Below are 72089 nucleotides of genomic sequence, written 5' to 3'. Positions count from 1 at the left end.
CAAATTGCATCAACTAAATCTTAGTCAATCAGTGTCAGGACGAGCATATTCAAATGCTCCCTTATAACATAATCTAGTTTAAAATGAGCCCGGATGAGAGTCCAAAGGTACCAAACACGGGTCCCTGTTCTAGGAGGGGTGTGTCTAATTTGTCCGCGTGATTGGAGGTTTCAATTATGTTTTTTTCCGTCAGTTGAAAAGATGAAGATAGATCTATTATATTAAAAAACTAAAGTGCTGCCTTTATATTCCTAGAATAGCCGCATAGTTGGGAGCTTCACACCATTGTTATTCACACCAGATAAGTGATCTACTACCGGTGCCTATTTACATCCTCTTATCGCCGCGCAGCAGACGACCATATTACATCCTATTTAATTTAGCCCGCAAACACCCCGAGCGTCTTAGTACATTTTATCTCCTGTAATCCTGTTAAAACCGCAGTAATTACAATCCCAAAGCCAAACCCTGCTGGACTGGAAGCACACAGTGTAGCCAAATCCGTAGTATTTCATTAGAAACCAGTGTCCACAGATGCAATATAGTATACACAGTATCTTTGCTTTTTTTATTTGACATTTCGTTTTCAAATCCCACAATCCGGCGATATTTCATTTAATGTAAAAAAAAAAAAGATCCAGTCAAAAATGGAAACAACCGTAGTTAACTATTTTTGAAATTCAAATAAATCATTCGGTTTATGACAAAAATGTTAAATAATTATATTTGTTTTAAATACCGCAGTGTGTTAGCGACATCACAAGGGAGGAGCTTAATTCCTGGCGGAGGCTCTGCAGCTCCTGGTTGGCTCTGCTTCCAGGCCACTCATTACTTATTAAGCACACTATTAAGGAACATTGACGCTAATGATGGGAGGGATAGGACCCACCCTCATTTGGCAGAAACGCCACAGGAAATATTCAGTTTTTGTACCAATTAATTATGCATGGTCTTTACTTTAGTCCCTCTGTACTCAGGCTCAGCACACTTGAGCAGGAAGAAGGGGGAGAAAAATCTTGTGAAGGAATTTACTGTATGTTTGCAAATCCATTCAATCCTGTAAGATGAATATCAAACTCGAGAGATTCATTCAAACCAAATTGAAATGAAGGAATGGTCCACTTGCCCAGGGGCCACTTTTACAAATTCACAGGAGGCCGGAGGCCAGTTCATAAATACACATTACAAATATTCATCAGATAAAATTAATAAACATTACATTTACCATCACTCATCTTTTTGTAATGTGTCTTATTATTTGGTGTTTAGATCCTTACTGTTTATTAACAAACTCTATCTGTCTATTTAAATGCTTTTTGATGCACATACAAAGTGCAAACATTTTGCAAAACAATTTGCATTATGAATCACTTTGTATTAATTGTGAATTTTCAAAAAATGGTTGGCGGTTACTATCCTACCTGACCAGCTACTTTGTTTGTATTGAATTAAAATATATATCTTTTTTTATCAAAAGTAAAATAATAGTTTGTGCATAAAATCAAAGTTAAAGTTGTTTTCGGTTCGTTCATCCTCTTCGGCCTCATTGGCCTTCTGATACCTCTTCCTCTGCATGAGCACACTGTCACTGGGTCATCAGGAACACACACTCTGGCTCAACCCCACATACACATACAGCTGCCCTAAATACTGACCAGAGCACCAATTGTGGTCATCATCCGCCATATAAAGTAGTCCCCGACAAATGCACTATTTCCTCCTATTTGAGTAACATATGATAATGAAACTACAGTGACCAGCTGTGACCAGGACATTATTGAACCTTTAAAATTTTTTTTTGGAAAAGAAACTCAAATAGTGAGCCGTGTTTTAACATCTTCAGTAGGTATTAGTGGGCTTGGCCATTCTAGAAACGCTTTATAATACAAATTTGCAACAGCAAGTATGTTCTGAGACAAACAGACAAAGGGTTTTAGTCAGCTCTTAAATCTTTTTTGTTGTCAAATGTACAGATTGTCGATCATCTTAATAATTAAAAAAAGACGTTTCCTCTCTTCCTGAGAGAAATGCACAAAGAAGTTTCCTTCTGTTTCTCTCTTTCTTTCCCTTCTCAATCCCCTCTTTCCACCTCAAGCATAATATTGACTCTAATGAAGGACTCGGTGGAGCTTATATACGCCAAATACCTTGCTATTAATAACCATATATCTCTGATGCCCTCCCCACCTCCCCCTAATGTGTCTATAATGTTTCTCTTCCACTCTCTTTTCCCATGTTTTTTGAGTCCAAATAGGGGATGAGGGCCACACTAACAGTATTGTAGCCTTAATAACAGCAGGGTAAGTGGCTCTGCTATCAAACGCCGGCACTCATTTAAACAGGGGCCACTATGAAACGTATCCACATCAGTGGCTCCAAGATAGGGAGCTAAGCAATCTATTTAAAAAGCAATCTATTTCTCGCCCGTCGTGGAGATTGCACAGATTGAATGGGGGAGTCCGATCCTCAGCGGACAACCCTCCACTCCTCTTTTATCTCACCGCTCCGCTCCGACTCCTCTGCTGTGGGCTGCTTTCACAGGAGAAGAAGCAGGAATACGACAAGAATCCTCCCATTGTAATGCAAAGACAAATAACCCACAATGACAGGAGCCCTCACTCTGCTTATGTTTCATAGACGACACCATCAATGTAAAATGCTTCAACACGCCAATGAGCCCACGCCATTCATTTGGATTCGGAGAAATACATGAAATGCACTGAAATCTGAAATGAAAGGTTTCCTGAAAGCTATATTCATAGTTAATTATGACCGCTCCATGCATTTTGTTTTTGGAGCCGCTCTTCTCAAATTTATTTCATTAGATTTTATTCACCATCTTCATTGCTGAAATATAAAGAAGCCTAAAATAAAACAAATCCATTAAGGGTGCAACTGGAAACAATGTGAGCAGATAATGTGCTCGAGACGGATGTGGACAGCATCATATTTGTTTTGTTTCCCACCAAGCTGACCTCAACACTTCTCCTCAGAGTTATGACATCCTGCACACACAGCAGTCAGTGTGGAAAGGGACGAGTGTTCAATTCCATTTAGAAATCAGCTGGACAAAAAGGTTCTCCTTATAATTTCAGATCATAATCATAATTTAGCAATCCAGGTGTCAACAGGAATTGCTAGGAGCCAAATGAGCTACTAGCAGTAGCCTTTCCACAATGCAGAATTATGGGCTATACACAACTAAACAAATACTCTCCGTTTTAACCAGATTTTATCCCAAGTGCTGGATGGCCAAGAGAGCGTTTGATATGTTTGTCAATGAACACGTTCTCACCCCAGTGCATCAATACCACAGCGTGGTCAGAGTACCTACGCTTCAAACCATGGCGCTCTACGTAACCGCATTAGTTTTGGACGTCTTAGAGATAGACTGTCAATATATTCACGTTACATGCATAGTTTTATTTCTAGATAAACGTCCATCTATACAGAAGATTATATTGTGGCAGTAAAAACGTAGCCCTCATACATACAGAGGCCCTCATCGGTGTCTGATGCCCAGGCTGCTGTGTTGGACTAGTTGACAGTAGGAACTGGTGGCTACTGCAGACCACAGTCTGTAATTATGAGATGGTTTAAATGCCATCTGGAACAATGAGTCTAACTCCAGCTGAGCACAGTGCACAGTCCACTCCCCACCACCTCCTCTAATGTTAATCCTGTCTGAATGGGGTTTAGGACTCCATTGTCACCTGGTAATACTGCACAATGTCTGGATATATTACGGAAAGAATGACATCTGACCACGGGCCTTTGCATTCACATCTTGTAGTAATAACTGTTGTCAATATGTTGTCGGTGGCCCTAAAAACACAAATTCTACTTATTTATAAAACCACTTTTTATTTGACTGGGGTGTAATGCTTCTGAATGTATTCAGAATTTGTTGTATTACTCGCTGTAAAAATGGCAAGCACAACACGTATGTGTACAGATTGTAAAGCCCTCTGAGGCAAATATGTAATTTGTGATTTTGGGCTGTACAAAATAAACTGGATTGAATTGAATTGAACATAGTGTGTGTGTATGATGATCAACCACCGGCTTGGTATCAACTATTTTGTCCCGGTCAGCGAACCAAGGACATTTGTGTCTTTCTTTTCGAGCACTTCCTGTTTTATGAAGTGCATTGCATACTTTAATGTACTCCTGACAATTTCTGCATGCAGCAGAACCTAGAAAATGTTCTTCCTACAGAAAAAAACCCTTCCACAGAAAAAAAATTGGTCCTTAAATAGTTCTATAAAAAGCTGTGTGGTTCCCCGAAAAACCATCACCTACAAAAGAACCATTTCATCTATTGGATTGTTCCACATGTTTGTTATATGGTTCTTTGGGATATTAAAGGGTTCTTACTACATTATTGGATCGTGGGGAATGTTATAAATTTGCAAATCAAAGATTCCTTGCAATGATCTAGGCATAGGGGGTATATATATATATATATATATATATATATATATATATATAAATAAATATTCACTCTGAAGAACCATTTTTGGTTCCAGATGGCACTTTTATTTTTCTGTGCGTACAGTCACTCGATTGTGTTATTCTTGTGTGTTGTCAACAGTTGTAAGCTGATATAGGGACTGCAGCTCCTCATGAGTCCAGATCTGTACGTGATCACTCAGATTCATCAGGCTGCATAATGCAAAGAAGGAGAATAATGGAAGGCCAATATTCTACCCATAATCAGTTGGATCATATCAATCACCCCAAAGAGCCATACCAGAGATCATTTGTAACCATCATTATATTTAGTAAAACAAAAATGCATCTCTTTATTTTCTCAGTAATTTGTAAATGTGTCAAATGTATTTTTTTAATCATCACATTATATTAATACTTTTTGTCCAAAACCAATACTTTTGTTTCTTAAGTCAAAAGTTATTTCACAATTACAATCATTATCTGGTGAAAGATTAAGAATGCAGCTACATAAAATATGCACTACGGCCTCCTAACAGACCTGGAGAAGTTGATAAAAGTGGATTTGTAATATATCTTTGTCAGGACAGGTGATAACAATAATGTTAAGAATAATGAAATGTTCAGTTTCACTTGTTCGTGAGTTATTGCTACTCCTGCCTGTACTGCAGAGAATCCAGATTATTTTCGACACACGTGGTCATTGAAGGGAATCCTCGCCCCGATAAAGGGTGATTCATTCAAAGTTGATTCCACTTGATAAATACACATTTCATATTTGACATATTTGAAAATACCTGCCAACTGGGAAAATTACATAGGACACAATTCTGTACGGGAGGAGGTTGGTAGTTGTAGCTCATCAGATATATACAGTATACTCACCTTGTAAAGTACTGTATTACTTAACGATGCCTTGCCATCGTGCTGGCAGATAATTATTCCCAAACCCCAGAAACGTGTCCGTTGGACTGAAAGCTCATTTGTCCGACAGCCCGTTCTCATTGCCAGAGAGTCAAATACCAACGGCCTCTGATACTGATGCAAGTGTTGGTTATCCTGAATATAAACCTCTTTGTTCTGAAGGCACATTGCTCCAAAAATACAAATGTGCTGTGCAATGAACACCATTATACCATGGCCTCTGTTTGGCTTACTCAGATATTTCAGTTTATTTTGTATAGCCCAAAATCACAAATTACAACCTCCCCTCAGAGGGCTTTACAATCTGTACACATACGACATCCCTGACCTTTGACCTCACATCGGATCAGGAAAAACTCCTAAAGATATTCTTACCCTAAACTTAACCAGTCTCACTTCTCATGCCTAAACCCAACCAACGAAGCTAGGCAATGAGTACTAGAGGCAGAGTGGTGGCTCATTCTGCATAATAATAATAATAATGAACCATGTGCTTCTGGTTGTTGAAGGGAGAATTTGTATTTTCATCAAACAGATGTTGGACAAACAGGCTTTTTGGTCATAATGGGCCATTGAAACAATGGGCAGCACCCTCACTTAACAGCATCAAACACACACACCATCGTTTCAGACTAAGACAATACAGAATTGGAATATACTGGTCTGCATTTGTGTAAATGGTTTAGAATACTTGGTCTCATGTTTGACTGGTGGAGGGTGTGAGGTGTGAGCTGCCATGTGTGTGTGTGATTGTGTGTGTATGTGTGCATCCTGAGCATGGACATATGTACATGTGCTATGTAGCATTCTTATTAACAAAGGCAGACTTCTACACCCTGTTAGAAACAGTGGACCTGCTTTCACAGCATGACACACACACACACACACACACACCCCTCCCACAGCCATAAACACACACACACACACACACACACACACACGCATACATACATATACATGCAGTGACCCACGCACTTAGAGACATCTGTCGCCACCTCACCATGGAAATTCAATATTTGAGTTCTCTTGATCATATACCAAGATATTATATTTAATATATATGAATATTAGATATTCATAGTGTATACAGTGTACACATAAGTACTGATGCTGCTTTTGTGTGACACTACATTGTGTGGAAAGGTAAAACTTAACATTATCAATAAACCTATAAAAGTCACATGTTGAATTTTGCTGGCACTGACATCATAATTAAAATAATGAATCCATTAATGTCCAGAGTACTCCAGCAGCAGACGGTCGCATACGGTGATCACCTGCTTATGGATGAAAAAGCTTGGGACAGAATCATTCATATGTAAGCTGTCTTTATTACTTTGTATTCATGTAATGAATATATAAAATGCCAATTGGATGATGAGCTGCATGAGCAATGAAGACAAAATGATGGTTACAATAATCATCTGCTCATAGTGACAATTTTGACCCGGACAGACCTGATGATGTAAATGATCTTCATGCCTCAGGCTGTGAGACTCCTCAACTTCACCTCATCCTGCACTCTCCTTAAAGAAACAACATGGAACTTCCTGCTCTGCTGGAGTTGCATATTGCCATCCCACTACCTCATTCCCACTGAGCCAAAGTCTCGCTATTTGTCTAACAGTAACTTTTATTTCATTTCATTTGAATACATTGTTAATTTAAACATGCATATAAACTAATATGTAGGCTCGCTGTGAAGACATTCCCACCCACCTTACTCTCGCACACCCATACACCTCAGCTCATCCTCCCAGCTCTAACACGCCCCCTCTCTTTCTCTCTGCAACCTGAAGAAACCTGGATTCCATGCTGCACATGGACTAAAATACCCTTAGGCTCCTCAGTATTTTGCCTGACGGTTTTATATTCCCCCGAGGAATCCCGACCGTAACATGGTGTCTTTAATGTGCTGTGTTTCCGAGGGCAAGAGCTCATGGCAGGTTCACCCAAGGCCAATTGGCCCCCCGGAGAACCCTCGTGGATCAGCCACTTCACAGGCGAGCTATCTCTCCTGGGAAAGGGAGCCCAGGACACCCTCCTGCAGCCGGGCCTCGGAGGGAAGCTTGCCGACAAGCGCCTGGTAGCCAGGTCCACAACCAACGGGGCCTGGTAGTGCTCAGCCCGGAGGAACGACACGGAGCACACCCTTGTGGACCCAACGCTTGCAAGGCTCCATGTAAGGTGGTGTACTTGGCCCCCCAGAAGAAGGCCTTGCAGCAGATCCCGATCATGCTGGATGGATTACATATATTACATGTCTAGCCTGTGCATGCCTCTGGCCCCCCGAAGAGAAGCTGAGGATGTGGCTTCTTTAGGCATCAAATCTCTTATTTAGCTAATACATGCATGTGTTACCATACATACTATTATATTCAACTACATTATTACTTGTTATATATGTTTTGTTTATTTATCTATATATACATATATTTATCTATCGATATATATTGTCTTTTCAGCCACTGTTCAACCTCAATAAGGTTTTTAGAGTTGCATTACTGGATTATTTTTGCACATATACATTTATATCTATATATATCTATATATATATATAGATATATATGTACCGTATTTTCCGCACTATAAGGCGCACTTAAAAGCGCACTTAAAAGCGCACTTAAAAGCGCACTTAAAAGCGCACTTAAAAGCGCACTTAAAAGCGCACTTAAAAGCGCACTTAAAAGCCTTTAATTTTCTCAAAAAACGACAGTGCGCCTTATAATCCGGAGCGCCTTTTTTATGAATTAATTCTGGCTGTGCTTACTGACCTCGAAGCGATTTTGTGTGGTACACGGCGCTCTGTCAAAATGTTTTAGTACGACTTTGGTAAACTACAAAGCCGCACCGCTTGCAGCATTATGGTGCGTTCACACCAAACGGCTTTATAACTCGCGTCAGTTTATTCGCCAGTCAAGTTGTGTTCATTTATGTCTTTCGCAACCAGTTGCGAAAAGGGGGCGTGGCTTATCTCTGTGGCTTGTCTTGTTAAAAACAGTTATCATTTCCTTCATCCACCACGGTTGAAATAACCACTAGTTCTGCTTTATACTTGTTGTGGACATCCCATAAACATCGGAACATCTAACGCCCTGGTGTTTGGGTTCATTCAATTCAATTCAATTCAGTTTATTTTGTATAGCCCAATATCACAAATTACAAATTTGCCTCAGAGGGCTTTACAATCTGTACACATACGACATCCCTGACCTTTGACCTCACATCGAATCAGGAAAAACTCCCCAAATAACATCACCCGTAGGCTTACACAGCTCAGGGAGTTTCACCGACTCCGTCTCGATAACTTCCACTTCCAGCGCTACCAGAGCAGCAGCAGCCCAACGGGCGGAGCTTCTCAACGCTGATTGGCTGCTACCAGAGCAGCAGCAGCCCAACGGGCGGAGCTTCTCAACGCTGATTGGCTGCTACCAGAGCAGCAGCAGCCCAACGGGCGGAGCATCTCAACGCTGATTGGCTGGCGAGTTGCGAAACTTTTGCAACTCGCGTTGGAAGTTGAAATATTTCAACTCTGGCGAAATTTCGCAACGCGCGAAACGCGTCTATTGCAACGTCCGCCGAATTTCAACCAAACGCGTCTGTGCGTTGACTTTACATGGGATCCAGACACGCGAAAGATTAGCAACGCGTTTGGTGTGAACGCCCCTTTACGGCTACCGTAGTCAGGAGCGTCGCGGAGTAATACATACTGTGCTTCGCCATAATATTACAGTGTGTGTGTGTGTGTATAAGGACCCCACAATGGCACCTGTCAAGAGACACGCTTACGACGCGGACTTCAAATTTAAGGCTATCAGTCACGCAGTAGAACATGGGAATAGAGCCGCTGAGAGAGAATTCAACATTAATGAATCAATGGTACGGAAGTGGAGGAACCAAGAAGATGACCTGCGCCAAGTAAAGAAGACCACACAGAGTTACGCTAACGTTTGATTTAGAGGTATCAGACTGTTTTTTTTACGTGTTACAACTGAACAAGTTATTGTGAATACGCTCATTAACGTTTGAACAATGTTGAGAGTTATTGTGAACACGTTTAATAAAGTTTGACTGACTGACTGTTTTGTTTCGCATAATGCGCCTTATAGTCGTGTGCGCTTTATATATGAAAAAAGATCGAAAATAGACCATTCATTGACAGTGCGCCTTATAATCCAGTGCGCCCTATAGTGCGGAAAATACGGTATGTGTGTTGCTATGTACCTTAGGTATGAAGCATTTCTTCCATATATAATTTTTCTCAAACATTAGTGATGTTTTCATTTCTTCTCAAACTGATTGTTGTATTGCTGTACTATAGGACTTTTAATAAAGACTCATCTTGGTACTGTCTATCATGAAGTAAGTTATCATTTTGTTTATTAGCCTTTAATGACACAATGAAGTCTCATTTGTTTAAATATCAAAGTTTAGCAAGGTGGTATGATCCAGCTCTTTGTGATTAGAGTAATATTCCGTTGGTGAGACAGCAGGGAGTGGATCTCATCAGGGGCATGGATGTCAGGCCTTCCAGGCTAACTTGAACTCTGTTATCTGCCACGATTACCTCGGCTTACAGTGTATAAGTTATTCCAAAAGTAGGTAATCTACAGAGTATGATTAGCTCTTACATTTCGGAGCTTCATATACGTTTTTTTAACAGAGGAAAACGGACTGGAAATGACAATGTCAGAGTCTGAGGATACAGCAACAGTGTACAGCGTAAAAAAAAACCTAATAATTACTCTAAAACATAAAATAACTTGATAAAGTTGATTTTTTTGTCAAATAAAAATCAAATTCGTTTTTTTTCTTACCTTGGTGTCGCAAAACCTCTTGAAATGTTCTCTTACCTGAGAACAAAAAGAAATCCTTGAAATCAATTAGTACTAAGAAACAAATTACGAAAAGCTGTTTTATTTGTTTCTGCTTCCTCCATGAGGCCCATTGACATCCACCTGATACGTCATACAGCCGTTCATATTGGAAACAATCTGGTTTTATTTGTTCTCGGCAACTCTCTTCATGTCTCTCTCTTGACAATATCCCCAGTGAGGGACCATATCAACTAGAGGTGATCTTTTTTGATACCTCCACCTCTATTGATTACACTCTGTAACCACTGGGACCACCCTAGACTAGCCTCCCCAGTGTGTGTGTGCTTGTGTGTGTGTCTTCTGATAGTAAGTACTTGTGACTTGCTCCTTCAGCTGAACTCTATGGTGTAAATGCCTGTGTTTTCATCACTTTGAAAAACATTACATTGACTTAAATTAATTTCCAGGAGACTTACCCTTACCATAACCTAAGCCTAAATTGACCATAATCTTAAACCAAGTATTTAACCTAAAATGATATGATTTACGTTATAGGGACTTGCACACAATGATGGTCCCCATAATGTACTATGCACACATGTCCCCACCATGTTAGTAATACATGTACACAAACACACAGGTCAAACACACACAGTGTGTAGACATTGTGTTTGTGTATACATTGTACACACAAACACAATGTCTTACTGCAGACCAGTGACAAACTGGCAAAAAGCTCCATACATGCATATATTCTTCTGTTTGTGAGACACATCATGCGATCATGTGGTGTGTGGGCATCCATTTTGTGAATCAAATGCTTGTGTCATGAGTGGGCAGAGGTAGGGCTGTTTTCCAGTTTGGTGGGGGGTGTGGTGGAAGATGAGCACCGGGCTGCTGCTGGTGAATAAAAAGCCCACTGGGTAATCTCCCGTTGCCACATACTTTACTGCTTGTCACAGTTTGTGTCACACTTTCCTCACAGCTGTCACGGATATCACAGATGCAACACACGAGAGACTCCCGGTGTTAGCTTCATGTCCCGAAACAGGCTAGCTACTTATCAGAGGATGCTTCACACCTCAGCTGTCGCATGTGTAGGGATGAAAATTGTATATAAAGGACTACGATCAGCGACCGGTCCAACTCTCATACGCAGGTAAGTGTCCAGAATAAACAGGAAGAGAGACCAGACAGTTCAATCAATAAAGAATTTATTCACAAGATTTGCATGTTAAAAACCTGAAGGAGAGGAGGGCAAATGAGTGAGCTGAGAGCGACGCAGTGCAATTTTAAGAGGCAATGAGAGGCACGGACACAATATCTTGCTGTAATCACTTAATATAAACAGCAAAAATGCTTAAGGAGCCATTAAAGGATACTAATATAATTTAGGACCCAACTCACATGATGAAGATCCCAGAGAGCAAGATACCACTGCACATGTCCAGTGTGACAACTCGTGCATTGCACACAAAAATAACTGCAGACAATTTATACAATATACCATTTGTACTATGAGGAGATAAAAAGGGGAGCCGATAACTCGCAACAGATCAACGATCGCTCAGCACCATAGACTGTATACAAGAAGTGGACGGAGTCATCGGGACGTCACCTGTTGGTTTAACATTGTATACGTCTCTGGCAGCGGCCTGTCAATCATAGTAAGCCCCGCCCTAAAGCATCCCCTCCTTTATGGTCTGTTTGATTCTCAATGGACCATAATTTACTAAATGAACATCACGCTGTATTGAAGAAGACTTGGAACTATAGATTGAGACAATAAACTCATGTTTACAATGTTTGCTGAGGGAATAAATCAAGAGAAGTAGTCATTTATATAGACTTCTATACAACCAGACTTCTTTTTGCCCCGTGCTGGTCAAGTTTTAAGACACTTTCGTATTGGCTACACTCGGTAGCACCAGAGGTTGCTGCCTGCTCAGCACTCATGCCCAATTACAAGACAATTCAAAGAAGAGAAGATAGTAGAGGCGGTGAAAAAGTACATATGCAGCTTATTACATCAGCAGTGAGAAGCCTAACATGAAGTAAATGAGTACCCTTTTCTAATAAGGTATACTTTACAAAGGTTTGATGATTTATGCCATCAGTCCCAGCAAAAGGCTGACACATGGACCACTTGGTGTATCTTGCTGTCAGTCTTTACAGCACCACTCCTGTTCATCATGAGCATAATCAGTTGGTCTTGCCAAGCAGAAACCTCCAGGGCTGAGAAATGAAGTGGTCGTGCCAAAAACTGCAGTTTCTCAAAATGAACACCTGAGGCAGGCTTTGGATTTAAAAAACAACCTACATCGGGAAACATTTTCTTGATTGTATTAATTGTATCTAATATGTTACTCAGCCAACATGGTAGAACTTGTAATAACTCTGCTAACAACTTTATCATTTTGGTGTCAATGCTTTTATACATCTCAATATCAGAAAACTGTCAAGAAGTCGTATCTCACTTTACAAATTTGTATTGTAATGTCAAAACACTTAAATGTCTTGAAGTATTTATTAAACAGAAACTTGGAATAATTCAATTGAATGACCAGAGCTCCATCCCACAAATGGTTAGGAGGTCTGACCCAGAAAAGATATAAGTGCGACATAGTCTTATACAGTCATAATTATTGATGAAGTGTTTGCCCCTCATCCCTCCTCCCCATCCTGCTCCTTCCTCCTTCCCACGGCGTCCATGTGAACAGGTTCTGTCTGCTTTCCCAGATGGTGTTGTGGTGCGTTCCTGAGAGGACAAAAATCGGGAGAAACACAAAATACAAGAGGACTATACAATAATAAGATGAGATGAACTCTGCTCTCAGAGTTTAGTAACACAGTTACATTAAGGAAAAACACTAATGATACATTTTCCACCACATCTCACGTTTTAACAGTAAATGAACCCTTGATTTAGTGGCCCCACTATAAAAGAATACCTCTAATCCCACACCTCCCTGGAGATACAACAAAGTTAAACAATTGAAAAGACATTGTCAAACAGCAGATAAAAAGCTGAAAAAATAAAATAATGGTCAATTACCACATTTTCTGTGAACAGACGAATATTTACACAATTAAACATGCAAGACAAGCACACTTCTCAAAATGAATAACCGGATTAATCCCCAAATCCTCAATTCAGCCATTGAATGTTTAATTAACCCTATGTATATGAGGTCTAGCAGTATGCTTACCAACTTTAAATGTGAAGAATTTACATTTTATTGTCTCCAGATGACCCAGGGCCAATATATATAGATGGCAGATAATTGAATGCAGCACAGTTAGGACAAAACTGAATTCCTGGTTTTTGGTACTGAAGCTCAGAGAGACGAAACTAAATGTGAAATGTGAAACTGGGACTGCATCTGTTTCTCTCTCAAGCAAACACAGGGACACTAACGCACGCCTTCAGTACCTGCATTGACACTTGCAACACTCTACTTTCTGGCCACCTTCAGCTACTGCAAATCCCAGCTGAAGGTTTGCTGACTAGGACCAGAAGGAGAGCACACATTACACCTTTATCTTAAGGTTTCTGTATTGCCTAACTGTTTGCCTCAGAATTGATTTTACAGCTCTTTTATTGGTTTAAAAAGCTCGTAATGGTCTTAGTCATATCTATTTATCAGTATTGCTTTTTAGCCCTTGAACCATCTAGAACCCTAAGGTCTACCGAAAGTGACCAATTAATTAAATCTAAAGTCAGAACAAAAAGACCATAGTGAGGCACCCTTTCAAGGTCTCAGACCGGACTCCTGAGGACCCGAGACCATCTCACAAATAAAGGCTGAATGATTGATTGATTGATTACGCTTTAGAAACCTTCCAGCCTGAGCCTGGTGTTAGTTAGGTGTCCTCCAAGGCTCTGTACGTGACACATTGGAAGCAGGAGGTCTTTATTTGTCTGTCTTCAAAAACTGTGGAAAATTATGTTTATGATGGGACAACACTATTGTCAAGGTTTGGGGACAAAAATGACTTGTGAAAAATAATAGTTTGGGTTAGAATGATTCCTTCGTTATTGGTAGGGGACCTTCGTTGTCATGGTTACATTACTATAAGTGTGTTTATGGTTCAAATAAATGTTGACTGTTAGAAACAGGACACTTAACCTCCTTCTGTGTTCTTCTGTCGCTCTATAATAACGTCACCTGACTTCCTCCTTTGCTCTAAACTAAAATCCTACACCCACTAGAGGGCGCTGCCACTTGAACATTAACAGAGATTTTGGGATGAGATTGGAATATTTTGGTTATATTTGTTACATCATTTGTAAATACAATATGACCACACATAAATACATTTTGTATTTTTCCACCACTTCACCAGTTTTGGGTCACTATGGACGGCCAAGAAGCCCAGTTGTCCTTCACCGGCCAAATCTCCTGCTCTTTTCAAAAGTGCTGAGGCTACATGGGACATGTTGCCCTCGCTGTATCCTCAGCACCCTGTCTCTTTTGTATCCTCAGTCTCATTCTGTCACCACACAAAACGAATGATCACTAAACTTATCATGGTGGAGGGTTTAGCATGTCTCTTGGACCATGGGTGAAACTCCTAGTAAAGACTTCCATTGTTAAATGTATTATCAAAGAAGGAGCCAGGATCAAAGTCAAACTGAGAAACAATGGAGTTCCCTTCTGGAGTCAGGCCTGTAGGGGAGGTCTCCCTGGAGAACAGCCTGTGGACTCCACCAACCAGTCCAGTTGTAGCTTACACCACATCCGTGTAAAAAAATTATATTTTAGAAGTTTCCTCCCAAGTGTTTCTGAGACATCGTGTTCACGAGAATGGAGAGACTTTCCCAAACCTAAAATGCTTCCGGCCAAGGCTGTCGTAGGCGTGGAGGCTTAAAAATAGGAAGCCAATAGATGTCTGGAGCCATTTCACTCCTCAGTCCGACGGTAGTTCTTAAATTAACTGACTGAGATAGGAGAAATAAAAAGAAGAATGGCAGTCCTAAGTAATTTACAACATGTTTAGGCTTTTAAACTAGATATGTCCTGAGCCAATCCTTCTTTTCCGTCCACCTCAGCCTGCTAGCTTTGAGATTTACAATGTTTGTTTTTGATTATAAAGCAATATAAATATTGTTGAAGTATCAAAACACTCAATCCAAATGCCAACAGTATTCATAAACGTGCCTTTAAACGAGTAGTCAGAACAGTATGGTTGTGATGTCACAACTATAGTCACCGGTAGATGTGTCGCTAAACTGAATAGAGGTATATTCAGACAAACAGCATGACAAATATTGTTGTCTAATATTAATTAATGTTTGAGTCAAGAGAGAAAACTAGAGAATGAATGCAAAAAGATTATTTGGTTGCACCAGTGATTTTTAATAATGATGAATAGTGATTTAATCTCCCTAACGGCCCTCATAAACAGTGTGCTATTTTTTCCGTGAACTTCAGAGTCATTCAGGTGAAATGTAAAACCAGCAGTGGTGGAATAATTAGTACACTGTGGTATGGATACTTTTACAGTGTTGCTAGCAAAAGTCCTGAATTCATTAAACAAAAATGTCAACATTTACTCAGTCTGCAGAACGGCCCATATATTGAATTATAATTATTGATGCAATCTTGTGGTAGCACTTTAATGCTGCAGCTGTTAAAGGTGGAGCTCATTTTAGTTACTTTTATTCTGGTTTAAAAAATACAAAATGTACAAGCAACTAAAGCTTTACTATAAATGTAGTGGATTCAAAGGTACTATTTTTGCCTCTGAGATGTAGAAAGTAGCATGAAATAGTAATCCTACTAAGTAAAGTACAAGTACCTCAACATTACTAAAAAGTACTTTATGTGCCTCCACTGAAAGTCAGGGTTAATGCCGTGATATTGTGAATAACTAGAGACCATCTAGCGGTGAGATCCCACCAGATGTGACGCCACACTTACCTCACCATGGCCTCAACAAAGGAACAGGATTCTTCAGTGTATTCACAGGTCGGTTTCTGTGTTTAGGTGAAGCAGCCTGCCAGTGGAACGTAGACGTGCCCTTAAAAGAGCAGAAAAGACACAAAACTAATCTGAATCTGAATCTCAGTTGTTAACAATCAGCAGCCGAGCTATTAAGCCTTTGTTAATAAACAATAAATGTTACTTCATGGAAGGCAGCAGAGTGTGCTAAAGAACATAGAGCATCATTAAAGTCCTGCTTGCCCTCCAGCTCCAGGGCTGCTGGTCATGAAGGCCGTAATGTGATCATCTCATTGGGTCAAAAGGCATCCTGATTCAGCCGGAAGGACTTTCTTCGTCTTCACTCCATCCTTTGCTTTAGAATCTTCTCCCGTCTCTGTGCTCCGCTCACGTTCAGGTTAAAGACAAACAGATGGGTGGGTGTCGCAGGCTCCTTTTCAGGACAGAATTAATTAAGGCTTATTGCAGCTGACGCGTCAGATTCACACTGACCTGCAATTAAGGAGAACACTTGTGTTTGGAGAGCTGGGGATATAGCAGCAGAACGTACGGTCCTGCCAACTGCATGGGACACATCCTCCTAACTGGGCTTTACGCTCTCATTATTGCTTTGTGACATTTTGGTTTGGTTACCATGGATATGTTTTTTTCCTGGTCTGGTCGGTGCGATTCTCGCTCTACTATATTTGTGAGGACCACGTGTTTTTAAAACTCTGTGCCTGAAGCCTCTTTTACTCATGCTGTTCATATCACACACACCGGGGCTGCTTGAATCCACTGTTGTTTGGTTCAGTTTTAAAAAGCAAAGCCGACATAGTAGCAACTCATCTGTACAGCAGTAGTGTGGGACCTCTGAGTCAAAAGAGCTCGAGATTACTACTTCAACCCTAATTCAATGTGGAGGAGTGTTCTGTGTTCACAACAATGGATATTAAACAAAGGAAGAAAGAAACCCAGAGATAATCCACGGAGCAGATCGTCAACAGTTGTTGACAGTCTGCTCTGTTCAGGTGGAAACTTGTTCTGGAAAAAGAAGCCAATTTAGAGGTTCCTTAAACCTAAACCAGCTCAAATAGCTTTCAGATTATTCAATGTTTGTGAAAGCTGTAACCCAGCCTCTGTGAGAGAACTGAGTGGTAAACCTCATGTAATCTCTCTCCCTCGTTTGTATTGTTATTGCTTTTATGGTTTCTGTCTATACCAAGTAAAGTGCCTTTGAGTACCTTTTAAAGCGCTACACAAATAAAATCTATTATTATTATTATTATTATTAATCAATGTTAAAAGCCTTCAATAAGTCTAGGAATCATGTAGCACAGTATTTAATTAGAGTCATTTATGATGTCATTTTGAATCTTCATTCTAGTCGTGACAGGTACTGTGTTGTTTGTTTGTTTGTTATAAACCAGACTGTAAGTCACTGAGAATGCAATCACTTGGTAGAAACTCCTGTAATTGGTTACTTATAAGCCATTCCAAAATGTTAAATTTAGATAGGTTAGATACAGGCCTGTAGGTGTTTGGATTCAATTGATTTTAGCTTTTCAATATTGGAACATCGTACACTGCCTTAGGAGTAAAGTTAAAGGGAACTTTCATTACATTTGCGCTTCCCTTTCAAACAACAGGCTTAGAAATATAAAATGCTGATTTAGAGTATTCACTAATCACTGCCTCATTATATTCACTGCTCTCTGTCGTGAGCCGTGAGCTGAGAATTCAGACACTTGGTGATCGTTCACCATCATCAAGAGCATTACTCTATGGGTGTGTGACTCCTCCTGTCCACAGGGGAAGTGTCTTTGTAAGAACAACTGAAACCCAAATTGCTTAACTTAAAAAGAAATTGTCTTAGTGTTGATTTTTCCAGTGTGGAGGTCTGAGAACAGAATATGTGCATGTCCACTGAAATGATGAGCGTGTATTCATTAGTGTACTGTACCTTCAGAATGTCCTCAATGTACAATACAAATATATATATATATATATATATGTTTGTCTATTCATAGCTTTGTGTCTGTACATATGTGTGAAAGCAGATTGTTATGCTTGTAAAGCTGTCAACAAAAAACTTGCCAGTGACCGTGTTCACATCGAAACATGTCTCTACCGTTTAGCTGCTTCTGAAGCTCCTTTTTTACATTTAAAAATACTCTCTGATATTTTTACAGACAGACTTTAACAGCATGGGTGAAAGCAGTTTCTTACTGTGAGTCAAACGAGATGATTGATATCACCCTCATGTCTCCATGTCTGGCCGGCAGCTGGTTAGCTTAGCATTAGAATAGTGAGCAGGTCGAAACTGAGATCCTGGCTCTGTGTGTCGAATTCCTGCAAATTACAGCACAGTTGGTGTTTTAGCCAAACATCACGCTTTGGCTAAAACTTTAACAAAGGTACATGGTTAGGTTTTGGCCACAAAAGTACTTGGTTAGGTTTTGGAAACAAAGTACTTGGTTAGGTTTTGGAAACAAAAGTACTTGGTTAGGTTTTGGAAACAAAAGTACTTGGTTAGGTTTTGGAAACAAAAGTACTTGGTTAGGTTTTGGCCACAGAAGTACTTGGTTAGGTTTTGGCCAAAAACTGAAGAATCCTGTTCCTTTGTTGAGGCCATGGTGAGGTACAAAGTACTTGGTTAGGTTTTGGCCAAAAAAGTACTACACATGGAACTCCAACTGCAGTTTTCTTTTTGATCCAGTTTCAGGCAAAAAGTTACCGTACTTCCAAAGGCCATACACAGCAGTAGGATAGCACTATTGTAATACGGTCATATGGCCTACATGAGGTATTTAAGCCTCTGCAATGTGTTTTCTTTCAGTCACCCTATAAACCCATCAGCCACAGTGACAGCCACACACTCACTTGTCCTGAGGTAAGGAATCCTCAACTATTATAATTAAAAAAAAAAAAAAAAATATATATATATATATATATATATATCCCTTTTCACATCAGTGAATTACTACATATGTTTCATGGAGATGTGAAGGACAAACACACGCAATACACTTCTGTACCCTCCAATAGGATGAGTGACATTCCAACATTACAAGCGATTTCGAGGAAGTTTCATACTTTGTTGGAGTGGGATGTGTGTTTTGAGGTTCAGCTCTTCTTCCTTGTGTTTTCAAAGTCAAGGTCGTCTCCGGGTGTACAAAGAGAAATGAGAAAACACTGCTTTCATGTGTTTTACACACTTTATTTACACCCGTCACAGGTCATTTCTTCGCTCCTTTAGAAATGTTTAGGGACATACAAATAACAAATGAGAAAGAAATTGTAAAATAAAAAAACACTAAACATAACTTCAACCATTTCAATGTACTTCGGACTAATATTTGTTGTGATAACACAATGAAAATATACAATGTTTTTTTTGTCATACAAATTAACTACATGTTCTACTGTAGGAATTATACTGGAAAAAAATATTTTGTCAAGTCCCCACATATACCATGAGAATACTTCCTCAAGTCTCGTTCCTGATACTTTGTATCTTTACAGTTAAAATCTACATATAAACATGTATATATATATATATATATATATATATATATATTAATAGTTTTTGGCTGGGTAGATAAAGGTTGGGGTTTGGATAGTCTTACATAAAAGAGCAAAACAAATCAAAAACTTTCACAAGTGGTTTACTATGTAGTCCCAAAGAAATTATGGGTAATTTCAGTGGTCCGATGCAAGCCGGCAACCTTTATTGCTCCTTTTGACCAGCGCAGAGCAGATCCACTCTTAGATCCAGTTTGTTTTGTATAGCCGAGAATCACATAATTACAAATTTGCCTCAGAGGGCTTTACAATCTGTACACATACGACATCCCTGTCCCAGGACCTCACATCGGATCAGGAAAAACTCTCAAGAAAAGGGAAGAAACCTTCAGGAGAGCAACAGAGGAGGATCCCTCTCATCGGAGGGACAGAAGCAATAGATGTCATGTGACCAGAATGAACAGAGTTAAAGAACGTTTCCCTTCTTGCTTTTCACAATAAAAGCCATGGACATATAAACTGTGTCACTGTTTCCCAGAGTGAATTAAAATTCACTCACTGAGGCTATACAACAGTCAGCTCACACAGACTGGTGCTGCTCAGGGTCAATAGGATCCTGGCAGTTCGCCCTCTTACTGTGTGAATCTATTCTAACTGTATTTAAAAAATATTGCAACTCTCACACATTGTCATTGTTGCTTGTATCAATGGGTTTGATGCAAAATATGAACAGCCAAGTATTTCAAATTAGGTTATGTCCTCACCCAGTATGCTGGACCCAGTGGCCACCAACTCTTTCTAACCAAAGATGGCTTCTCGTGTCTAAATACTAGATAACGACTTATACCACTGTGTAGCCACACCATTTTGTTGAGGTATAATCTTTGCCTGCTCAGTGTCCACAGCCTCTCTCCAATTAAAATAGATGTAAAAGCCTATGGGCCATAATTAGAACTGATGCTTTGTTAGTGTGGCTGTATTCCTTTGACTGGTGTATCTGTTAACGGTGATGTTGTTAACAGTACCTCATTAAAAAAAAGCTTTATCGTTACTGTCAGCAGCAGTAGCACTTCAGTCCGTGAACAGCAGTTAGTATTGTAAAGGATGGCTCTCATTTGGACTGCAGACAGTTATTAAGTCGTAGCTTATGGAAGACAATATGGCCCCCATATTCAATATCTTCATTAAACAATTACTGAGCCTTTGGTAAATTGGTTGGCGAGCTAATCTTGTTAAGCCATTTGCCCAAGGCCTAATTCCACGGAAGGTGATACCGTGAGCGACACAACTATTTTAAGGCGTCGCTCTTGCTTTCATATCTCTTGCATTGTGTTTGTAAAAGGATGGCGGTATTATTAAGATGTAATGTGGGAGTTGAGGAGATATTATATATAATGACTATCTATTCTTATCGTCTAATGGGTGACTCTTGAGACTTATAGGCTGTGTGTCTTTAGTCACATTGGCAGACTCCCTTTCTAGTTCATTATTGCCAAGAAAACTGTTGCAAGGTCCCAGATGTGCAAAAGCCCAGAGAACCTCTTTGTAGTAGTTGATTTTGTTTTTTTTCATCTTGCTGGAGTGGTTCTGTCTCTCTTTGTGATTGTTTTGCCTCCTTTCATAATCGTGAGTGTCTTTGTGTCCTTTACAGCTTCTTGGTTCGTCTCTTTGTAGTCTTGTTGTGTCTTTGCAGTCGTTTTTGTGTCTTTGTGGTAATTTTGAGCCTCGACCTGGTCGGTCTGTCTCTAAAGGGTTTTTCGTGGGTGAAGGCCACGTGGGGACGCCTGTGCTTGGTAGGCCTGTTAAGTGAACCATCCATGCACGTAGTCTGATGAGACAAATGATTACAGCGTACAGTATGTAGTCGGATGAAGATAAATATTCATGCACCAATACTCCTACGTACTGTATCACTTTGTCATGCTTTGTCCATGCCCACGTTCACACGCAGCACAGCTCATTCTGTATGCGTTTAGCAAACACAATTACATTACATAAACCCCGGTCCATCAGCAGCCACAGGCAGTGTGTCCTCAGAGGCACGCAAACAATCCACGTACACAGACTACTGGCTGCAGTACATACTGAGTCACACAGGCCACCTAGTCAGACAAGACTTTATTCACACACTCTCCAACTGGCCCTTATCTTCAAGGGTTTGGTGATATTTTTTGTTTGGGTCTGGAGTCCAGAGATGAACATAACATTCATAATGTGGATTATACAATAACAATTAAGGGGGTTAAAGACACCAATTGGGCTATTACTATTAATGAAGGAGTCCGATTTATTTCCTTACTGAGCAAAAACTAATTAGAACTCTTCAAAGATAATTCACTGTTGAAGGAAATCCTACAGTATCTTACTTGTTTAATTCCATGATTGGATGGTTGGTTGGAGGGATAGACTAGTTTCTCTTGTAAAGTCTGCCAATGTGACTAGACACACAGCCTCAGAAGTCCCCCATTATAAGATAAGAATAGATAGTTATTATATACAATATCTCTTCAACTCCCACATTCACCCCCAACTAATCGTATGTGTATTTTACTCACCCCAAGTGACCTTGAATTGTTACAGAAATCTTTGCTTTTCTCTCATGTCTCCTCAGTGAATAGAGAATCAGAATCTCTTTTTTTTTACTATGGAGGCAAAGGACTCAGGGTGATAGGGGGTGAGTCATTTATAAACAAATGTTATTATTGTGGATGATGTATTTCTTTAATTATAAGTGGATCACTTGGTTCGCCCAATGTGGTTTTGTTCACAAGTCTTCTGTTAAAATGTATTTCCTGTTTTTTTCCACATGATGAACATTGTTTACGTCAATGGTTAATGTAAGTGTATGTGTTACGATATATGGTGGTGGACCCAAACGCAGAACAGGGAGTAGAAGGGGTAAATTGTTTATTGTCAAGGAAACAGCTACAGAGGAACAGTCGGGGAACAGCAGGCAGACTGGAGAACTGGGAGGACGGATGACTGGTCCTTTAGAACCGGGCCGCACAAAAAAAATGAATGACATTTTTTTTTTATTGATTATCAAAGTCAGAAAGATGTTTTATTTTGAAAAATCACCAAATACATCCGTCTGTGCATCTGGGCCTCTTGAAATGTGCGGCCCGGTGATACATTAGCCCAAAAACTTAACCCACAACCTAGCACAAATGAGTGACTGATGGAGGCCTCAAAAGTAAGTTTCAGACAACAACTCTGCCGGTGTTCTGGATTAAAATCAAGGCTGGATATCCTGAGATCCTTAAGAAATTTCCAACATCCTGTCTTTGTGAAGCGGTTTTCTGCAGTGACAGAGACCAGAACTAAGTTACGGAGTAGACTGGACATAAGGAACACACGTCGGGTGTCATTGTCTCCCATCACCCCGAGATGGGACCGGCTCAGGGCTCCCACTAACTCGGCATAATGGTGGTATTTGTATGCACTTTTTATTTGTTTTCATGCTGGTCGAGTGATTTCATTACGTAGTATTTATTGCCGGTCCGTGAAAATATAATCTCAATGTAATCTCTTACACAAAACCGGTCCGCAAAAAAGGTTGGGGAGGTTGAGTTAAATGACGCTATCATGAAACGTTTTCCCTTCTTTAGCCCCCAGGAGTCCCCAGACTCCAGTTTGAGAAGCAGCTGAGCGCCTCCCATCAGAGCGCTGTGGCCCCCCCGCTGCATTCACCATTCAGTCACATAACACGTCACCTGAGAAGCAGAGGCGTTTCCTCTGCTTTGCAGCTTTGCCATCTTCCCAGGCTTAGTTCAAAGGTACAGCGTTCTCCCTCTGAGCTCCAGCTTCATTGTTTACCAGAAGCTGAACCCCGTAATACACCTTGACACCGTGCAGGCCGCCGGCCTCTGCACAAGTAATACCCCTGAAAAACAGCAAGCTCAGACTGGTGTGTAATGACTGCAAAAAAAAAAAAGAGGAGAAACGTCTTTGTGCGTGTGTCAGCATCTTCAGGAAATAGCTTGTTGAGACTACTGTCCTGTGCCCACTGTAGGACACACACACACACACCATCCAACAGCACATAAAGAAACACACAACAATGCACATGAACTCTCATTGATGCTGATTTCTTCTGGTTTGGGTCCTCTGATAGGCCCATTCATCATGGCAGCAGTTGTGCAGTCCAGTGCATTGTATACACACCATCCAACACAACACTCTAGCCTGAAACTTCAACAGTTAGAACAGCAAAGTCTATTGTGTTTTCTGTCTTGTATTGAACAATTGTTACTTTCTTTTACCAATAAATGATGATTGCTTAAAGTTCATTGTAAAAATGTTTAGATTTAAGTCCCCCCTCTACGGGACTTTATGGGGAATGTATTTGCCCACTGATAATCTGCCTGAGGACGCCTACCACTGCCTACCCGAATCCGTGCGGACCCCGCAGTACATGAGGAGTTGTCCAGCATCTGATTTCCACTCTGCCCCCCCCCCCCCCCGCCCCCCTCTCAAGGGTTGGAGTTGCCTGTGAGCCCGTCATATCCATCCCATGCAGAGGCTGGTTTCAGCTGGCTTAGCTCACAGAACTACGATGTGTTGTCTTGTAGTTTTTACATAGCTTGTAGTAACAAGTAGTTTCTAAAATGTGGCAACATTGCGTCACACAATAGGGTAGTAAACAAAACCACACGTTTTGGAGGAGAAAACTAATATTCTCTTTTTGCAGAAGAAAACTGTGAACACACAATGTACAGTTTGGATTAAATAATTTTGTGTTCACCTTTGTTTTCTTTGACAAATATGTTTGGCTGTCCCCAAATCTCATTGATCATCCTGGAATAAACCAGACATCTCCATGATTATATTTCAAACATCATCTCCTGCTATTTAAGATTCATGCTGGGTGCTCAATGGAGTTCATCTTTTGTTCTTCATAAATCAGAGGATTGTTTGAGTCATGGTGCGTCTAGAGCGATCTCTCTGATTGTTAATGTCAGCCTCTTGGACTTTCAAGAGCTGAGCTCCAGACTAGGCTAATAGGGATGAAAGAGAAATATGATTTGTCCATAAAAAGGGGGAATCTTCATGGAGCTACCGGGGCCATGGAACCAACGTCAAACCTTTCATTAGTGTCTTCATTTGGGGACTGGTGACAACAGTGGCACGACCTTTGCTGGCTGAACATTGGGCACTTAAGACTGGGGGGATGGTGCCTGGCGGGGGAGGGGGGTTGGATGACTCCTGGCTACTGCTGTTGGAAATAGCTTTTGCAATCTCATAATAATAGCCATCTTTGGTGCAATTAAATCATCCATTTTTCCACTTAAGGCCTTCACCTTCTGTCACATACATGCCTTGGTTTTAATATCCACCATAGATCGTGGAGGGAAGGGAGGACGGGAGGATTTTCAAAAGCTCGAGATGGAGGCTGGAGGTGGAGGGGTGGGTGGGCGAGGAGAGAAAGAGAGAGAGAGAGAGAGGGGTCAACAGGGAGAGGGAGAGCGACAGAGAGGACGAGACAAGTCTTTTGTGTGTGCGCAGATTAATTAGAATCCTTCTGGACTGCCATTAGAGCTCATTAAAAGGAGCCACAGCCATACAGGCATCAAACAAAGAGCTGGGACTGAACCCCGGTCCAACCCCCACCGCTGTCTGCTCACACTCGCTGTGCCTGTGCAGAGAAACTATGTATGTATTTTATTTTATATACTCACACTCACAAATATATATATATATATACTGTATATATATATGCTCAATAATTCATCAACGTGTTACACATGTTTGCAGTATGTATAAATCAATGGTTGCATGTGTTTGGTTAGACTAAATGCGACTGCTCGGTAACTAGCACTAAATATGTGCTTGTGTGTATGCATGTGTGTTTGTGTGACTGCTAGGATTGGTATGTAGACGAAGCATTATGTTAATTATATTTGTTATTCTCTTTTTGGCTGAGTCTCCACAGGCCCTGTTAGCATAAATGATGCTCCCCAAGCTAGCGTACATCGCCACTAAAGGGACAAATCAGCCCTCCGAATCCCAGATCAGAGCCCTTGTTCATTACTGAATAAGGATTGGACTGGGCTTCCACATGCATTATGTCCAGAGTGTTTATGGGTGCTTATGAGGAGGTGCTCACAGTGGCACTGGATGATAATGTGAGTTATTAAAGCGATGTACTGAACAAGCCTACAGCTTTGACAATTTGGATAACGACCCTGCAAAAATTACTGGTTTAATAAAATCACTGCTTGAATGACACCGTGAAGGTTTCCCCCAAAAATATATACATACAGTATAGATGTTTCTGAAAACCTTTGAACAGAATCTGGATTTATGTTTGAGCAGCACTAATGGACAGTGACTGACAGCTGTGTTTGAGACTCCTTGGCTCTGATTGGTTGCTTTCCTTAGTGAATTCTTGTAAAGGCCATTAGGAGCACTAAAATAAGTTGGAGCAACCGGATTTCAATAAGGAGTATCTCTCTCATGTACTGCCGTCAGTGACTTAGAAGTTGCATTCTCTCTAGTGTCCATCAGGGGGTGACTCCTCTGGTTGTATAGAAGTCTATATAAAATAACGTTACTTCTCTCTTGATTTATTCCCTCTGTAAACATTGTACACATGAGTTTATGGTCTCAACCTACCATGGTTGAAAAGGAAACATTCAAACTGACTTTGTCTCAAACCGTAACCATGGAAATCTGTATGAAATTGCTTCAGATATCATCCATCCAAGGTCGGCATTAGTGGCTAGTCTGGTCCATGACTTTAAATGTGAACACCTCATCAGAGTTCTATCCAAAAGGACTTTTTATAATCTTATAAATATGGCAAAGTTCAGACCATTTCTCACTCCAGCGAACACTGAAAATATAACGCATGCTTTTATTACCAGCGGGCTACATTACTCATCTTACAGAGCTGTGAGGTGTTCTTGACGAGGACAAGACAATGCGTCAGGATCCTTGTTCTGTTCCTGAAGTATGAAGACCTAGTTTAAATATTGAATATTTATGTTTGACTGGTGGTCAGTAGAGAGAATGCAGCTTTAAGACACTTCTCTATTGGCTTCAATATACAGAACTGGAGGTTGACGCCTGGCTACAACCATTCAAGATCCCTTCAGGATGTATTCTAATGACTTTGGGTGACCCTCTACTGCCGGCATCAGGTCCAAGTTGTATCCTGTAAAATGTCTCAATATCTACGGCACACATTGGCACACATTGGCACACATTGGCACACATTGTGGTACAGACGTGGCGTCCACTGCTGACGGTGATCAACAGTACAACCATCAGATTCCTCTGCTACCCTAGCTCTTTACTGTCAAACAGTCCAATTTAGGTGAACATGTTGTCTATGAGGCCATCAGTACATTTTCATATGAACACCACCTTATATTTAGAAAATATACTGTTGGTGATTTATATCTGCTGTTTGCGGCATTCGTGCAACAACAATTCTTTGACTTATTAAGTGATAACATAGACAAATATTGTAAAAACAAAAATGTAGTATGAAAATGTGTTTGTGTGTGTTTGTGTGTATGTAAGAAAGAGAGCCTGTGCCAGCTTACCTCACTAAGCAGCATATTGTAGCAAGCTTGCCAGTTAGCGGGGGTTTATGCAGGGCCATTGCCTCTGATTATCTTTAACATCGTGCTGAGTGCACTGCACTAGGCTGTGCCAGCAGAGTGTGTGCACGCAAGCACACACACACACACACACACACACACACACACACACAAGTGACAGTGGAGCCAGTGGACCTCTTATTACTCTCTTGGCCGAACTCGTTCAAACTGGACTTTTAATCCATCAACAATGATGTTCCTGGACTTGAGAGAGAGAGAGAGAGAGAGAGAGAGAGAGAGAGAGAGCTGCAGCACAGAGTGTCTCCAGCAGCTCTCTCTCTCCATCTCTGTCTGTGTGTTTGGTGTCTCCAGAGGGCCAGTATTTCAGGGTCATCAAGTTTCTATTTCCTTTCTGCTTCATTTATCTCAGGCTTTGTGGCTAATTGTTTTTCCGAGCACCAGCATGGCCAGGGACCTTCTCCTATAAAGGCCACTAAACGCAAGATGGCAAAACACAAATATCCGTAGTACGGCTTAACACTGAACACATCTTCAACAAAAAGTCTACCAGATTAGCAACACCTCCCCACACATGTCCTCTATGAGTACTAATACTGGAACTTTGGTTTTATTTCTCAAACCATTACACTTACAACACATGGTGCGTGACCTTGTGTAGAGACTGATGAATGTTGTTGGCCGGCTATGGACCGGCCACTGCTATTAATCAGAATGTTAAATAAATGTGAACTTTCAGGAAGTCATTAAACAAAAAAGGTTCAAATGGGTCTCTCTCTCTCTCTCTCTCTCTCCTCTCTCTCTCTCTATCTCTCTCTCTCTCTCTCACACACACATAATACCTTTAACCACGTTACACAACCATTTTGACCAAATACAGCGGTCCTGAATTGAAAACAGTTCAGTATGGGTGAACCTTGGAGCATGTGCGTGTGTATTGTGGCCGTGTGTTGACCAGGAGGACTGGACTGTTGCAGTTTCAGATCACCAATATTTCATTTCCTTGCCTTTCAGTCTGATAACCTCTGAGACTTCAGCTAATTCTCACAGCACAAACATCAGCGTGATCTACAGGTACGGCCATGCGGCGGCGCAGCAGCAACCTACATGGCTGAAGTGGTATATAGGGTGACTTCCTTTGTGAGAGCCAGCAGTGTTTGACACAGAGATCAGGGTGTCCTCTGTGCTGCTGGGCTGCATGAATACATGCATGACTTAGAGCCCATTATGCCGGAGCAGGTCCTAGAGCTTCGCACTGATCCCACAGTGTGTGGACTTGAGTGTGTGTCCACCACTGTGTGTGTGTGTGTCCCAGCTGCTGTGACCGGGACAGCGCTATGTCTCTCACCACCAGGAACCCAAGCAAAGCAGAAACCTGGCTGTTCACATTATGAAAATGTTATGGATGATATGGGAACGGCTTTGTTGTCGCAGGCTTTAATGGCGATGCTGTGTTATGCATGAGAGGTGCATGCCTGTATAATATATAAAGGGCCAGCCCCAGGTCACGGGGAGGTCATGTTAGTGGACATGCTGGCTCAGGCCAGCAACATCACCTGTAGGACTGCAGCAGGAAGATGATGGTCACTAAATATAGCAGCTGCAGTTAAAGCAAAATGACGACGTGGTCATCTTCTGGTATCATTTTAAAAACTTGATAACTTGTTTTGTGAATGAAGTGAAGCAAGGGCAACCTTTGACACCTGTGCCACCATTGGGATGGGGTAACCAATGGCACACTAGCAAAGAGTGTTGAAGTGCCCAATTACCGGGTATTTACGGTAGTTTGATTGATTTCTTTATTCCTCACAAAGACCCGCCCATTCTGCCTCTGATTGGCTCAAGCTCGTTTCCTGCACTCTCTGAATGCCATACTAGTTTTCTTCTGAATTGCTTCTGAATTTTTCCAGTGTCTTTGTGTGTGTTTGTGCCCACATATCTGCAGTTTTTTAATCCATGTTTGCTCTCCAACATTGTTTAGTTGGTCTATTGCTGGCAAATGTCAACTTCTGCTGCAGCTGACTGGATATTAAGAGCTGTGGATTTTTTGGCAGGCTGTTGTTTCTTGCAATCTCTTGAAATCTCCCAAAATAACATGACAAATAATGACAGAATAAGTCAGTGATGTTCAGTCTTATAAGTTATGGGACCTCTTACTCTGCTGGCATAACGGAGGCCTAAACACACACATTTTTAGTAAACTGTTTTCATCTCATTTAAAATGAAGCCAATTGTTAGAGTTGTTAAGTGTTGTCAACATTCACAAATTGTTCTTTGTCACCAACACCATCATGAAAAAAGAAATAAGTTGCTGGTGTCAAACGTTTCTATTTTCATGGGAGGCCGGCTATTCTACATGTGTTTTGTGGACTTGGGGAAGGCTCCCAGCCTTGGACCCTCAGGGAGTCCTATGGGGTTTACTGCGGGAACACAAGGTACCTGGATTGTTGCTATGAGCCATCTGGTGGGTGTTGGCCTCCACCAGGGTTGTCCCTCATCACCAATCCTGTTTGTGATTTTCATGGACAATATTTTAAGGCGCAGTAGAGGGGACCCTCAGAATTGCATCCATTGCAGATGATTTGGTTCTCACATAGCATAGCATTTATCTTTTTATTTACAGGCCAAAGAAAAGGACCCTCTCAATCATTTTCCAAACAGCACTTTGAACAGGTAAGATGTATTCCAAAGAATTTAACATAAAGACAGGACATTTGTGCAATAGAATTAGGCATGTTTTTGTAAATGAGAGTAGTTATTAAAAAACATTTTTAATTCTTTAAGGTAGCAAAGATGTGTTTGTACAAGATCTTTGCCAGGCCGAGGACAAAAGCAACATTTATTATATTATTTAAAGAACCAGCCACTGTCAGAACAGCTAGAACAATGTATAGAAACAACAGGACAACAGACAGAGGAGCAACAGACAGGACAGAGAGAGATATGGACACATATGGACAGATATGGACAGATATGGACAGATATGGACAGTTTCTGGGCTGGAATGGCAACAAGGAAACATAAGGCACCGTATACATTTTTTTTGGCTGTTGCTTTTATTGATGCATGCATATAATGTGTCATACATGATGCACACTATGCATCTTGTATCTGAAGTTTGTTACAGTATACTTACAGTATTAATAAAAACAAAATATGGTATGTTTTTCCATTTTGTTCTTGGTTCATTTTCAATAGGCGACAGGAGCCAAAGAATTTCAGAGGCTTGCTGCCGTCGCCAAGCTGGTCCTGGTGTTGCCCCATTCAAATGCAGATGCTGAGAGGGTGTTTTCAGTTGTGGGACTAAATAAAACAAAGACCAGAAATAGCCTGTGTCCTCCATCATGGCCATAAAGATGGCCGACCTGGAGCTCCCCTCAGCGGTCATCAAGGCCTCCAAGAAGGCCACAGGCCAGTACAACCTTGCCCAAAAATCGTCAAAAATGTTTTTTATTTTATTTATGTTGTTTTGGTTAAAAGGCTACTGTTTAAGCACTTTATTTGTCGTACTTTTTTATTTCATAATGAAAAATATTTCTCCCTAACTAATCTTGTGTCATTTTTTGCTTTTTTGCTCTTAAGAATACAATTATTAACAATATAGGTTAGGGTTCAGTTAATAATTAGTTCAATACCATTGTAATAAAAATGTTAATCAACCTACCTTGGTCAAATCTTAAACACAGGTCTATTCATTAGGCTATATTGTGGTACATAGACAGTCATTGAGGCACAACAATAGTTTTCTGGTTGAATGTTCAGCTCAAGTCTAGAAGGCCCTGCAAGTCATGAGCAGATGGTCATGAATCGGAATAAGTTCAGGTATTGCACATCTTTAGCATACCACCCAAAGATCCACTAGAATGCATGAAATAACATCTACTTAAAGCAACATGTCCCGGAGGCGGACCACCATGTCTTTGCTTCACAGAATATAACCAATGTTGTCCATCTCCAGTAGGGCGTCCCTATCAACGACTATGGGCCCCACAAACCACCAGCACAACATGGTCACAATGCCAAATTAATTCCAATTTCCTGATATTTGAGCCACCAACGTGTGTGGCTGCGTGCGCAGCAAAATGTTGGTCACCCCCGACAAAATCTCACTCTAAGGTTTTTTGAAAAGTTGGCAGCTCTGAAATAGGCATGTGCATCTGACCCAGCTATGTCAGCAAAGCATCTTTAATCAAAGTCCCTTTAAAACCTGCTGAACAACCACCGCATGCATTTCATCCTCCACAGCTGGTTAACAGGGTCCCCTACAGGTGGTTTCGGGGCCTAATTAGTTGCCACATTTGTCTACTTACTGCCTAACAGCAAAACAAATATGTTTGGAGTTTTTACCAAATCTCAAAATCCCCAACACCGACCATGTCTTACCAAGGCCCTGCCCCGGAGCGTGGCCTGCCCATGCAGACGCCATGTTGTCTGTTCTTCAGCATTTCCTCACTAAAGGAATGGATGACCTTCTCCCTAGTTCTTGAGTTGACATACATTGTATTTCACCATCCACATAATAAAACCACAGAGAGCAAATCCCAGGCCTTTGGATGTTTGCTCTTGGCTTTGTCTTTAATCCTATTTTTCCTCTGATGCATTGGTGGTTTGCTGCTGCTGCCACGGTGGTTAATCTAGCTCTGACTAATCAGGCTAGCCTTGTTGTTTTAGTCTATTTGCTAATTAATGATGTGTTATGTACATTTCCCCGGGCCACTGCCTTTTGTCTCCGTTTTCAGGTGCCTCAATTCATCACTCATTCAGTCATTCTATCAATAATGTATCAGCCCTTTCTTGTCGTGTAGATGCTTTGATAGAACACAAACAGTTATGAATATAGAAGGCAGGTTTAAAGGAATCAACTGTTGTTATTCACTTGCAGTTAATGTAATGCTGATTTTACGTGAAAGAAATGGGTCAGAATGCTTCCTGCCCATTTCCCCGTGAGCCTGGCAGTGTTTGTTTTCACCACAATCCACAAAGCCTCGCCACTCCTCTTCCAAGTAACTGGTCTCCCGACGTTTGCACCCCCCACTCAGCAAGATAATCTCACTACTTTCAGTTATCACCCCGGAGCGTTCCATTTCAAACGTCAATGAACACACACAGCTGAAAGACGTCTCTCATCAGAAAATCAAAAGAAAATCCGACACAAAAAGTGTGGTTTTATTGTTGCTGTCAAGACGCCACGCTGTGCCCTCTAACTACACTTTATTACCTGTGAAATTAAAGAATTAATAGGGTGATGGTGACGGGTGCGGCCTAAAGAGCGGTCGGACTTTCCATCAAGCCGGGTCCCGACGCGGTAGGCAAGATTCCGGTTTGTCGGCGTTGCCATCAGAAAATCATCTTTTTCACTTACTCCCCCACTGTGAACCGATTAAAACAAGTGGCTTTATACTTTGCCACATCGCCTGTGGGATACATATTGAGGTGGGCAAATGATGTTGCTGCTAAAACACAGGAAAAACTGCTCAAAATGGCTCCGCCGTGAATTGGAACAAAACACTGCTAAAGGAGGCTTTGTTGGGTTTTTATGTGTTTTTTCCCTGTTTTCACCAAGGCTACAGGGAAATAACTTTTCATATTGTGTTCAGCGGCAGTACAAACAGGATGATTGTGGCAGGCTGGCAGAGCGCCATGGGGAGGAAGCTGCAGCTTTTCTACTTAGCATTAGCATTAAGAGCAAGGGAAAAACATGCAGCGAAAGCATCTCTTGAAACAGACACAGTCACAATAAGAAGTAACTCAATGTGTGTGTGTGTGTGTGTGTGTGTGTGTGTCTGGGGACCCTTGGCAGCCTCTGCAGAGCACAGTGCGTCCACAATGAAGTAAACTGTTAACTAAATGAGATGCAGCATAACATCAGCAGTGCTGCAGTTGGAATCCAACCAAAAGCTCAGATTAAATAAAAGAGATCTATATGTGCGTAGTGTACATCTCCCAACCTGTGAATGTGGACAACAAACTCATCATATTTGCTTCTATTCTAGATTCAGTCTGAGACATTAGTCAAAAATGCTTCTTTGCTTTTGTCAAATATTTGTCATTTTTATTCTGCATCGTTAGTCGAGTTTAGTTGACAAACAGCAGTTTTAGTTGCTGAAAAGTCCTTTCAGTCAAAATGTTTTCCTCTTTTAATTTTTGTTTCCTATAGTGATATTCCTGTGTCAAATGTCACAGATTGTAATGCGTATTTCACACAGGAAAACAATATATTTTCGGAATTTTAGCATAAAATGTTGTCATATCTGATGAAAACCACAGGAAGAATGATTTATAATGCAGCTTTTTCAGGATGGGCATTTTCAAGCAAAAGTCACTATTCATTTAATCTTTGAAGATAATTTTAGAAACTACATTTTAGTCTCTTTGTTTCCCTTCATCTTGCTCTTTCCAGTCTTCCGACCACTGTGCACTAAATGTCACCACTCACACATTCATACGCTGATGGCACAGTCTTCGGGAACATTTGAGGCGCTGACTGGAGGAACCAGAGAACGGACTGTCGCTCTTCCTCTGAGAAGACGACCAGCTCTGATCCAGCTCGGATCCAGATCTGATCCACAGCTGTGCCGTCTTGTCTTACTCATGGAAAAGAATATCGTTGGCAAACAATTTTTGGGCATATTAAAAGCCTTTAAACTGGTTTGCGATGCACAGGGGGCCACGTTTCCAGCTCAAACCGTTGCAGTCGGGGCTGGTTGATGCTTTGCAGTGAATGCCACTCTCTCTCTATTGTGGCAAGTAGTGAGAGGGTCATTGAAGTGAATTAACGCTTAAGAACGGTAGGCCTAGTTATTGAATAGAACAATAGTGACCTATCAATTGTTTGCATATTTGGTGGAAGCATGCCCCCCAACCATAAATAATCTTACAATGCTCGTGCATGTGCTCTGCCAGCCGCTGTAGAGTGGTGAAGCCGCTGATTGCTGATCAGTGTTAAGCGAATGCTAGCCTACAGTTTCACCCTGTCTTTAAAGCTGAGTGGGGCTACTGCTGATTGTAATGGAGGAGTCCAGCTCTCAGCACTCTGTTGGCACAAGTGGATCACAGCTGATTGCCTTCCAGCACGGGGAGGGAGAAAGTTGATGTAAATATTGGTTGATTAGGATTATGCCAATACTGTCTCACAGACTTTGACATGTTTTACACTGTTGCATTTCTGGCACCTTCTTTGTTCCATGTGGGAACAAACAATTATTACTGTCATGCCATCTGCGCATTGCCTCCTTTTTCGACTTGTCCGTCCGTACACCATTGTCATACGTACATCCCAACGCTTGAAGGGAATTCCTTCAAATTTGGCCTCGACATCCACCTGGACTCAAAGATGAACAGATATGATTTTAGTCACTGTGACCCCGCGTCCATCCCATTTTCATGAATGGCTGGAGGGATGAAGTGCTGAAGCGATCGTGTATGGGTGTAAACAAACACTGGAAGTTAGCACCTCACTAGTTCCCAACAAAATGGAATCCTTCCTTTGGATTTTGTTAAATTGCGAGAAAATAGGCTCTGTGGCAGAATTCCTTGATACTTTCACATTAAGGTCAGCAGGATAATCCTCACAAATCAACACCTCGTATATGATTCTTATGTCTAGTCCACTTGTTGATGTTTAGCAGCCTCATTTGGCCACTTTTTAGCATCCAGGTGGTATTTGGGATGACTGTGGCTCAGTGGAAGAGTGGGTTGACCTAAAGTGTAGTATAAACATGTTTGGTCACGGTGAAGCCAAAGAGATGATGGGTCCACAGCAGAGATTCTTATTTAGGTATTAGAAAGAAGCTTTGCCTCGTCTGTAGAAGCATACCATACCATTTTGAGCGGGTGTAGTATTTGACCTTTAATGTTAAAATCCATCTTGTCAAAAATACCTTTTTTTTCTCTTTCATGAGTATTTAAGGTCACAATGTTTTGAGAGTTATGCGTTGTCCCTTTTGTTGTAAGTAGAGGTAAAGAAGGACTCACAGATATACAAGAGATATCACAACGGAGGGGATACCAGTGCTCGTGTTGGGAGTACCACCAGAGACCCTCACAGACTCAACATGTTGATCGGTATCAAAGGATACGTCAGTGTAGGCCAACATGTAGCTGTGGTGTGCCTTCATGAGCTTTGGAGATGTTTTGTGAAAGCACAGAACAACACAACGGGTTGATCGCTGCTCTGACATCATGACAGCTGGTCAGGATGAGCCACACACTGAAGAATGATCGTGTTTGATTGTTACCTGCTAACAAACAATTGAAGGGACATGTCATGTGGCCACGATGCACATGATTGTGTCTGCAAAAAGTAAAGGCTATAGATAAGATGGACCTTTCATCTTCCAGCTGTCTCACAATGTTCCCAAAGGAAGTTGTTGAACTGACTATTGTAAGGAGATTTTAATGAATACATTTTGATTTGAAAGACTACAACCAGCGGCTCCACATGACTGATGGTGAAGCTGGCATTAAATTCACCATTTCTCTGACAATGTCATCAAAGAAAAACATGGTTACGCTTTTCACTTTGGCCTTTTTCTTATTTTTTCATGGAAGCCGTGAACAATGATTGACTGCACATTGAAATGTTTGCACAGATACAAGTCAGGTGCACAAAGGTGTAGTTCCACCTAGAAATGTCCCTGTGCTCATGCTGGAGTGGCTGATGGATGCAACAGGAGCGGTTTACTCTCTGATCGTAGTGGACGGGAGTTGTGTTCTTATGTGAACTGTGTTATGAAGAAAATGCTTCTACACAACACAATATTGATGATATAGAAACACTTTATAGTTAATGTTGAATCAATCAGTCAATGTCATACCCATCATATCAGAGGCAGGCGACAGTGGCTGAGGTGAGTGACTGAGTGCCTCATTTGAATCCACACACACACACACACACACACACACACACACACACACACACAGTGTCACAGCATGCAGACAACAGAGTTATCTGTGAAGGCCAGGCAGCAGCAGCAGCTTCTATCTGCACACAGTAGCCTGGTGGCTCAGCTGGCAGCTGGCTGCTGCTCTCCGACTCGCCTTAAAGACGCCGACTCTCGTGTGTTTGATGTCGACCGAAAACTAGATGCAGGTGTTTTTGGAGAAAAAATAAAAGAGATTCTCTCTGCCGACTTCTCACCCTATATTTTAAATTTGAAGATTATGTATTTCTCCAGGGAGAGCCCTGCTTCACATTTTATTCAGGTAATATCGTTGATGTATTGATATTGTTAGTGGATATACTGTTGTATATGTGGTGGTACCTAATACGTTCAAATAAGAAGAAATTGAGTGTATGTTGTTTTAGCTAAACTCGTGCAGTGAAGTTTGCGTTGGACTCACTGCAGGTCAAAGAATATGTATATCTTTGTATTGTCAGCGCTTAATAAAAGGTACCCACTCCTAATGCTATGAAAAACACAAAATATGATATACCCAAAAAGAATCAGGAATGGTTCCCCAACCATAAGGCTCATATGCATATTTCTGGTCTCTTTGAGAAGGTCAGAATCTACGGAATATTAATCCATTGTAAGTACACTTAACTTTAATACTATTCCAGAGGAAATGTAGACACAATAATTAATAAGAATGTTACCCTCACAACAATCAAAAGTTCAAAAGCAACATCACCAACAAAACCTACATCCCATAGAGAAGAATGCAGCTATACTTTAATAATAACATAGATTGATGTCAGTGTGGCGGTAAAATGTGATGTTTGAATGCCTCGTTGGTTGCTGTTTGTTTTGACGCGAGATGCATTCAGGTGCATTAGAAAACTACCAATTTATAGTTTCCAGCAATGCCAACTACAGTATTGTAGAATGACTAGAACATAACTGTCTCTTTTGATCACAACTTGCTTTTAAAGTTAATATCCGTACAACTTTATTGTTAACATATTTCATCTTTCATAAGGCATAGTTTGGCACACATACCATTGGTTTATGGACTGTGAATGCTGGAGAACCCATGTTTTCAAAACAGTATTAAATTGACATGTTCTATAAATAGATGATTTTTAAGTGGTGATATTTCTTAACTGCATCATGAGTTGTCCCCTGTACCAGTAGTAATTAAAATGTGTTTTCTATAACCCAACAGAAACCTAATCAGGCTTTTGGTCAGACGATATACATGGTCTGTCACACTTTTTTATCATACTTTAATTCATCAAATTTATCAAAATTTAATTCAAACCATGATCTTTCTCTTACCTAAGCAAACCGTAACCATGGTGTTTTCACATAAACAGATATATATTTTTGAAAGACACAGAAGAATGCTCTCATCCTGCTGATAGTGGCGTCAGATCAACACTTCTATGAGTGGTGAGATTATCTCATTAATGTACTCATAAAAGACCTGCGATGTATTATTGTCTATTGGCCTAACAGACTTTGTGATGCCACGGTGTTTTAAACACAGTTCAACCACTGCGGGACATTCTATCCACACAATGCACAATGCTTGGTCTCACAGTACCACCTCCACACACAGATTGTGTGTTATAGTGGTAGCCCACAGCCTCCTCTAAGTGCTGACTGGAAGCTCCAGAAATGATAGTTGAGTATCGATTGTACCTAACAGATTTATCCACATGCAGAGGGCGTGAAAAAGAGCATAATGCACGAGCACACACACACACACACACACACGCACACACACACACACACACTAGAAATTGCAGTGAAACTCAGAATGGATTGTGCTGTAACCCTCGAGCGATGGGCTAATTGTTGTCCAGGTCAGGAGGATTTACAGAACTCCCTGAGGCTAATACAGAGTTTTCACCATAAAAAAATAAAATAAACAGGATGTATGTATTTACACATTATATATATATATATATATATATATATATATATATTCACTAACAATGATCACGCTAGTAGCAATATGAGTTTGAATGGTTTATTGCGAAAGTTATGAAACGGAAAAGGGGTCGATGGGTGAGGGATGATGGGATGAAGGGATGTAGGGATGGGGTCGAGGGGGAAGGGATGGAGGTCGAGGGGTAAGAGGTAAGGGAAGAAGAGGGGGCAGAGGGAAGAAAGAGAGGGAAGGTCGGCGGGGTCGGCGGTGTCCCCGTGACTGGTGGGAACGGGGGAGTGGAGACTCGTGGATGGGGGTAGTCTTGTCTGAAGCTTCGGAGAGCGGAGTCCCCAAGAAAAAGCTCCATGTGGACAAGCCCCGTTGAGCGTTCCTGATGGCGTTCAGGTTGGAGCGGATGTAGAAGAGGTACGCGGAGAATAGGCGCAGAAAGCGGTTCGGTTTTACGAAGGCTTTTAAGGAGCATGGCTACGTGCAGACGTGTCATGGCGGGACACGGAGCCCCTCAGAACAGTTTAGTAAGGAAGTCAATTCCGCTTGAGTAGACTCGTATGGTAGAGGACCTGATTTTTTGGGAATGGGCGTACGTGATGAAGTTAGTGAGTGTGAGGACGTCGAGTGATGGGAATGGCAAGTTGGCGAAGGCGTGGAAGGCTTTAAAGCTGTTCCATCCTGTAAGGTACCAAGAAAGTGTTCGTGGTGCAATGCTGGTGATGGTCTTGGGAGGCGGAGACCAGGTGAACCAGTTGTGGGGTCAGATGAAGATTGTGGCTGAAAACGGTGGGACCGGAGTCGGACGGGATTCTGAGGCTGGTGCTAATCGTCTGAATTTAAAGGCTGTGTTTTATCGGGTTGTGGGGACAGGTTGATTTTGAGTGGGCGCCTCCGCAGAAGGAGCAGGTGTGGAGGAATCGACAGCTGGAGGCACTGCATCCTAAGTCGTTCAAGTTGTTGCATACCATCCTCCCGCCCTGGTAGAGGATTGGTCTTCCTCTCCGGTCTGCGTCCTTGGGGGGAGGGCGGGAGGTGGTCGGCTGGCGGATGGCTGGTTTAGGTGTGGTGGGACGGGGGGGCTGCGGGAGGCCAGCTGCGGTGGAAGGTGGGGCTTTGGTTACGCGGAGCTGGGGGGTGAGGTCGAGGTGTTGAGGAGAAGCATGTTGTGGCAGTGGGGTGTGGCTAGGCTCAGCTGCAGAGTGGGTGGAGCGGGGGTGTGGTTCAGGGAACAGTGTCGTGATGTGTAAATCAGCCTCAGCTGGGATCAATTGTGTGTGTGTTTTGTGTTCCATATAAGAACAGTAGTAGCTGGAGAGGAGGGAGAGCGGGTAGCGGATGCCCGGATCGTTCGCTACCAGAAGCGTGACAAATAAATAAATAAAAACTGTTACTGCCCTCACGATTGTGTGTGTTGCCCTCTTTGGTGCCTGCCCGAGACTCGAACCTGTCACAGTGGAGCCAAACGTGGGTGGGCATATGGAGCACCAGGAGCAGCACGCCGAGGGGCCGACCCAGCCGATCGTGGCGCTGGGGCAGATGCTGGCGGGGATCGCAGCCATGCAGCACGAGCAGGCGGAGACAAACCAACATTTTCTGAGGGCTCTCCAGGACCAGGCTGAGAGCCAGACCTTCGCCCTGGAGCAGATCGCCGCCCGGTCAGCTCCACCGGCAACGAGGCCCTCCGCGCTGCACAGGAGGACCGCAGCGGATGACGGGCAGTCGTTCCTGGACTGCTTCGAGGCTACAGCGGGGGCGTGTGGCTGGCCTGAGGCAGAGTGGGCGGTCCGGCTCCTGCCTCTTCTGGCCGGGGAGGCACAGACAGCGGCTCTGGGACTTCCCCCGATAAGCAGGCAGGTGTACGCGGACGTGCGTAAAGCCTTCTTAGAGCGGCTGGGCCTGTCTCCGGAGGACCACCGGCGGAGGTTCCGTGAGGCCAGGCTGGGGTCCGAGGACCGACCATTCGTTTTCGCCTAGCAGCTGAAGGATGCCGCCCCCAGATGGCTGCAACCGGGAGGCTCGGTGGGGGCACAGGAAGTAGCAGAGAAGGTGGTCCTGGAACCATCCCGAACGTCAGCCTAGGTCCGCTGTCACTGGCCTGCGGCACTGGAGACCGCCATCACCTTGGTGATGGATTGGCCGAGGGGGGTGCTCGACCTGATTAAGGAAAACTGGGAGGAGGGGCCGAGCACCAGCAAAAACGAGATCCAGTACGTCCTGGACCTGCGAGCAAAGCTCCACACACTGGGTCGGCTGTCACGTGAGAATTTTCTCCAGGCCCAGGAGCGTCAACAATGCCTGTACGCCTATATATATATATACACACACACACACACGATATTCAGCCCCAGTAACGTGAAGCTACACACTTCCAGCAAGCACCAAGACCAGCCAGACAGGACCCCTTGTGGTTGCTCAAGATTAACACTATTTATTGCAGGGATCCTGATCAAAGTTGCTTTATTATTTTTCTTGTAAAAAAAAAATTACATTTTATCCAAAAAGGTAAATAATTTGTATTGATGGTGGTAAATAGCACATATTAACCATATATAAATTTGAATGTATTGTTTGTAATTGAGTAAACTATCTATTACTTATATTTCCATGAATTGTTTAAGGATCCCAATAATGTTGAGGGTCCATCCGTACAGAACATTGGAGTAAAAAAGGACTGATTTACCCATGAGGATTAAAATACTTGAGGAAACTATTAAAGTAATATATAACTTTTTTTCCTAATTTGGTGCAAGAAAGTTATGCGTGAGCCATGTCTGCTTAGTTTTTATACAGTGTGAAAGAACACAGTGACAGAAGCCCTTTTTCTCTCCCTCGCTGCTTCTATTAAAGGACGATGAAAAGAGTTGAAGAAAGGAAAAAAGCACTTATAAGTAAATCTTGTCTGGAATGTGTTGAACAGTTTAAATAGAATTCCAAAAGTGTAATTCAGAGCAGTAGTTAGGGTCAAGGCTCGTTTCTAAAGCCAAGAACGAGTGAAAAAGTTTTCTTTTTAAGTGACAAATTCAAATTTCTATCACAACCAAATTTCAAGGGACTGACTTTTTGTTAATCCCACTTTCACTTTCATTTGGTGAATAAATTAGAATAGCACTTGAGTTACTTTTATTTATTTTTTATCTTAGCTTGCTTTGTTTTTAAACCTGTCTGCTAATAATCCCCCACAGCTTCATGTGTCATATTTGGTAATCAAATCAAATACAATCTGTCTGCCAGCAAGAACTTGGATGAAAACTAGAACATTTAAACAAGATCTGCCCATATTTTGTTCAAAATTTCTTTTTAAAGTTTTTTAACAAAATAACACAGACTTGCATATTCTTTAAAATAATAAACCTTAACCAAAGTGGTTAGCAGCCTCAACTTAACCATGCCTCAGGCTTGTACACCCGCCATCCACTTCTGTATACAATAAGAGTATCACAATATATTACTGCCCAGAGTGGAAAAAAAACATAATCCTAGTGTTTATAAAGTCTGTATATTAAAGTCTGTATATTAAGCCCTGCATGGCCAAGGTCCGTGCTACTTTTCTGGACTACCAGACCTCTGAAGTAATCTGGTTCAGGCCTTCTGGTTAGCTGGAAAGTGTAATTTGGTTGGTGGAGCGATTTCTGGTTGACCTACGTCCATTGGCTGCTATTGAGCAGCTTTCAAATGCATCACAGTGTAGATCATTTTCATAATGTTGTGGATCTTTTAAAAAATATATATTTTTGTTAATGTATTATGTTAACGGTGAAATTGAGCAAAACATAATTGTGCAAAACATAACTAATATTTGGCAAAAAGATTGGATATCTTTTCAACAACGTAATCAACAATCAAGTACAACCTGTGAAAAAAATAATTAGCACAGGTGTGTGTGAGCCATCACGTTTCATCAGTATTAGTGGCTGAAATTCATTTTAAACAGGGTTCCAGGCTTGATATGGCCACTCTCAATTAATTTGTTTTGAAGGGCAACAGCAGAAAAGCCACTCTCAATTCATGCTCAAGGTTGAGCTTTTGTTTTGAAGGACAACAGCAGAAAAGCCACTCTCAATTCATGCTCAATGTTGAGCTTTTGTTTTGAAGGACAACAGCAGAAAAGCCACTCTCAATTCATGCTCAATGTTGAGCTTTTGTTTTGAAGGACAACAGCAGAAAAGCCACTCTCAATTCATGCTCAAGGTTGAGCTTTTGTTTTGAAGGACAACAGCAGAAAAGCCACTCTCAATTCATGCTCAATGTTGAGCTTTTGTTTTGAAGGACAACAGCAGAAAAGCCACTCTCAATTCATGCTCAAGTTTGAGCTTTTGTTTTGAAGGACAACAGCAGAAAAGCCACTCTCAATTCATGCTCAATGTTGAGCTTTTGTTTTGAAGGACAACAGCAGAAAAGCCACTCTCAATTCATGCTAACGGTTGAGCTTTTGTTTTGAAGGGCGAAAGCAGAAAAGCCGGCAGGATGTGGCGAGTCGCCAAGAATCTTGGCCGTCGCGCATGCGCAACCTGTTGATGCCGTAACATGAACATTTACCCAAAGGTACAGGCATGTCGCCATATATTTAATAATGACGTTGTTTTTATATCTTTGTACTTGTGTAATATTGAAGCTCTCAATAAACGTCTTTCTGCATATCCCCCTGCGCCCCACCTGTAGTACCACTGCGCCCCACATTTTGAAACTACTGGTTCAGGGTATGTAGCAATAATGATAATCAGAGTAGCATGAAAGGATCGGGTAAACATGGGAAACTGAGCCAAATATTTTCTTAGGAAAAAAATTCAAATATTACTTTTTGTTTTAAAAGCAACGCTTTAAAGTCGAGATAAAATGAAATAGGCCAAAATACAATCACCTTTGCTCCCTGTTAAACGAAATATAACGTGTGCTTATGTCAGCTAGTACCAACCAAATTCGACCAATGACATCATTCATCCATCAATAAATCTGTCTTCTGTACCTCCGTATCTCGCGTTATGAGTCCGCCCACCCAATCAAATGCAAAGGATTTGATTTAAATTCCTCTTTTTTTAGAATAGTTTATTTGATAGGCAGAGTGCACATTATTAAAAACATCCTGTTCATGCTGCAGAGTTAGCCAAGAGGCCATTCTTCATCTGTAGTCCCTGGACAGACGTTACAACCTAAAAAAACAGAATTTCATTGTAAAATTACAAAATTATGCACCATTTCCCTTTTTACAAGTATGCAGAAACAATAAAAGATGGAATATTAATATGAGTAGAGCAATCATTCAGGACACCCTGATACTACAAGTACTATTTAGAAATGCAACACAGCGGCTCAAAAAATGACACACGCAAAGCAAAACAGGACGGATAATTATGTTAAATCACAGCAGACGCACAAAGCATAAAAGCATGCAGAGTATGTAAATATATATAAGTCACTCTGACACAGCAACTGTACGTCGCTCACATATGCAGTTCCACTGGGGAATACTCACTAAAAATGCTTTAATCCCCATTTCACTGGGACATTAATGTCACAAATTCCCCGTCACGTTAGTTGTTTTCATTCTGTGTTCTGGTTTAATTAACTCATGTCATTTCAGACCCGGTCATTCACATCCTTCATTCCCTTCACCTGGTTCTCACGCCCATCTCACCTGCAGCCCATCCCTCAGTCTGTCAGTATTTAGGTAACCTCACTTGCACTTGTCCTCTGCCAGATTGTCTTGTGTTTTCGTGCCAAGCGCTCCAGCCTCCAGCCTCCAGCCTCTATTCCTGATCTGCCTGTTCCGACCGTGCCTGTTCCGACCCTGCCTGTTCCGACCCTGCCTGTTCCGACCGTGCCTGTTCCGACCCTGCCTGTTCCGACCGTGCCTGTTCCGACCGTGCCTGTTCCGATCCTGCCTGTTCCGACCCTGCCTGTTCCGACCCTGCCTGTTCCGACCGTGCCTCTTCCGACCGTGCCTGTTCCGACCCTGCCTGTTCCGACCCTGCCTGTTCCGACCGTGCCTGTTCCGATCCTGCCTGTTCCGACCGTGCCTGTTCCGACCGTGCCTGTTCCGACCCTGCCTGTTCCGATCCTGCCTGTTCCGACCGTGCCTGTTCCGACCGTGCCTGTTCCGACCCTGCCTGTTCCGACCGTGCCTGTTCCGACCGTGCCTGTTCCGATCCTGCCTGTTCCGACCGTGCCTGTTCCGACCGTGCCTGTTCCGACCGTGCCTGTTCCTACCCTGCCTGTTCCGATCCTGCCTGTTCCGACCCTGCCTGTTCCGACCGTGCCTGTTCCGACCGTGCCTGTTCCGACCCTGCCTGTTCCGACCGTGCCTGTTCCGACCGTGCCTGTTCCGATCCTGCCTGTTCCGACCCTGCCTGTTCCGACCCTGCCTGTTCCGACCGTGCCTCTTCCGACCGTGCCTGTTCCGACCCTGCCTGTTCCGACCCTGCCTGTTCCGACCGTGCCTGTTCCGACCGTGCCTGTTCCGACCGTGCCTGTTCCGATCCTGCCTGTTCCGACCCTGCCTGTTCCGATCCTGCCTGTTCCGACCGTGCCTGTTCCGACCGTGCCTGTTCCGACCGTGCCTGTTCCGACCCTGCCTGTTCCGATCCTGCCTGTTCCGACCCTGCCTGTTCCGACCGTGCCTGTTCCGACCCTGCCTGTTCCGACCGTGCCTGTTCCGACCCTGCCTGTTCCGACCGTGCCTGTTCCGACCGTGCCTGTTCCGATCCTGCCTGTTCCGACCGTGCCTGTTCCGACCGTGCCTGTTCCGACCGTGCCTGTTCCTACCCTGCCTGTTCCGATCCTGCCTGTTCCGACCCTGCCTGTTCCGACCGTGCCTGTTCCGACCGTGCCTGTTCCGACCCTGCCTGTTCCGACCGTGCCTGTTCCGACCGTGCCTGTTCCGATCCTGCCTGTTCCGACCCTGCCTGTTCCGACCCTGCCTGTTCCGATCCTGCCTGTTCCGACCGTGCCTGTTCCGCCCTTCGATTCTCTGCCTGCCCCTTTTTGAACTTGTTTGCCTTACGGACTGATCTCCCGGTTTTGACCCTGCCTGTACCAAGTAAAGACGATCATCTTTGTTATCCCTCTCTCAGAGTCGTGCTTTTGGGTTCCAGTCTGTTACACCTTTACAATTAATATCATCAGGGATGGATTTGAGAAACATGGTTTTAATGGATCAAAGGTCATAAATATGCATGTGTGTTTGTTGGGCATCGATTAATCGCATGATTTTTCTGTAATTAACAGCGATTAATCGGATTATGCGCAAAATTCAATAATGAATTAAAAACACGCTTTTATTTTAAAGTAATGTTATGAGAACAATTTAACAGGCACTTTACATACAGTATATAAATCTGTTTTTTTTTCTGAACAGGTACCAGAAGAAACATTTTATCGGGGAACAGCATAAAAGTCTCTGTTCAGTAGTAGTAAGATACTGTGACAGCGCTGGACCTGGGAACTGTCAGCCTCCTGCAGGAGGTGCGTGTGACGCAGGGGGCGTGTTCACACGGCAGACGTCTCGCAGCAGCATCATATTTCATGCACTCTCCGTGCTAAGTGCGCTGACTTTATTGGAAATGATCCACTGCTGTGCAACATGAATACAATGTTCCACGCACATTTCTGCAACATGTCTGTCTTCGGTTTTCATGACAGTCAAAGCATGTGAATGCAGCACCCAGTTCATCACTATGGTAACGTTTCGGTACGTTTCACTCACGGCGCGGAGATTGATTGACGTCCTTCAGGTATACTTTATTGATTGACGTCCTTCAGGAATACTTTATTGATTGACGTCCTTCAGGTATACTTTATTGATTGACGTCCTTCAGGAATACTTTATTGATTGACGTCCATCAGGAATACTTTATTGATTGCCGTCCTTCAGGAATACTTTATTGATTGACGTCCTTCAGGTATACTTTGATTGACGTCCTTCAGGTATACTTTATTGATTGACGTCCTTCAGGAATACTTTATTGATTGCCGTCCTTCAGGTATACTTTGATTGACGTCCTTCAGGTATACTTTGATTGACGTCCTTCAGGTATACTTTATTGATTGACGTCCTTCAGGAATACTTTATTGATTGCATCAACAACAACATTGACGAGGTACTCTTACGCCAACAGCACGGTGTGCGCTCGGTTTAGCTTAACTCACTCCAACCCTAGAATAGGTCAAACCCGCCTCCCCTCTGCTCCACCAATCACAGGCACGCAGCTAGACCAGCTGCGTGCCTGTGATTGGCTAGAGAGAGGGGGTTGACGACCGACCCCTCCAAGCAAATGCAAAAAAAAATGCTGTTAACGCATGAAAAAAAAATAATTGTCGGAGTTAATGGATTGCTACGTTAACGTATTTATAACTTGCCCAGCCTATCTATATCTATATAGATATAGATATATAGTGTGTATTTTCCATTGTTTCGTTATACAACTGCATCTTTAAGGGATTAACTATTGTTTCTGAGGGCTGTCCTACATTTTGACATCCATATGGAAGAAAATGGCAATATTAAAATCTGATCAGAAAGACACAGTTTTATACATGTGGCCTCCGGACAGAGATGTCCACATGTAGAGGCCCTCGTCATCCCTCCAATTTATTGTAATCCGGTGAGTCAACTTGGACAGCAGGGGGGCCTTGTTAGAGATCGTATTTTTTTAATCGCCAAACATGAAATTATTTTACCCCCCTCATTCAACATTATGGATGGGATCCCATTAAGGAGAGTGCTAGGCTTATGTGTCGCCAATGAAGCAATATGAAAAGAGCCAGGCGAGGAGCGAACGCTCCACTCCATCACCGCCAGATAAAAAGTAAATGGATCATGTCTCTAATAGTTGGCCCACTTTAAGACAGATTGCTTGTTAAATGATTTGCATGTTGGAGAGGGGAAGAAAGAGACATTTAGTCATCTTTTTTACATGACCATATCCATAAAAGACAAAGAAAAACTTGTCTGCAGCCCTCACTGGAGCTAACTTGTGGTGACAACCTTGTGGTTATCTTGTCAGTGCAGCTAAAACATTTGTAGACATTAATTGATAGCTAGCTGGCCTGGCAGGGGACCATATGTGCTCCATAGGCTGTGATGGATACTGAAAGCCAGGCTGGTTGCTTTTACCGTGATGATTTAAGCGTTTGACAAAACTGGTCCCCGACCTTTACTCTTCTTTCATCTTTGCATTTCATTTGGCTCTCTAATGCACAAATTGGAAGTGAACGTGGGTTTCAGTTTTTTACACAGTGGCGAATACAAATCGGTAGAAATAAAGTAGAGATTTCGAATCAAACACCATGATTCGAGAAAGTCGGATCATGGGGTTGGAGAGGTCCATTTTGAAGAAGGAAATGCTCTGGAGAAACAGCCGCCCGGAGACACTCTGTAAATGAGGGGTGAAAAGATGTCTCATCTGAAAACGGCTCCACCAGATGAGCTCACATCTGGATTCTAAATTGACATCCATTCAATTATCCCGCAGAAAATAATCTCCCTACAAGGTAAGGTAGACCAGGGTAAGACAAGGGGGACCATGTTTTCAAACCACCAGTTTTCACCTTTTTTTTCCGGATGGGGGAGGCATTTAGTTCCATTAGCACCATGGACAACGCTTCTACAGATGAAAAATCATGTTTTATCTTCCAAAATCAACCAAAAACAAACTTTAAAAAAACAAAAATAAGGCTTGCATTTATGTGATATAGTTATGGACTTTCTGATACCTTTTAAAACTGACACGTTCATGACAGCTATTGTATATCGCTATCTGACCGTCTCAATATGTTCTTCTATCTACATTTACGCCGTGGGCGACTGAAGATGTGCTCTTGCAGTGTGAGAAGAAGGCAGCATTTTCTTTGCTGGGTATTTAATAAAGGAAGTCATCCTCCCGTTAGCGCACTGACAGCTTCTGTCAAAAAAGGGCAGCTAGCGTCATAGCAACAGCTTTGACAACGACACAATGATTGATTGGCACACATTCAGACAAATCCACGTTGAATTGGACGTGTGGTGCATTGTGCAAGTTTTTATATTGGATTAGGTAATAAGTGGAAGACAACACATGTTGAACACAAGTATATCATTATTTATATAATTATTCCTTTATTAATATTTGAATCATTTGTTTATTAATATATAATAATTATATGATTAGAATTATGAGAAGCAACAATATGGAAAACTGGAACATTGTAGTGTTTTGGATAATTTTCAGAAATAGGGTTTTATATTTGTAGGGCCTCGATACAGCCAGCGTGCGACCAGGTCCATTCTGTCCTATCGCCACAGGGAACCAGATGGGGGGTAAAAGGTAAGAATAAATAATAATGTCTGCCACGTCAGATGGAGCCAACGGCCACATTTGCCTTTTTCAAAAGGGTAGTGCGTTTACAGTACCAGCTCCTCAATCATCCCGTTACATAACTAATACCTGTCATGCTGCTGTCAGACAGCTGTGCTTACTTACTTACTCTGCACAACATTTCAACAAAGATCAGTGAGCTCGTGATGACAATCAGAAAGTGTGTTTTGACTGCTATTTCATGCTGAAGAGGTTGTTGAAGTTTCTTTTACTCGATAATACAATTGTGGATCTAGAGCTTGGGCTGACAATACGCTTCCACTGTCTAAACCCTTCAGCCAGCTCTCATGCAGTAAATACAATATATATTTTTAAATCCACTCTGCTGCAGCTTTTGTTAAGAGCAAGGACCAAGTTTTGACCTCAGCAGTCTGAATGTGAATGGCTGCAATCAGGCCCTGGAAAAGTAGTCATTATCTGCTGCTTCCTCTCTCCTCCCAGGGGATTTGGTTGCATTCAAATGATGTCACAGCAGTGCTGGGATGATGAGGCCTCCTGGATCGGTTTGTTATTGTCATTGAACATTGTTGTTATTGATCAACATTGTCTGCAAGCTTGTGTGTTGAAACTGTGGCCGCGGTTTCACTTACGATTTCCATATCCTCATATGTGTTCACATTTCAATGCAAGACTTCCGAGGATACACTGAGCTCCTCTCTCCTCTGTATCTTCTTCTGTATGAACCCATGTCCCATTAATGCACATTACTAAGTCTTTGTGCGGAATCTTTTTGTTTTCTCTCCTCACAGGTTTCCATGTATCGTGGTTTTATCTGGACCCTGGTCCTGTCCGACTCTACTGCTACTTTGATTATTATTATTAGTTGCTCTGCAATTAGTGCTGACGATACCATTACTGCTTTTATTATCATTATTATTCGACTATATCCACTGTTGCTGTTTTTCTTTCTACTCATATTAATAATTTCTGTCATATTCATTGAATGTGTTCATTGCTTTACTTGCGTGAGTTTACTCGCTGGACTATTTGTGATCATTCGCTCTAGATGTGCTGGAGAGGATGTGTGGCTTATCGCCATGGAAACAGTTCATTACCGCCATCCACCATGGAAGAAATTACTATTTGTACAAACGTCGGACCATCACAGCCTCGTGTCTGGGTTCATATTATTATTATTATTATTATAATATATATATATATATATAATATTCTCCGTAGCTGCAAACAGCTTCTCCAGGAACTGCGTCTGGATGACGGCCGCTTCCAGACGATCAACTTATCCTCCAAAGTTTCTGTTTCAACAACTGAGTTTAAAAAATCAGCTTGCATGAATGAGGCGCCTTTTCATCATTCACAAGCCCGGCATTGACATTGAATTAAAAAACATCCCTAGTTCTCCATTATGAATTCCTCCAGACTCAGTGTTACACTAAGGTTGAAGTGGGTGCTGCTTAATGTTTTTCAGTATTTACCTACTAATAAAGTAGGGGCAGAAGAAGAAGTTAATGTTGTACTTGAATCTTTTTGTTTTATTTTGAGTTTGGGGATAAAAGCTGCTCCTCAAGACACTGACTTGTTTCCATAATGCAGCGTTGGTTGTCATAGATACAGTGAGTGAGCCATAAATTGAATATGTTGAGGCTTTTTAAAACTACTACTACTTTTTTATTTCATGTTTGTGCATGAAAGCACTCTATTTTTTTTAAGTCTGAAGTTACTGAATAGTTCCTCCTATGAATCGCCATCTTAACGTGGTGGAGGAGTTTGAGTGGCTCAGTGATCCTGGGAGCTATGTTGTCCGGGGCATCAGCCCCTGGTAGGGTCTCCCGACAGGTCTCGGGGGAGAGCCCAGACTAAGAGCGGTTCAATAAACCCTGATCATAAGCAGCCCACGGACTGAAGCTACCTTGCCCGGATCTGGGTCTGGCACCCTCCCGGAGCCAGACCCAGGAGGGGAGCTCGTCGGCGAACGTCTGGTGGCCGGGCTTTCAGCCCGAAAAAACATAATGGAGCAGCAGTCACCCTGTGGACCCACCACCCGCAGGGAGAATTATCGGGGTCGGGTGCTATGTAGACCGGGCGGCGGGCCAGGCGGGAGACCTGGGCGGGCCGATCGCTGGCGGCATAGACTAGCTCTAGGGACGTGGAATGTCACCTCACTAGCGGGGAAAAAGCCGGAGCTGGTGCAGGAGGTGGAGCGGTACCAGCTAGATATAGTTGGGCTCACCTCCACGCACAGCATGGGCTCTGGAACCAAGCTCCTGGAGAAGGGTTGGACTTTGTCCTTTTCTGAAGATGCCCAGGGTGAGAGGCGCCGGGCGGGAGTGGGGATACTCACGAGCCCCCGGCTGAGCGCCACTGTGTTGGAGTTTTCCCCGGGGAACGAGAGGGTCGCCTCCCTGCGCCTACGGGTTGCGGGGAGTAAGGCTCTGACTGTTGTTTGTGCTTATGCACCGAACAGCATTTCGGAGTATCCGGCCTTCTTGGAGTCGGTGGGAGGGGTCCTGGAAAGGGCGCCGCCTGCCGACTCCATAGTTCTCCTGGAGACTTCAACGCTCATGTGGGCAATGACAGAGAAACCTGGCGGGGCGTGATTGGGAGGAACGGCTTGCCTGATCTGTACCCGAATTGCTCATAAGTGTACCTGGTACCAGAACACCTTAGGCCGGAGATCAATGATCAACTTTGTAATCGAATCATCTGATCTGCGGCCGTATGTCTTGGACACTCGGGTGAAGAGAGGAGCAGAGCTGTCAACTGATCACCACCTGGTGGTGAGTTGGATCAGATGGCGGGGGACTCGGCTAGAAAGACCTGGCAAGCCCAAACGTGTAGTGAGGGTGAACTGGGAACGTCTGGCAGAGGACCCTGTCCGGGAGGTCTTCAACTCCCACCTCCGGAAGAACTTCTCACAAATCCCGAAGGACGTTGGGGACATAGAATCCGAGTTGACCATGTTCAAAGCCTCTATTGTGGACGCGGCTGCTCGGGGCTGTGGCCGGAAGGTCATCAGTGCCTGTCGTGGCGACAACCCGAGAACCCGGTGGTGGACACCGGGGGTGAGGGAAGCCGTCAAACTGAAGAAGGAGGCCTTTCGGGCCTGGCTGGCCCAGGGGTCTCCTGAAGCAGCTGACGGGTACCGGCGGGCCAGAAGGGCTGCAGCGGCGATGGTCGCGGAGGCTAAAACTCGGGCATGGGAGGAGTTCGGGGAGGCCATGGAGAAGGACTTTCGGTTGGCCTCAAGGAAGTTCTGGCAAACCATCCGATGGCTCAGGAAGGGAAAGCAGGGTCTACCCCAGGCTGTTCTCAGCAGGGGGCGGGAACTGCTGACCCGGACTGGGGACATCGTCGGGCGGTGGAAAGAGCACTTTGAGGAACTCCTAAACCCGGCCAACATGTCCCCCGGAGAGGGCAGCGCCGGAAGAGTTTGGGGTGGATTCACCCATATCCCTGGCAGAGGTCGCTAAGGTAGTCAAAAAGCTCCTTGGTGGCAAGGCGCCAGGGGTGGATGAGATCCGCCCTGAGATGCTGAAAGCGCTGGACATTGTTGGGCTGTCTTGGTTGACACGCCTTTTCAGTGTCACATGGGGGTCGGGAACAGTGCCCATGGACTGGCAGACCGGGGTGGTGGTTCCCATCTTCAAGAAGGGGGACCGGAGAGTGTGCTCGAACTATCGTGGTATCACACTGCTCAGCCTCCCGGGAAAAGCTTATGCCAGGGTGCTGGAGAGAAGGCTCCGACCGCTTGTCCAACCTCAGATTCAAGATGAACAGTGCGGATTCCGTCCCGGTCGTGGAACAGTGGACCAGCTCTTTAACCTCGCAAGATTACTGGATGGGTCCTGGGAGTTTGCCCAACCAGTTTACATGTGCTTTGTAGACCTGGAGAAGGCTTTCGACCGGGTCCCTCAGGGGTTTTTTTGGGGGGTGCTGCGGGAGTATGGGGTGCCGGACCCGTTGGCACGGGCCATCCGGTCTCTGTACGCCTGCAGTAGGAGCTGTGTTCGTCTCCTCGGTAGTAAGTCAGACACGTTCCCGGTGGGTGTTGGCCTCCGCCAGGGCTGCCCTTTATCACCGGTCCTGTTCGTGACCTTCATGGACAGGATATCTAGGTGCAGCCAGGGGGCGGAGAGGATCCGGTTCGGGAGTCTCGGGATCGCCTCTCTGCTGTTTGCGGATGATGTGGTCCTGTTTGCCTCCTCGGACCGTGACCTCCAGCATTCACTGGGGCGTTTTGCAGCCGAGTGCGAAGCGGCAGGGATGAGAGTTAGCACCTCCAAATCTGAGGCCATGGTGCTCTGCCGGAAACCGGCGGATTGCTCCCTCTAGGTGGGGGCAAACTGCCTACCCCAAGCGAAGGAGTTCAAGTATCTCGGGGTCTTGTTCACGAGTGAGGGTAAGGTGGAGCGGGAGATCGACAGGTGGATCGGTGCGGCTGCAGCAGTAAAACAGGCGCTGTACCGGTCCGTCTTGGTGAAGAGGGAGCTGAGCCGGAAGGCAAAGCTCTCCATTTACTGGTCGGTCTACGTTCCAACCCTCACCTATGGTCACGAACTCTGGGTCGTGACCGAAAAAACGAGATCTCGGATACAAGCGGACGAAATGAGCTTCCTCCGTAGGGTGGCCGGGCTCAGCCTTAGAGATAGGGTAAGGAGCTCAGACATCAGGGCGGAGCTTGGAGTCGAGTCGCTGCTCCTTCGTGTCGAAAGGAGTCAGCTGAGGTTGTTCGGGCATCTAGTCAGGATGCCTCCTGGACGCCTCCCATTAGAGGTTTTCCGGGCACGTCCAACTGGTAGGAGGCCCCGGGGAAGACCGAGGACACGCTGGAGGGATTATATCTCCCGGCTGGCCTTGGAACGCCTCGGGATTCCCCAGAATGAGCTGGGAAGTGTTGCGGGTGAGAGGGAGGCCTGGGTCGGCCTGCTGAACCTGCTGCCACCGCGACCCGACCCCGGATAAGCGGGTGATAATGGATAGATGGATGGTTACTGAATAGTTATGTATGTTGTATTACATTGTGTCCTTAAGATGCACTTTTTGGTTTATAATTGACTGTAAAAAGGAATATTTCTAACTATTCGTTTGTGTGCATATTGTGATATTCTGTACTATCTCAGGTTCAAACTGCACCATCTTTTCATTAAATCTATTCATTAAAGTTGAAAATGTTCCTTGATTTGAGTCTCGGCTTGTCATTCAGGGGTGATGGTCGGTCAGCCAGTACAGTTGAGAACCACTGCCCCAGACCAGTTGAGAACCACTGCCCCAGACCAGTTGAGAACGACTGCCCCAAACCAGTTGAGAACCACTGCCCCATACCAGTTGAGAACTACAGCTCCAGACCAGTTGAGAACTACATCTCCAGACCAGTTGAGAACCACTGCCCCAGACCAGTTGAGAACCACTGCCCCAGACCAGTTGAGAACCACTGCCCCAGAACAGTTGAGAACCACTGCCCCAGACCAGTTAAGAATCACTGCCCCAGACCAGTTGAGAACCACTGCCCCAGACCAGTTAAGAACCACTGCCCCAGACTAAGAACCACTGCCCCAGACCAGTTAAGAACCACTGCCCAAGACCAGTTAAGAACCACTGCCCCAGACTAAGAACCACTGCCCCAGACCAGTTAAGAAGCACTGCCCCAGACCAGTTGAGAACCACTGCCCCAGACCAGTTGAGAACCACTGCCCCAGACCAGTTAAGAACCACTGCCCCAGACCAGTTGAGAACCACTGCCCCAGACCAGTTAAGAACCACTGCCCCTTACCAGTTAAGAACCACTGCCCCAGACCACATCTGCCACACATGTTCTTAGCAACTCACTATTTGTTGGACCAGTTAAGTTCTTCTCAACTGTGACAAAAAAGCTTGGAACAAAGTTAATGTAATAACGTGCGTTTGATCTTTGATACAGTAATGTGGGATTTAATAAAAATTATTAAATTAAATTAAATTGATTTATTTTATAATAGAGAAATTTACTTATATTTGTACATTCATATAAATGCATGTACACTATTTGTAGTAGTTACATCAATACAGTGTTACAGTTACAAGCGGCCCTTTGAGGGCAGCATGATGCTGATGTGGCGCACAGTGAAAATGAGTTCGACACCCCTGCTCTAGAGGGTCGAGGTCCGCCCACCATAGTCTAAAAACCCTGTGGGAAACACCAATAGTAGTCATTGTTCTGGTCCAAGAGTTGATCCAAGATGTGAATCACGTGTTTTTGGCTGAGCTGCATGTCGGTCAAGAAAAGTGAATCCTTAAAGAGAAACATGAGTTACCAATTAATATAATTATGTTACACTTTCATTTACATGTTGGCCTGCTACATTTTAAATTGAGACATTTTAAGTGTGTAAACATGTTTCACTTCAAAATTCTAAAGACCAAGAGCAGAAACTATCATATATTATAAACATATAATATAGTATAACAGTAGTAGGTGTGGAAAAATCAACTATAAAAGAGAAGAAAAAAGAATGTCTCAACAGCCTCAGATGAGTCGGAGCAACCGAATTATAGTTCCACAGTTCTTCCAACAGAAATGATTAAAGAGGAAGTAGAAAAACGAAGAGGACTGAAGGAGCTCCACGCTAGTGGGAGAATGTTGCTTTGATTTATGGCGGCTGGTGATCGATGGCTTTTATCAGCGGTAACACACACACACACACACACACACACACACACGATACATAGATTATCACACACACAGCTGCAAATGCACTTGTAAACACACATAAAAAGTGTAAAGACACCCACACTTTGACATTGACACACACACACCACCCTCTCTCCTCCTTAATCTGCTTCCTCATGTGTGTGTGTGTGTGTCAAGGGGGATTATGTGCATATAGTTAAGATTTGATGTAAAGAGAAACTCTTTTTAATTCCCCCTCGTGCCCTCAGAGCACATTTCCTTGCTGACTATCGCACAAAGGGGAAACACAAAGAGGCTTGTCTCCGTGCCTGCGGAGCACAGAGATTACTGTACACGCTCGTAATCTACATATTATACTACTGTATGTTGCTAAAGCGATCTTAAATGGTTTTGTGTTAAGTAGTTTAGTCTCTCTGGATGTTGTGTGTGGAAAATGTGCATGTGCCCGCTGCTGCTGTGTGAGCCGGTCCTGGTACGAAGCAAACTAAGAGTTTAAAGGGACAGTTTATCCCAACATAGAACATACACACTCACGATTTTGGGGGTGAACTGCCCCTTTAAGGTTGGAGTTTTTAACACTGAAGCAAAGTGGAATTAAGCCTAATGGTAAATAGTGGAGCAGTAAGTGAGCATTGGTAAGAACATGTCTGCCTTGAAAACCTCTCTTGGAAGGCTTCAGGTGCTTTTGTGCTTGACCCAGACCACGGACCAATCAGAGTCCTGGCAGCTACAGACAGGGTTTAGGTGTGTGTGATGCAATGACACAAAAAGGGAAGTGTTCTTTCACTGAAGGCTTTTCTCTGTAGAAGATGTTTTCCATCTGCCAAGTTCTCAATGAAGGCGCCTGCCCTTTTCAAAACAGTTTCCAATGTCGCCAAAATCAACACAAAAAGAAAGTGTCTTGTAGTTGCTTTAAATCGGTAATAAATATAGTGGATATATTGTGTATCAAATTCTTTCTGAATGCTCTGACGAGCCATAAACGCAACATTGTACCAGTTTGAACTCATTTCTGTTCCTGTTTTTTTGAGAGCATTCAAACAGCACATGTCAATTCGTACCATATTTTAATGGTTGCCCTTTTTATCAACACAGTAGGAAGGGTTGTTCCTGCCGCTACACACCAAGTACAAAGACAAATATGAACAAAGCAGATCTCTCGGCCTTATAAATTAGCCTCGTCTCAAATGACCTTGAGAGCAAAAAGCTTTTCTTTGTGTGTGCAGTGAAGATGAGAGTTTGTGAGTGTTTGAGCACATCCACAAAAGCTTCACATGGAGCTTGGAAAATGCAGCTTGACAAACTAAATAAAATAACTGAAAGTCCACATTACTGGCTTGCCCTCTATCAACATTTATTTTCCTTGATTACTTTTATTTTTTAGCCACGTTCCACAAAGCTACAAAATTTAAAAAAAATGTAAATCCCATTACAAATCAAATAAGTGACAATCTACAAGTGAGTGGGCCGCTTCTGCTGTTGAAATCTGCTGTAATGAATTTACCAGATGAATAAAAAAAAATGGAACCCTTATAATTCAAACACAAATTGAACTCCTTGGGATTAACCCCACAATATATTTGCACCTCAAGAGCTGAAATCCCTACACTTGGAGCTTTTACTTATCAATTATTCAAGACTAGGCACCAGGGATTTATTAAAATAAGTAAAGGCCAGTTTACCCACAATTATTGTAAAACGTGTGTGTGTATCCTGTGTCATGTGTAACATAAAGTTGGGGGCAGGAGCAAGTCAGTGGGCCTAATAGCTCTTATTAATCACAATTATTTGAGATGAAAAATCATAAATCTAACACGACAAGCTAGACAAGCTAATCTTTGAGTTCCACTCACGAGGGAATTCTCCCCCAAGCTGTGAACGGCAAAGCAGCTAACGGAGGCCAAATGCAGCACAGCTCCCAAAGTGCATCATGCTGTTTGGGATCAAAGACAGCACACACTCATGGTAAGCGCAGCGGCAGTGAGCGTGTCATCCCCCCCCGCGCCCCGCCCTTTGCTTGATACTATCCCCCTGTGAGCCAATCAAGAGCTAGGATGTCACCTTGTGGGCCGAAGAGGAGCGGTGTGTGATACATAAGTGGGCAGGAACTGTGTGAGTTATGAGTGATCACAGAACACCAGCATGAAAAAAGTTATGGGGGGGATGTCTTTTTTTTAAGTAACATTTTGATGTCCTTGCTCTTAAAACACAGTTATGAAAACATTAGCGATGTGCCTTGATAGACATATTCTGGATGGTTGCGCAAGAAATTAGTAGGACTTTGTTTTTTGTCCTGGACTGCCGGATATCCTCCTCAAAGTCGTGACATGAGCTCAACTCACTGTGACGTTACTCAACAACCAGCCACCACCCTGACCACTAATGTCTTATTGTTTATTTTCATCTGCTCAGACATGATGCCGCGACATCTCAGTCTCATATCGCCTCTGGCCCACATTAATGATCTGAGGGGAGAAAATGCAATATTTGGCAAATTGTTTGTGAACGATATTCCCATCCTTTTGAGGTATTCAATAAAGCCGTGTCCGCTGCAAGCTGTGTGCATGACAGAATAATTATCAATTTCCATATCATTAGGATATTGGGGTCGGAAACAGCATAACAGAAAACATGTATTAATGCCCTCGTGATTAGATCAAGCGTGTAGCATTTGGAGAATTCGATTTCAAATCCGCAGACTTGTGCATTGGCCACAATCGTGAAAATCTGCTGATGTCCATCAGAATTGGGAGGCATCGTTGATTATTATGTAACACAAGCAAGCCAGGGCTCTGAAACTGTGCACATAAGCACATGGAGAGCAGCACTGCAGAGGAAAATATTGTAATCAATGGCAGCAAAGGGCCCTGGAGTGAGATAAACATCAGCATCCAGAAAGGCTCTGTTCTTGTAAATGTTTTATTTACAAATAGCTTATGGATGTCTTCTGAATTACATATTGATGTTATAATGGAAGAGTGATTAGAATAATGACACATTATAGCATGTGACCTTTGCCTAATGCTTATTGAAGTGCTTTCCTGGATTATCATTTTGCATAATTCATGCAAAACAAACTCAACACTCCAATTACTTTGACAATATAGGCTGTTAGGTTTTTATATCGTCCTCAGGGTGTCTACTAAATCAATAGGCCACAGGAAATGAGTATTACCGTGATATTATGGAATTTATTTGCAGATTTACAGACATCATTTCCTTTGGTCTTAAACTGTGCAAGTCCAGAAACCAGATATGGGCCATGGTGCCATCAGATGCCAGTATCAATCCCAACCCTTTTTGACAGACTGATGCGTCTCAACATTTATTCTGTTGATTGCCATGACATTTATGGTCTCTATTGAATGCTACAGATTGGTGATCCTCTGGCTTTTCCTCTATAGCATTACCATGAGGCAATGTGAGGACTTCAGTGAAATTACTTGAAAACAACAGACATTTGTTCCTAAACACAGCTTTGATATTAAGAATTGTTCTCGAGCGCCATCAGTTTTCACTGATTTGATGAAACTTGAATCAAATGACATGTCTCCCAGATAGCCTGATCTCACAGAAATACGTGAGAAGACCACATCCTCTTAGGAGGTGGCATGCGATGTGTTAATTATATTATGTATCGGCCCCATAAAACAATGCCAGTAAAAAGTAAATACGTTCATTTGTCATGGTGCAAATACAAAATCAAAAGTCCAACTGAGTTTTGGAATGGGTTGGTTGGATGGACGGTTGGGTCAAACACGGGACTGTCACTCAGGAGACCGGTGTCCATTTCCTGTGTGAAACCAAAAATCGGTGTTTTTAAATATGAAAGCTACAAAAGAGGTGATGAAACAAGTGTAGTTCTCTTTACCCAAACCATCATCTTTTTCTATTATGTGGCAAAAATTCACAACATATTTTTATCCAACTAAATCTAAAATGCGGGGGAAAAAATATTTGCCAGGCCTTTTGGCTAAAGACATTTGAAGCTTCATTCGAAAACTCAATATGTTTTCAGCGCATCAACTCGTGTCACAATTAAACGAAAGCTTGATTTGCATAGAAAAAGCTGCACTCGTTCACAGATGCAGTGTAATTGTTCCTCTGCTGATCAGGTCTAACATTTTACTGATATTCACACATACCCATTCAAATGCAAACCAAAGGAGGTGCACCAGAAGTCACTGTGCAGTACTCTACAACACTGTGTGTGTCTTGCATGCACAGAACATTCTATGCAGTTAATCCAGCGCTGCCTGAGGTCTTTGGCGAGCTGCTCTTATACAACGCCTTGTTTTGTTGTTGCCTCAGGGTGAAGTGGCCAGTTTTCAAGGGCTGATTGCTGTGTGTGTGTGTGTGTTATTAAAGGTAAACATGGAGGGTTGTGTGCTCTGCACTTGGAGGAGAGGATTAGAGGCTGTGATTATCATGAGCCCATGGTCACACACTCAGACACACAAATTTGGGAGCAGAGTGGTTATCTGGCATTGGAATAGGATGCCCTTCTCCCTTCATGCTTTTCTTCGAGTATGCTTTCCTCCTTGCTCTGAAAGCAAATAAACAAACAAACAAAGGCAGGACTTTCATCGGGGAGGCCGCTGTTCCTGTCACGTGTGAAACTAAAAGTAAACGCTCACATTTCATCATGTCAGTTGTTTTTTCACGTGACTTGTGACTTGGCAGTCACGAGTCATGAGTCAAACGCTTCCTAAACCAAACAAAGTGGTTTAACTGCCTAAACTGCCTTTCTATGAAAAACAGCCGAGGGTTGTAAGAATCTGCGGCCATGCCGGCTCTGTGTGTTTGTAATGCACTTTGTTCTATTGGATGGATTCAAGTTGATGTCCACAATTTGTTTTTGATAATCAACTGTGGTGAATGTAGTAATTGTCTGGGTAAATAATTTGGCAACATAACTCAACATCTAGCCATCCACCTATCTATTCATCCATAATATGTATGGATAAAAGCTTTGCTTTTTACTTTCCAACATAGCAACCAGTGACACACGTACGTCAGCAGAGGCTATTATTGCAATGCACCCAGAGGGGGACATGAAAAGCCTACAAAGTCTTGATTGGTGATGCACCATCATATCTTAAGGAGCTTGTAGTACCATATTGCCCCACTAGAGAGCTGCGCTCACTAAATGCGGGGCTACTTGTGGTTCCTAGAGTCCTAAAAAGTAGGATGGGAGCAAGAGCCTTCAGTTATCAAGCTCCTCTTTTATGGAACCAGCTTCCCCTTTCAGTCCGGGAGGCAGACACAGTCACCTCATTTAAGAATAGACTTAAGACTTTCCTGTTTGATAGTGCTTATAGTTAGGGCTGAATCAGGTTTGCCCTGGTCGAGCCCCTTGATATGCTGCTATAGGCTTATAGGCTGCTGGGGGATGTTTTAGGATACACTGAGCACCTATCTCCTTATGGATGAATTCATCTCTCTTCATTGCACATTACTAACTCTACTTCTTCCCTGGAGTCTTTGTGCCTTCTCGTCTCACAATGTCCATTGCAAAATATGCTTTTCCTGCACGTCCTCTCCGCCTGTCTGCATGTCTCAGCTGCACTGGGGCAACAGACCGGCTGAAAGGGAAGCGGTACATGAACCTTCTGTAGAGACCAGGACAGCAGGAAGTTTTGGCTAGCTGGATGCTGTCACGCTAATGCCGCTTTATTAATCAACGGGGACATATTCAGCATAGACAGATACGGAAGTAAGGGACATGAAGCACTTGTCGGAATAATAAGAAAACATGAGAACACCAGGACACACATGATAACTCCATCAAGGAGCCATATTGGGCAAAGTGAACGTCACTACCAGCTGGACCACGGACACAGGATTGAGGTGAAGAAAAAGCTAGCTTTACATATTTAACTGCAAAGTAGAAATGCGTGTTTGATACTTTTACTGCATTGTATCATACTGGGATGTTTGCTGAAGCTGATTGGATGGCCCGACCAAAAATAAATTCTACCAGCCGCCACTGCTTACGCCCCATTTAAACACTCAACAAAGTCACGACTGTTTGCTGTCCTGGCTCCTCATTGGTGGAACGAGCTCCCCATTGACATCAGGAAGTCTCTACACCTTCCGCCGGAAACTAAAAACACATCTTTTCCATCTATACCTTGAATAAAGAAACTAGCACTAGGGTGGCACTTACTAAAGCACTTTGTAGTTTGTCTTTCTTGAAGAAATGTTACTTTCTTGATTCTTCTTGTTCTGAGTTTGTACACATGGTTGAATGCACTTATTGTAAGTCATTTTGGATAAACGCGTCGGCTAATTGAACTGTAATGTAAACCAGACTCACCACATCCAGGGCACAACTACTTCACACAAATATGAGATTATTATTGTTTTTCTCACTGCGCTCCCAGAACAAAAGCAAATGAGCGGTTCCTTTAAAATCAACCTTGGTCCTAAAGAGAAACATTTCCACTATGAAATATATTCTACAATTTATATTTGTACTACGAACCATTAGTTATAATATATATACAGTATACATTTTGCACAGATCCTGGTAATATATCATTGCAGCAGAGAGAATGTAATTTTGTCATTTGGTTGAACTGAACTTTAAAATTCTTCTCGGTCATTGCAGTATTGATCCAGTATAAAATAAACAATACAATGCAATATGTAAACAATTATTTACATTATGGATGGGAGACACTGGCTGGTTCATCTGATTGATTTCTAATAAGGATAATATTGACTCAATATATCAGTTCTCCTAGTAGCCAATGTGTTTTTGTGTGTGTGTGTGTGTGTGTGTGTGTGTGTGTGTGTGTGAGAGAGAGAGAGAGAGAGAGAGAGAGAGAGAGAGAGAGAGAGAGAGAGAGAGAGAAAGAGAGAGAGAATCTGTTAATCTCCTTAGCTTCATTAAAACAGATTAGCAAAAGGTGGATGTAAATGAACATAATTCCAGGAGAAATTGAAACAGCGGCAGAGATAAATACGTCATGAGGGAGAGACAAATATAATCCAAATAGCAATTAATCCAATTCCCCTTACGAAGCATCCCCTGTTATTTGGTGGAATTACAAGCAGCTACTGTGAGCTAATTGGTCGGCCGGTAGTCAGGATTAGCGTTGCGTGTCTTCTTCCCCCTCTGCTCTCCACATCATCTCCATTTTGCCTTTCATGACTGTTATTCTCTTTCACATCTATATTCGCTGTCTCCTTTTTTTCAGTGTTTCTCCAGGTTTTTTCCTCTTTAAATCACCTCTTCCCATCCATCTCTCCTCTGCTTTATACCTAGGTGGGTTTTTGTTGGCTGATTTGATATTCACATTGAATTGCTTTTCATAGGAATCTTTCGTTGGCACCAACAAGGTCGGCAAAATGTTTTTTGTAAAAGCGAGGACACACGTTTTTTATCCAAAAATAAGTTTTGTATCGTCCTTCTATCACACTTGCAGGAACACACAATGCCATATGGTTAACTTTTGGAAAAGGATTGTTTAGGTTTTGGCAAACAAATTACTTAGTTTTGGAAAGAAAAAATGATTGTGGTTTGTGTTGAAATAAAAACACAACGTAGCGCAACAACGTAGCGCAACAACGTAGCGCAACAACGTAGCGCAACAACGTAGCGCAACAACGTAGCGCAACAACGTAGCTTTATTTATGTTGCCCTAAATTTTTTTGAAAGAAACGTTTTTTGCACTATTTTCTTTCCCCGGCCTTGTAGGCAAGCGCAGCTAAAGAAGTCATGCGGTTGATTAACCCCCCCACCACCTTTCTCCTGTGCTATGCAGTGATTGCATCTGTCCATCCGGGGAGAGGGATCCTCCTCTGTTGCTCTCCTGAAGGTTTCTTCCCTTTTTTCCCTGTCAAAGGTTATTTTTGGGGAGTTTTTCCTGATCCGATGTGAGGTCAAAGGTCAGGGATGTCGTATGTGTACAGATTGTAAAGCCATCTGAGGCAAATTTGTAATTTGTGATATTGGGCTATACAAAATAAACTGAATTGAATTGAAAAAAGAAAATTCTGATGCCTTCCTAAACTGCACCCCGCCAAAGGCACCAACACACTTTTATGAAAGATCCAGCGTTTCCCTAAAAGCTAATCATGTTCGACATCAAAGAGCGAGACTGCTGCCTTGATCAAGACACATCTGAAGACACTGCCTGTTGCACTGCTAGTGCTCCTCAGGATTAGGCCTAGCATGTGTCTGTGTGTGTCTGCATAAGAATTAGTGCAGATAAAGGGAGAGGGAACATATGAAAGAGTCAGAGCCGTGCAGTTATTCAGTGAAGGAAGGGCTCCACAGACAGGGCAGCCTTTGGATGTACCGTTAGCTACCTGATTTGCTCAATAATAGTTTTTATTTTACAAATGCATCCATTCCTTAGCATTTATTATATGTCTGTATATGTTGATGATTGACAAACAGTACTATGTTACATCTTTCATGGGTACTTTTGGATTGACAAGAGAAATAAACAGTAATTCTGACCCTACAGATTGACAAGACAACAGATCATAGGATATGCTTGGATATGGAGTTGTGGTACATGGGGTAGCAGTCCACTGTAAAATGTTTTAGTTATTTATCTTTAACAGATCCAATAGAAAGTATAATGTATCTTGCCAGCTTTATGCATACATCACTTTTTAGTGCCATCAATTATAAATGACCAACCTAATAATATTTTAACTTTTTTTTTTTTTTTCTGTCACTGTTAATTTTTTACTCCAGGGCCTTTTAACACCGGCCATCATGTAACTTAAGTATGGAACTATGTTCACATAACAGATGCTAATATAGATGAAGATTTTATCTTCTGTCCTAATCAAGGATATTTGCTGCCAGATATGGATGTAATATACCCTAAACCACAATCAAGTTTTGTTTCCTAAACCTAAGTGATGCCAAGGGGTACTGACCGATTGCCCATATATGACGAGTTGGGAATAAAAAACACTTTGGCACAACAAAGGATCCTGGAAACATAGGACCCTGGGAGAGCATATATGTAGAACTAAGTAACATTAGACCATTTGTCGTGTTCCTTCTATGTGCCATATTACTCTGGGTAAAATAAGACCTTTTGAACATAGGACCTTGGGAACATAAGACCTTTGGAACGTAGGCCATTGGGAACATAGGGCCTTGGAATCATAGGACCCTTGGAACATATGACCCTGGGAACATAGGACCCTAGCAACATAGGACTTTGGGAACCTAGGAACCCGGGAACATAGGACCATGGAAACATTGGACCCTTGGAACACAGGATCCTAGCAACATAGGACCTTGGGAACATAGAATCCAAGCAACATAGGACCTTGGACTGTTGGAACATAGGACCCTGGGAGAGCACATATGTTGAACTGGGGAACACAGAATCCTGGGAACAATGCACCCTCTGTCATGTTCCCATTATGTGCTATATTAACCTGGAGAACATAGCACCCTGGGAACACAGGAATTACCTTGTTTTTGTCAGGCAACAACAGCCCTCAGAACAGAGCAAACTCCTGAGTCAAAGGCCACATTAACTTTTTATTACAAAAACGATACCCGTACACAAAGACCTTGTTAGAACCATTTCTGTTTCCTACTATATACATAGCACATGACCATTCATGTAGTCTGGGTAGTTGGTCAACACATATCTCACATCCTTGTTTTGTTGTTGTCTTTCACACTTGTAGCTCACTGGTTGGTTGGAAGTCCCTGTTGTACTGGACCTTTGTGAACTTCTCAATAGTTGTGCAGAACCAAACAAGCATTGGCCTCCTCAAAGCCATAAATGTGTGCTCCGTAGGGCTGATAATGCCCCTGGACACAGGAATTATCACACATTGCTGTGGCAGTAGAAGCATTAAAAAATGCACAACCACTGCTAGCATATACAATCAGTACAGCAACGCCAATACATTGTTATCCATGTTGAAATAACCATTGAGTCAAGGCTGACTTTGTTTGTTTTGTTCTGTCATGAATTAGGGACGGACACATTGTCTGTCAAGAAGTGAATGTGTCTAAAACGCAGCGTTCAGTAGCTCTGACAATGTCATGCTACTTTTTGCCTTTTCAAGTGATAGACCAGAGACCCCATTGACATGGCTCCTATAATGTTTGTCAATTAAACATAAAAATAGATTGTATTTGAACAAATGTTTTTTTTTAGGACAGACCCTCAGTCCTAAGGGAGGTGTTATAACAATGAAAACCAGGTGGCATTTCTCTTACCATTGTCTCAGAAGGAGATGGCGGCATTTATTGGGGATAGCATTAAGAGTTGAGGCTCTGTTGGCTGGGATAATTAACATTAATTTAGACATGCAAATCATCGCATCCTTGTCTATTAATCAAACATATACAGATGCACAATGCTCGCTGACTTTCCTCTTGCTGTCCATTGCAGGCTTGATGGCAGATGCTTAAAGCTGCAGCGACTTGTGAAACAAAGCCGGACAGAGGCCTTTGTTCAGGGACTACCTGCAAGTAGAGATGCACTCGCTTTCCCCCTATTACCACCTCATCATGTTGAATTGCTTCAGTATGTTTAACTGAAAATTAAAGTAATTGCAGTAGCATTTTAATAGAATTGGGACTTGCGCGTGAACTCCCCAGAGGTAGAAGAGATTCCACATGAATAGGCCCACAGACACGCACACAGTGATGAGCGTGCTCTCAGATGACACTATTCTGGATCCCATTAAAACGTCTGTGATTATTATTGTCATTTGATTGGACTGTATTTTGACACTTGCATAATATTACAAAGCTAACAGCACATTGTGTCTGCAGCCCTCAGAGATAATGCTAAATGAGTTGAGGGAGTATCTGCTGAGAGTCCTTGACACACCTTGTTTGCCTTGCATATTGCCAGTATTAATCAAGGGCGCGTCAATACACACATGTTCTTAACGCTGAGGTTTTTTGTTTTTTTCATAACGGGAGGCTTATAGACTACAGTGATGGAGGTCTGGATGACCAGCTCTCAATTTGTTAATAATGAATGAACAGCTTCCTGTTTTACCTTGAAATGTAACCAAGTCTATTGTCCATTAAATTATTAGAATTTATTACAGCGGTGGTCATTCAGTTTATTTTGTTAGTCCAAAATCACAAATTAGCCTCAGAGGGCTTTACAATCTGTACACATACGACATCCCTGTCCCAGGACCTCACATCGGAGCAGGAAAAAAGTATCAAAAAACTGAAAAACCCTTTCACAGGGAAGAAGGGAAGAACCCTTCAGGAGAGCAACAGAGGAGGATCCCTCTCCCCGGATGGACAGAAGCAATAGATGTCATGTGTACAGATGAGCAGCGTTACAGAGTTACATAAACACATTACATGAATATGACAGAAATGTATAAATAATTAGTAGTAGGCAAGGGCCATGATCCAGATTTCCACAATCCATGAAACAGAAGGAGGAAGAGAGGTGGGGGGTGAGGGGGCACCAGCAGGGCCACGGAGACCAGCCCACCAGGCATGAGGCATCGCGAAAGAGGCCAGACCAATGAGGCTAGGCCCTTGAGACAGAGGTACAAAGGAGGCAGGGCCATTGGGAAGGCGGCTAGGTCCAGGCCAGGGGCTGGATGCAGGAAACGGGGGCAAGGAGTCAGGACTCAGGACCAGCTACACACACAGCCAGTTCCAATGGATCCTATGAGGCGGGAAGGCACAAAGACTCTGGGGAAGAAGCAGAGTTAGTAATATCCAATTAAGAGCTGTAAATTCCATAAGGAGTCATCACTAATACCATTGTACTCACCTGACTAGAGATGTCAGTGACATTGCTGCAACAAATTGAGATAATGTGGGACGACATTTAAATTATCAAAGAAATAAACAGATCCACATTATCCAAACCACTTTATTTGGAGATCAAACTGAAAGTGAGCTCAGCCAAATGTAAATGCAGATATTGCGATATCTGGCAGGATAAGTGCAAACTTTGACATTGCTGCAATTGTTTGTGTGCAGAGCCCATTCTTCATTTATTATTAGTCTCACTTTGCCTGCACTTGACAAGAGCTTTGTGCAGAAGAGGATTGATATTCACAAGATGTCAACCTTAAAACAAAACCTAAGGAATCGTCAAAGTACTGGAATGTATCCTCTGACCATCAAATGTCATTTCACTTCCTCCAATAGTTTGAGTTATTTCAGAAGGAACAACCCTTCAGGCTTTCAATCACCAGGGCCGTGAATGTGAATATGAGAGACAAAAAACATAATTCCTTTTAAGCAAAATCGACAAACACATAAAGCAATTATATTTGGCAGGACAGACAAATTAAAAAAGTACATGTCATGGAAGTTCAAGGTTTGGACCCAATAGAAAGGCAGAAGACAATACCGACTGACAACCCTGGCCTGCAGGACCAGGGTTGTTATACTGTCAGTGGAAACGAGCCAGATTGTCTGCAGCTGTGCACCAATCAGGGATGTGGCCATGGGAGGTGTCTGGAGGCACCTGAGAAAAACACAGAGCACATGGCATAACAAAACAAACAGGGGAATAACGGACACATGAAGAGAAGAGATTGGTGGAAACAGAGGTTAACACAAAATGGGTCAGACAGGGATCCTGACAGTACACTGTCGAGGCTCCGTGGTCCGAACCAAGACGGCAAAACTGCAGTCAGTCACTATAGGCATTGCAGACAGGATCCACTTCCTCTGTTCTTTCCTTTTTACAATGAAAGCCCTTAACTTCGCTCACAGCGTTTCACTAAATAGAAACTCAATGAAATAGCTTACAGTAGTTAAGGCAATACAACAATTGGCAATATAACAATTTAGCTCAGATATGCTACCAGACTCTGCTGTAGATCAATAGAATCCTGGTGGTTTTAATGAAAGAATTACGCAAATTTCCATCACTGGCTGAACGAGTAGTTTTGATCGTCACACAGCCATTGTGTAAAGGCCTTTATTGACTACAGGATAGCACCCTGATGAGGCTCATTCATCTGGATGTAATAGGAATATTTATTCCTACAGTGGGTGAAATATGCAACCATGACAATCAATAAAGGAATAACATTTTATTGTGTAACTACTGTTGCCCTTTAATCGTGTGTCTTGTCAACTCAGAGCGTATACATGCTCTTGTCAACGCCAGGTCGATTTCTCTTTTTTTCTCTCGCTCATTTGTATTTCTTCCAGGCCTTCCATAATAGCCTGGATATGTGTGTATGACAGGACTTTAATTGCCTGAGTTAACAAGGTGAGCTACACTCGGTCACCTCTGTGTAGCACAAATCACAGCAGGTATATTCAAATCCAATCCCCTGTAAACTATCCACCCAAATGGGAAGTGCGAAAGCATAAATCCAGGCAATATCCAGCAATATGTGACGGGATCGAAAAGGTAAATCCTTAAATTATGTTCTAAGGCCGGGCAAGTGACTTCATTGGGGTGAGGCGACCCCACTCTTCCTAGACAGAGGAGAGAAGGAAAAGGAGAGAAGAATAACATGAGTTAGCCAATCAGTAGGATTTATAGATTGTCATATAAACCCAGGAACAAATTGAAGGGAAGTAAAATATATTTACAGGGATAATTGTTTGGGGTTTATTGCATCTATTGATGAGGCAGTTTAGATACAATTTACAATAAAATATAATTTAATTATATTTCCTTTTTCACTTTACTGTACAAACATATTTAAGCACATTGTTTCTTACTTTGTTTTGGACTGTAACATTTTTACAGACTGAATGGAACATGTAAAACAATGCAAAGGGACTTACTACAAAATAATGTTTCAGCTAGGGGTGCAACATGAAACACATTTGCCTTTACTTTCAAAAGGGTTTGAATTTTCTACATTTGAATGTAGTTTATGAATACTGGCTACTTCTATTTGCCCCGAGTCTCATTTAATTGAAGAATTAGCTCTTGTTATATACCAATATACTGTATATACCAATTAACAATTGTCGTCAACGGTTTCTACTTCTAAACCGTCTACCTGTCTTGGACCCCTTCCCAACGAGGCTGCTTAAAGATGTGTTGCCTTTAATTGGCACCTCTCTATTAGATATTGTTAATGTGTCTTTGCTAACAGGCCATGTACCACATTCCTTCAAAGTAGCTGGAATTAAACCTCTCCGGAAGAAGACAACTCTTAATCCAGAGGTGTTGGCTGACTACAGACCGATCTCTAACCTTCCTTTCCTCTCTAAGATCCTTGAGAAAGTAGTCGCAAATCAGTTGTGTGACTTTCTACATCAGAATAGTTTATTTGAGGAGTTTCAGTCAGGATTTAGAAAACACCACAGCACAGAGACAGCACTGGTGAAGATTACTAATGACCTCCTAATTGCATCAAAGGACTCATCGCTGTACTGGTCTTGTTAGACCTTAGTGCTGATAAAGGACTCATCTCTGTACTGGTCTTGTTAGACCTTAGTGCTGCGTTCGACACCATTGATCATGACATCCTATTACAGAGACTGGATCAAGCACTAAGTTGGTTTAAATCCTATTTATTAGATCGATCTCAATTTGTATTTGTAAACGATGAAGCCTCAATGACCACCAACGTTAATCACGGAGTTCCACAAGGTTCTGTGCTTGGACCAATTTTATTCATCTTATATATGCTTCCTTTAGGCAACATTATCAGGAAACACTCCATCAACTTTCATTGTTATGCAGATGATACTCAATTATATCTATCGATCAAATCAGAAGAGACCAACCAGCTCTTAAAGACATAAAAACATGGATGACCTGCAACTTCCTGATGTTAAACTCAGACAAAACTGAACTCGGCCCTGAACACCTCAGAGATCAATTATCTGGTGATGTGGTTTCTGTAGATGGCATTGCCCTGGCATCCAACACCACTGTAAAGAATCTCAGCGTTATCTTTGACCGGGACTTAACTCCCACGTTAAGCAAATCTCAAGGACTGCATTTGTTCATCTACGTAACATTTCAAAAATCAGACACATCTTGTCTCAAAAAGATGCAGAAAAAAGCTGGTTCACGTGTTTGTTACTTCCAGACTAGATTACTGCAACTCCTTATTATCAGGCTGCTCTAATAAGTCTCTTAAGTCCCTCCAGTTAATCCAGAATGCTGCAGCTCGTGTACTCCCAAAAACTAAGAAAAGAGATCACATTACTCCTGTATTAGCTGCTCTGCACTGGCTCCCTGTAAAATCAAGAGCCCGAGATGGTTCATATGGCTCTAACATGTGGACCACTCCCTGAGCTTCTCAGAGCCCAAGATGGTTCATATGGCTCTAACATGTCACACATGTACTTTGGTGCTAGACCATGAAGACATTTGTACACAAGCAGAGCTGTTTTAAAGTCTATTCTCTGAGCAACAGGAAGCCAGCGCAAAGACCTGAGCACTGGACTAATATGGTGGTATTTCCTGGTTCTAGTCAGGACTGGAGCAGCAGCGTTCTGGATGTTCTGCAGCTGTCTTACAGCTCGTTTAGAGCCCAGTCAGCAGGCCGCTACAGTAGTCTAACCTGCTGGAGACAAACACATGGTTTAGTCTCTCCAAGTCTGGTTTGGACACTATTCCTTTGATTTTGGCAATGTTTTTTAGATGGTAAAAAGCTGTTGATGTTATTAATTTAATGTGGCTGTTAAAGTTAATTTCTGAGTCTAATATTACCCCTAGATTTCTAACCTGATTTTTAGGTTTTAGAGAGAGAGTCTCAAGGTGACTGATAACACGTTCTCTTTGTTTCTGTGGGCCACAGACAATGATTTCAGTTTTGTCTGAGTTTAGAAAATTGTTTCGCATCCACACACTGATCTGTTCGATGCAGTGACAAAGTAAATCTACAGGCCCATATTCACCTGCCGTCAGTGACACATAGACCTGAGTGTCATCAGCATAGTTGTGGTACGTTATAGCTGCGTATTAGCTGGCCTAATGGAAGCATGTACAGATTGAATAATAGGGGTCCTATGATTGACCCCTGGGGAACCCCACAGGACAAAGCCATTTGGTCTGAGACACAGTTACCAATTTCATCAAAATATGTCCTGTCATCGAGATAGGACTTGAACCAGTTTAGAGCAGTACCAGAGATTCCCACCCAGTTTTCTAACCTATGTAATAAGATCCCATGGTCAACTGTGTCAAAGGCAGCACTCAGGTCCAGCAGAACTAAGATTGAGACTTTGCCTGAGTCTGTGTTCAGGCGGATATCATTTGTCACCTTGATCAGAGCTCTCAATGCTGTGGTGGGGCCTAACACCTGATAGGAAAGTATCAAACGCATTGTTAGACCGGAGAAAGTCAGTAAACTGTTGGTATACAACCTTCTCTTGGACTTTGCCTAAGAATGGCAGGTTTGATATGGGCCGGTAGTTGTTCAGTACTGTGGCATCAAGACTGCTCTTCTTTAGAAGAGGTTTAATGACAGCAGTTTTTAAGGCCTTTGGAAATGTTCCAGTCTGGAGTGAGATGTTGACTAGGTGAGCGAGTTGTGGTAACAAACTGCTCAGCACAGACTTTAGAAATCTAGTGGGTAACTAATCAAGGCAGCACTTCGATGGACTCAGACTGCAGATGATCTCTTTGACTGTTTTGTCAGTGACAGGTATGACATGTGTCACTCCAGGTGTCTAGCTGGCTGCAGAGTAGATATTTGTGTTGTGGAATTTATGGCATTTTTAATGCCTTGAACTTTGTCATTAAAGAATATTGCGCACTTATTACACTTAGATATAGAATTGAGTTCTAAGGGCAGTGAAACAGGAGGGTTTGTTAATCTGTTTACTGTAGCTAACAGGACACGAGAGTTGTTACTGCAGTTTGTGATGATTTCAGAAAAATAACTCTCCCTTGTTCTACACAAAGTCTGGTTGAACGCACATAACCTTTCTTTGTAAATCTCATAATGAACCTGGAGCTTTGACTTGCGCCATTTTTGTTCGGCTCTCCGGCAATCCCTTTTCTCTGCCTTTCTCCATGGTGCCCTTTGCCTACTTTTAACCATTCTAACCTTGACAGGAGCAATGGTATCCAACACATTTAAAACACTTGATGTATAAGAGTTCAACAGATCATAAACATTAGAACACAGGGTATTTTCAAACCTAATCATTTCCA

The sequence above is a fragment of the Cyclopterus lumpus genome, chromosome 20, assembly GCF_009769545.1.
Source record: "Cyclopterus lumpus isolate fCycLum1 chromosome 20, fCycLum1.pri, whole genome shotgun sequence".
NCBI classification, from domain to species: domain Eukaryota; kingdom Metazoa; phylum Chordata; class Actinopteri; order Perciformes; family Cyclopteridae; genus Cyclopterus; species Cyclopterus lumpus.
This window is presented reverse-complemented; position numbering follows the sequence as displayed.